A 60,059-nucleotide genomic window follows, 5' to 3' on the forward strand; every position below is an offset into this window, starting at 1 on the left:
AAATGATACATCGGTTAGACCCCATGCTCGGTACTTACTATATCTGAATGCCAAACTCTTGAGTCTTTGAATAAAACACTTTCGTCTCCCCCAGACTAGATCCCGTATTCCAATACACGCAGCTGAAACTAGGTACCGAAATACAGCACACGAATAGTTATTGCAGAGGGTGACCTCTCAACAGTGTGTAATGCTAACAATTATTTAGCTTAATCTCTTCATTGTTTAATTGTAGGACAATATGTCAAAAAAGATACTACTTGGAGTGATTTTAACAACACTGGCTGTGAATGTAGCTATGATTTACTACCAGGTGTTGCCTGAATGGGGAAATTCTTTAAGTGTGACAAAACACAATTCTGTTTTGGATAATGACATCTCATATGACGTAATAGATGCCTACTATCAAAGTAACTATGGATCATGTCAGCATTCTGTAGTTAGAGAAAACAAGATAAATTGTAAAAAGCTTATTGAGAATGAAACCATGATGACACAAATTATACCCGTTAATGAAAGCAGGATTTGTAATTTCACTAAAATTACAGAAAATTGTCAATTATTTCGCTATATTAACGGATATGACAATAAAGCTATTACAAAACTGGAAGAAGATTTCCCTTTAGCTTTTGGGATTCGTCTATATAATTCTCCGGAACAAGTAGAACAAATTTTAAGAATTATTTATCGTCCACATAATTTTTATTGTATACATGTTGATACTGGCAGTGATATTCACATATTTAATTCTTTAAAAGCAGTCGCCCGATGCTTTGAGAATGTGGTGGTTTTATCAAAAATACGAACATTGTATTCATCTATTAGACTTGTAGAAGCTGATTTATTGTGTATGAAAGAAGCGTTAAAATCGACAATTCAATGGAAATATTTTCTCAACATGGCTGGGGAAGAAGTGCCGCTTAAAACTAATCTTAAAATGGTTCAAATTTGCCGGCTGCTTCAAGGAAGAAATGAAATTGAATCGGAACCTGCGCCCCCTTTCGCCATACGCCGAATGAAGTGGGTGTATAATTTAACTGAATTCGAAATGATCAAAACAAAGGTTTTAAAAATGCCATTTACATTGAATGTTCGATTAAGGAAAGGGTGTGCTTATGGGACATTTGCTAGAAAATTTGTTCACTTTGTTTTCAAGAACGACATAGCAAATGATTTATTCGAGTTTTTAAAAGATACATACGCTCCTGAAGAGGTGTTTTTTAATACGCTAAACTCGGTTGATGGTGCGCCGGGTGGCTACAATGTTACCATTACGAATGCCAACAGAGATTTCCTATCTCGCTCAATTAAGTGGCAGTGGGACCGGCATTTTAAGTGTCCTGGAAAATTCCGCAGAAATATCTGTGTATTTAACAATAAGGCACTGCCGTGGCTGGTGAAACAACCCGAAATGATCGTCAATAAAATGGATGGGGATTATGATCAAGTGGTTATAGACTGTATGGAAGAATATCTACATAACAAAACATTGCAAGCTGGTGTTAATGGTTTCAATAAGACGCGTTATTTACAATATCCACATATCAAAGACTTGCATAAGAAGAATAAGAAGAACTTATGGGACAAGATCTAGTTCATAAATATGCCCGACTCCTTCCTTAAAAAAATGTGTCATTATTTTCCATAAAGCATATTCAAGAACAAAAAACACTCACATAAAGAATATCTTTGTCCATGCCTGAATGAAAATGTTTAGAACGGCCTATTGTGAAGTCAATAGAAACTAGTTCAAAAATTATTCATCCATTAAAAATCGCATTGTGGTTGTCAATAGTTAACTGTCCCTGCTGTTGGTCCACAGCGTTCTATCCTCGGTTGTTGTGTTGTTCTTAGTGTTTAAGGTGATATCGCAGACAAGTTGTCTTTTTTATTTTCATTATCTTCGCACGTGCAGGGATCTTTTTTGTGTGAGGAAACCGGAGTACCCGGAGTAAACCCACGAGGTTGAGAAGGCGCCCCTATCTCCAAGCCACATACGCTCACACCAGGGATCGAAACCACAACCGCAAGCCAGAGGTGACCGGCCCGCTAGAGGTCAAAGCGTGACACTCTAGACCACTAAGCCATCCTACCCCCACCCCCACCCCCACCCCCACTCCCACTATCTATCATCGGGCCACTCCTCTTTGTTATATATGTGAGGGCATACGTTTCGCTTCAGTACACTGCAGGGTGTATGCTCGAGTTCAATAGCCCGGATTAAGTAGAAAAGTAGGCATTAAACCCCATTAAGCAAAATAAGCACGTGCTTAGCACGTCATGGCAACGGGACGCCGCCACAGAATGTCTGCTTTGTTAGATGCCAAATTTAAAATATTTAAGCTAGGAAAGTTGATGATACGTTTGTTATACTAGTCAGGTCAATATATTATGGAAAATACCCCCTCAACCCCCCAAAAATTGCTACAAAAGGTTTCTCAACTGATTCTGTTAGGGTTTAGTGTACTTTATAACATACTAAAAGTTTACCAAAGTAGGACCCCGGAAAAGTCGGGTTATTTTTCAAGATGGCGTCAAAGATGGCCACCGAAACGTCCTAATGGTCATAAGTATGTAACTATCAACTCAAATTTAATGGTCTTGGGGTCTATTCCTTGGTTTTTGGGGACAAAGAAAACATCAAGATCATTAAAAATGTCAAAAATGGCCGCTAACACCTCCAAATGACCTCAAGTTCATAACTGTATTTTGACCTGACTATACTGTCAGATGTCCCAAAACCCCCGTCACCCCCGAAAAGAAACTGTACGCATAACCATTCCATTCAACGGCAAGATATCATACCAAATTAGGAGAATGTTCAAAATTGAGCGAGATAGGAAATCTCTGTTGGCATTCGTAATGGTAACATTGTATGATCTGTCGTAGGAATAATCAACTTTGTAGACTCCTCCTTTTGGTTGAATTGGGTTGGTCCGTGGTACTTCCCATTTGCCTTGAGTGTCTGTTTTAAGGTTCTGGATGTGGTTAATGTTGTTCCAATATTCACTGTCTTCAGCATTCTGCTAACTTCGTAAGATAGTTTACCATTGAACGGCAATACCACTCGGTTTTTCAGGTTCTGGGTTATCTTTTTTGGTAATATGGTTGACAAACTTTCGAGGGTAGTTGTTGAGGGTACAAAAGGCGTGTTGGAGGTGGTCAAGTTCTGCACTGGGGTAATCTGGTTCACATATATTGCGGGCTCTTCGGACTAAACAGGAAACTACGGATGATTTAACACTGGTTGGATGTGTGGAGTTAAAGTTGATGTATTGGTCCGTGTTGGTAGGTTTACGGTACACACTCTTTTTAATGGCATCATTACCTCTATCTAAAGATTCTTTACTGTAATTAAAAAGTTCAAATATGAAGTAAGCAGTATCACAATGAACAAACCCTGACAGTTTTTTCTGAAAAATTTGTTTATATTTAATATGCAAATTTTTACAGGAAATCTGTTAAGAAACCAGTTAGGTAGAGTATTCACATAAAATTGTAGGTGACGTGATGCAGTCAACCATAATATAAGATCATCAGTATTGATTAATAGATCAATTTATTAGTTCATTTTTTGAACATAAGTCTATTTATTCATGACTATGTCACGTCCAAATTAATACCAAGTCAACAATGAAATAAAACGATTTTCAACCAGGTTATTAACACATATCGATCATAAGAGTAGGATTGTTGAGAACATCTGGAGAAACATAATATCTATAGACTCACAGACGAATTACATTTTGCAAGAGATGGATAGAGAACAAGCTAAAAAGAAGAGCGATTTTTCGTACATTCAGGGGCCATAATCTAGGAAGTTATGGTCTGAATATCGACGGGTAATGGGGTATGTAGGATATAAAGATATATGTTAAGTTTAATCAAAATCGGATAAAAATTGTGACTTCTAGAGGGACCACAACCTTAGTAATACATACTTTTACACTATATGCGTACAAGGAGCAGTCATTTTTTCCAGCAGTTTGGGTCAGATATGTACGAAATTCAAACTCAACCTTTATTGAGGTGTATCGGTGATATATTTAAACGTTTTTTAAAATTAAATACAAAATGTGCCTTCTAGCGGGTCCACAAGCTAAAAATGTGATTTTTCGAACAATCAGGAGCCATAATCCAGGAAGTTATGTTCAGATATGCGCGATTATCGCAAGGAACCAAGATCGTTGTGATATAAACATTAATTTAAAGTTTCATCTAAATCAGATCAAAATTGTGGCCTCTAGAGGGTCCACAACCTTGATATATCATATATTTACACTATCTGCGCAGTTTTGGTCCAATTTTCTCGAAAGTCATTACGGTGTGGAATATTCAAACGCTTTTTTAAATCAGATAAAAAATTGGGAACTCTAGAGAGACTCCAAGCCAAAAATGCGATTTTTCGTACCATCAAGGGCCATAATTCAGGAAGTTATGATCCGATATGCGCGAATATCGAAAGGAACCGACATCTTTGGGTTATAAACATGTATGTCAAGTTTTGTCTAAATCGGATCAATATTGTGACCTCTTAGAGGGTCCACAACGTTGATATACGATATTTTTACACTATTTGCGGACGAGGGGCGGTCATTTTGTCTGGCAGTTTTGGTCCGATTTTCTCGACAACTATATACGTCCACATGAAAACGTGGGTGTATAGAAAAATCAACGCATAAAACATCTAAATTAGGTATGGAAATTCGCCCCGCCTTCAATATAATTATAATTCCACAGGTGAATGATAAACGCCCACCCCTTCCACATCTCGGCAAATGAAATTCCCGAACATAGGTGCACAGGAAGGTGGTCATTTTAAGTTACATTATCTTTAATTAATTCCTCCCCCTCCCCACCCCAATCTTGTAAGCCTGATATAAACCCTTTTCGCACAGACATGGACGACCCAGTTCTTTATATGCGATATTTTTGATACTATGCTTAATTAGATTATGATAACATCCTTTACAGTAAAATAATTGTATATTTTGCTTTTATTTTTAAGACATTTCTGTACTAGATCTTGTCTCATGGTTTCTTTTTATGCAAGTCTTTGATATGTGGATATTGTTATTAACTAACGTTGATATTTTGATTTCGTTTCTTAATTGATTTGATTGTTTCCGACAAAATGCAAATCACGAACCGTTAATTTTATCGAATCGATTGAATAATGCAGTCTTTTTAGCCAATGGTTATCACATCTGTTGCGTGCCAAACCAGTGTTTCGTACAGTAGTCTAACATTAAACAGGGGACTTGCATATCATGCCTGATTTTTGTCCTAACTGGAAGTATTACTGGTATAACATTTTTTATTCTATTCATTTAACTTCCACACCCTTTTTTTTATCCTAACGTGAACATAACAATTAAGAGGGTGTTTACAATCTGCACGGCAATGATCTAATTCTAATATACGTGATCTTAATTATTGAGTTCTAACGAGATCTTAATTATTGAGTTCTAATACGAGATCTTAATTATTTAATTCTAATATACGTGATCTTAATTATTGAGTTCTAAGGAGATCTTAATTATTGAGTTGTAATACGAGATCTTAATTTTCTAATTCTAATATGGGAGGTCTTAATTATTTAATTCTAACATGCGAGATCTTAATGATCTGAAACTAATATACGATATCTTAATTATTTCATGGGGAAATGGCACATTAATTCCCTGGCGGTTGCATGCTCAATACTTACAATGGATAAGTGCCGAATTATTGAGTCTTTGAATAAAACCATACCTAATTTAGTTTCAAATGGCGCAAAACATTTTATATGTACATAGCATGTGGAATGAATCCAACACGCGATGGTGTAATACTATTCAAAAAAAGTAGGGGATATTTGATTTTTAAGTGTTATTAAAGTCACCTAATGAAACTGACGAAGAAACAAATGACAAAATGAAATGAAGTTCACATTCATCGATTTATTCCAAATGATCGTTAGACTAAGTAAGGCACAGACTGACCATTATAAGGGTAAAATGATACCCGGGGTCAAACAGCAAAGTTACCACAGCATCACAACCAAGTCAGTAACGGGTAAATCCTCCTCTGTTTGCCAAACAAGCATTGATCCGACGTGGCATACTCCTAATGAGACGTCTAAGGTCATTTTGGTCCAGATTGTCCCATTCCTGTTGCAACGCAGCAGCAAGTTCTTGGACATTGGCAGGACGTTGTTGGCGTTGACGTAACCTCTGTCCAAGCATGTCCCAGACATGCTCGATGGGGGAGAGGTCGGGACTCAGTGCTGGCCAAGGTAATGTGGTGATGTTCTGTTGTTGGAGGTAACCTGTAACGATCCTGGCCCTGTGACATCTTGCGTTGTCATCCTGGAAGATGAAACGGCGGCCATGACGTCGTGCGAACGGCACAACATGGACTGCCAAGATGTTGTCCCGGTAGTACTGGCCTGTAACACGCCCTGCAACAACATGTAAAGCCGTTCTTCCAGCAACAGTGATGCCTCCCCACACCATAACAGAACCACCCCCAAATCGATCATGTCTGATGACGTTAACGTCTTGGAAGCGCTCGTTTCGACGACGCCACACCCTCCTTCGTCTGTCCAAAAAATCAACAGTGAACCTTGACTCATCTGAAAACATCACATTGCTCCAGCGTCGATTATCCCAGTGTTGACGATCCCTACACCAACGACGTCTTGCCTGAATGTGATGATCTCTCAAACAAGGGATCACGCGAGGACGTCGGGCGCGAAGGTGACTCCTATGCAGTCGATTCCGAATCGTCTGGCCACTCACTCTCACACCAGTGTCTGTTTGAAGACGAGCGCTGATCTGATTTGCTGTGATGACACGATTTCTCAAGGCCAAGGTACGGATAAATCGATCCTGGGCTTGAGTTGTCGCCCTTGGTCGACCTGAGCGTGGTCTGTCCTGTACAGATTGTGTATCACGGTATCTGGACCATAGCCTGCTTATGACAGACTGAGAAACATTCATCGTCCGCGCCACAACCGCCTGTGTTGTGCCGATCTGTAGCATGCCAAGGGCACGTAACCTTTCATTTTGGGTAAGCCGACGCATATCAAAATTTGTTTTCTGGTCACTAAAACAATTAAACTGATGTTTCCACCCTGGAATTCAATGCCACAATGACTGTAACATTCAAAGTCAGAGTCGTGCAAATCTTGGGTTGGACCCCCATGATGATCCCAAGCATCACCTGCATTCCATGCGGTAGCTATTGGTGCGTTTGGGCGTCACATGTAACTGGAAATGTTTCTTCTGTTAGGTTCTATAGTGACTTTTTTCGTAGTCATTTGCATATTTTAGTATTATGCCCCCAAAATCAAATATCCCCTACTTTTTTTGAATAGTATATATACTAGAGTAGTAATTATGCAATTATTCAATTTCCATGCGATCTATTTATTATTTAATTGGTTAATTTTAGGGAACTGTGTTCTAGAATGAAATATTTAGATGGGTGTTCTGTTGTTGTATTTCTAGATTACTTGAATACTACCAAGAATAATTTTGAGAAAAAATGATATATATTGTTTCCAAATATCTGTTATTAGGTGATATTTTATACGCGCTTGCGTTAGTTATTGGAATTAAGATAACAGTCATATTACAGGACGATATCCAAACTTAAGGAAGCTATTGTCATGTACAGTGCAGGATATGCTTACTCTTTATAAAGAACCCGATTCAGATTCTTGTTCTTTTAGAAGTTCTATCACACAATCTGGAGGTACAAATTACTCTCTCTCTACAAAACTTTAACTCTTGATTTATATTTTGTTAGTAACATATATAATACCAAACAATTCGTCCATATTTAATCGAATAAACCAATAATTTGGACATCTGTTGCGAAAATGTTTTGAACACCTTATATAGTGGAAAATTAACAGGCCTGTAAGTATTACTCTCTTTCTATACACATTATTTTTATCCTTAATTTGGACATATTTTTAAGAGCATGTGTTCGATCAGTATAGTGATATCTTATTTAAATCTTGCCTAAATTAATTGTTTAATTCTAATACACGAGATCTTAATTATTTAATTCTTGCCGACAATATCTTGATTATTTAATTCTTGCCGACAATATCTTAATTATTCAATTCTAATATGCGAGATCTTAATAATTTAAATCTTGCATAGACCAGGATAATGAAAAAGAAGTCAAAGGAAAAACTGCTTGGATACGATAATTACTTACTTCTATACATATCTACCATATCTAATTTAGTTTCAGCTAGCGCTACAATCTGATTAAAACACAGATCTTGTTCGTTTCGTTTTTATAGTTCAAAAAATTTCATTTTACTTGTCTTTACTAAACGAGTGGTTATAAAACCCGCGTGCTGGTTGATGTACGGGGATAAGCCAATGAAACGCTCTGTTGCAGTGAGTTATTGGCGTGCGATGCACGAAACTGTGAGTATTCTACTAGAAACATCAACGCTGATTAGTTAATTAAATGTCTGACATTATAAGGTCAAAAGTTGCTCGTATGACCCCTGGCACGACCTCCTACTACAACTTGTCAGATCTTCACGAAATATAGATCTGTATTTTAGTCAGATTGGGTGCGCTATAACTGATATAAGAGATATTCTCATACTAACATACATCATCATAATTAATTTAGCGACGAAATCTTAATTATCTAATGTTAACAGCTTTAATTATTTAATTTACCATGCGTTCTCTTTTTATTTAGTTCTTTAATTTTTAGGACGCAATGTTCAAGAATAAAATATTTAGAATGTTGTTAATACTGGTGTCTATATATGTGGTTGTGTTTTATTATAAAGTGTTGCCGGAATTATGGAAAAATTCCTTACGCGTGACAAAAAACAATTCCGTTTTGGATAATGACATCCCATATGACGTAATAGATGCCTACTATCAAAGTAACTATGGATCATGTCAGCATTCAGTAGTTAGAGAAAACAAGATAAATTGTAAAAAGCTTATTAAGAATGAAACCATGATGACACAAATTATACCCGTTAATGAAAGCAGGATTTGTAATTTAACTAAAATTACAGAAAATTGTCAATTATTTCGCCATATTAACGGATATGACGATAAAGTTATTACAAAACTGGAAGAAGATTTTCCTTTAGCTTTTGGGATTCGTCTACATAATTCTCCGGAACAAATAGAACAAATTTTAAGAATTATTTATCGTCCACATAATTTTTATTGTATACATGTTGATACTGGCAGTGATATTCACATATTTAATTCTTTAAAAGCAGTCGCCCGATGCTTTGAGAATGTGGTGGTTTTATCTAAAATACGAACATTGTATTCATCTATTAGACTTGTAGAAGCTGATTTATTGTGTATGAAAGAAGCGTTAAAATCGTCAATTCAATGGAAATATTTTCTCAACATGGCAGGGGAAGAAGTGCCGCTTAAAACTAATCTTGAAATAGTTCAAATTTGCCAGTTGCTACAAGGAAGAAATGATATTGAATCGGAACCAGCAACCCCTTTCGCCATAGCCCGAATAAAGTGGGAATTTAATGTCACTGAATTCCAAATGATAAAAACAAATGTTCTAAAAAAGCCATTTACAGGAAATTTTCTACTAAGGAAAGGGTGTGCTTATGGGACATTTGCTAGAAAATTTGTTCAGTTTGTTTTCAAGAACGACAAAGCAAATGATTTGTTCGAGTTTTTAAAAGATACATACGCCCCTGAAGAGGCATTTTTCAATACGCTAAACACGGTTGATGGTGCGCCGGGTGGTTATAATATTACCATTAAACATTTCAACAGAGATTTCCTATCACGCACATTATTATGGAGTTGGGGCGAGCCTATCAAGTGTCCTGGGAAATTTCGTAGGGCTGTTTGTGTATTTAACAATAAGGCACTGCCGTGGCTGGTGAAACAACCCGAGATGATCGTCAATAAAATGGATGGGAATTATGATCAAGTGGTTATAGACTGTATGGAAGAATATCTACGTAACAGAACATTGCAAGCTGATGTTACAGGTTTCAATAAGACGCGCTATTTGCAGTATCCACACATCAAAGACTTGCGTAATAAGAACTTATGGGAAAAGATCTAATACAGAAATATCTCCAAAATAAAAACAAAATGTACAATTATTTTACTATAAAAGATGATCATAATCTAATTAAGCCTACTATTGTACCAAATTTTTTTTATTAATATATAATATCGCACATAAAAAACATAGTTGTCCATGGCAATGCGAAAAAGGTTTATAATATCAGGGCCCTGTTTCTCGAAATCTTAACTAAAGATAAAATCCAAATTTTAGTAGATACTTCAATTTTGATTGGCTAAGCACTAATATTATCGAATCAAATTACTAAAATTTGGATTTTATCTTAATTAAAATTTTGTGATACAGGCCCCAGGCATATAATGGTGGAGGGGAGGATTAATAGAAGACAATGTAACTTCAAATTGACTATGTACATGTTTACCTCTGGGCATTTTATTTGCCAAGCTCCGGAAATGTTGGGCGTTTGTCATTAATCCACCTGTGGAATTATAATTACATTGGTGGGTGGTGGGGCGAATTTCCATTCCTGGTATATAGATACATGTATTTTATGCGTCGATTTTATTTTATTAAACATACATTACGCAAATCCGCCAATTGCAGGTCTTTCTTTAGGCCAGGAATGTTATCTAAATTATTAATTAGACATTAATTAACTTATCAAGGCCATAATCAACTCTCGATGAAACACTGGTTGTATGTGTGGAGTTAAAGTTGATGTATTGGTTCGTGTGGGTAGGTTTACGGTACACACTCTTTTTAATGGCATTATTACCTCTATGGACATGACCATCTAGGAAGAGGAACGATTTCATGACCCTTTTCTCCATAGTAAACTTAATCTTCGGGTGCTGGTTGTTGACGTGGTCAAGAAGAACTGCTGGGTCATCTTCTTCCTCCAGAATGACGAAGGTATTATGATCCAAGAATTCTGCGGCTCTGTGCATTTCAAATTTACTTATACCACCTGATCCTAAAGATTCTTTACTGTAATTAAAAAGTTCAAATATGAAGTAAGCAGTATCACAATGAACAAACCCTGACAGTTTTTCTGAAAAATTTGTTTATATTTAATATGCAAATTTTTACAGGAAATCTGTCAAGAAACCAGTTAGGTAGAGTATTCACATAAAATTGCAGGTGACGTGACGTAGTCAACCATAATATAAGATCATCAGTATTGATTAATAGATCAATTTATTAGTTCATTTTTTGAACATAAGTCTATTTATTCATGACTATGTCACGTCCAAATTAATAACAAGACAACAATGAAATAAAACAATTTTCAGCCACGTTATTAACACATATCGATCATACGAGTAGGATTTGTTACATAGTGGCAGATGTTATAGGCGCTTCCTACCATCTTGACACGTGAAAGTGATTTTAATATCAGCATATCAACCTGTTCGCTATCGACACCCCTGGAGGTCTTGGTAGCATTCCTTATGTCATTATGTAACCTTAACTTGTTGGCATGTTTTATTTAACTTTCTTTGTCTGATAAACCTGATATGATACATGATACATTAGCCAGATGTCTAATAAGATCCTTTGTCTGGAAAGGTTTATAAACCCAGAATGGAAACGACATCGTCAGTCGTAGGCTAGGCGAGTGCGACTAGAAATTAAATCCAGGCCACGCAGGTCTGGAGTTAAGACCGGACAACGGTCATGTAATGTAAGTTAATTGGGAGTTGGCAGACTCGTGCCTAGCCATGCTAGGGCCATGGCTCCCTCAACACAAGCTAATTACAGAGTCTTAAGTTTTGTACATAATATGTTAGAAGAAGAATAAAAGTATTATAAGATGCTAAACTAGTCTTGTCATCTGAACCTGATTAAAGCCCCAATACTGTAACAGATTGTTGAGAACATCTGGAGAAACATAATATCTATAGATTCACAGACGTATTACTCGCCCGAAAACCTGTCAAAAGAATCAAAATATTTAATATATTAATAACCACCGGTTGCCAGGCACGATACGCCAACAACATGGATAGAGAACAAGCTAAAAAGAAGAGCGATTTTTCGTATATTTAGGGTCCATAATCAAGGAAGTTATGGTCTGAAATGCGCGAATATCGACGGGTAATGGGGTATGTAGGATATAAAGATATATTTTAAGTTTCATCAAAATCGGATAAAAATTGTGACTTCTAGAGGGACCACAACCTTAGTAATACATACTTTTACACTATTTGCGTACAAGGAGCAGCCATTTTTTCCAGCAGTTTGGGTCAGATATGTACGAAATTCAAACTCAACCTTTATTGAGGTGTATCGGTGATATGCTAAAACGTTTTTTTTTAAATTGAATACAAATTGTGACTTCTAGCGGGTCCACAAGCTAAAAATGTGATTTTTCGAACAATCAGGAGCCATAATCCAAGAAGTTGTGTTCAGATATGCGCGATTATCACAAGAAACCAAGATTGTTGCGAAATAAACATTAATTTAAAGTTTCATCAAATTCAGATCAAAATTGTGGCCTCTAGAGTGTCCACAACCTTGATATATCATATATTTACACTATCTGCGTAAGAGGGCGGCCATTTTGTCCGGCAGTTTTGGTCCAATTTTCACGAAAGTCATACTCTACCCTCATTAGGCTGTAACGGTGAAATATTCAACGCTTTTTTTTAAATCAGATAAAAAAAATGGGAACTCTAGTGAGACTCCAAGCCAAAAACGCGATTTTTCGTACCATCAAGGGCCATAATTCAGGAAGTTATGATCCGATATGCGCGAATATCGAAAGGAACCGACATGTTTGGGTAATAAACATGTATTTGTATCAAAATCGGATCAATAATTAATTCGTTAATACGAAATATTATTTCGTTAATACGAATTAGTTATTTCGTTTAAACGAATTAGTTATTTGGTTTAAACGAATTAGTTATTTGGTTTAAACGAATTAGTTATTTGGTTTAACCGAATTAGCTATTTCGTTTAAACGAATTAATTTTTTCGTTATAACGAATTAATTATTTCGTTTTAACGAATTAATATTTACGAAATAATTAATTTGTTATAACGAAATGATTAATTCGTTATAACGAAATAATTAATTCGATTAAACGAAATAATTAATTCGTTATAACGAAATAATTAATTCGATTAAACGAAATATTAATTCGTTTTAACGAAATATTAATTCGTTATAACGAAATAATTAATTCGTTATAACGAAATAATTAATTCGTTATAACGTAATTAATTCGTTATAACGAAATAATTAATTCGATTAAACGAAATATTAATTCGATAAAACGAAATATTAATTCGTTTTAAAGAAATAATTATTTCGTTATAACGAATTAATTATTTCGTTATAGCCAATTAATTATTTCGTTATAACCAATTAATTATTTCGTTATAACCAATTAATTATTTCGTTATAACCAATTAATTATTTCGTTTAAACGAATTAATTAATTTGATTAATCGAATTAATCCGCTTACGATTTAACACGTCGACTAATTACCCCAATGTTTCAAACACCGAATTTGAAGGGGAAAAAATGGAATTTCGACACAAGCTAGGTTATTTTGGGATTAACACATGGTTCAATTTTTATTTCAATAATTCGCTTGCGCGTAGGGATATTTAGCAGTGGGAAGAAACAGGTGGACCCGGAGAGAACCCACGGGGTTGGACAAACGACCCTGCTCCTTGTCACGTATAAGCCGTCAATTGAAACAACGCCACTTGATTCAGTGACAGACCTCGTGTTCACAAGTTTTTCATAATGGGGACCAATTGAGGGGTGGGGACTCTATGAAGCATTGGTGACATAAAGAGATGAACCGGGTTCCCGGGTTGCTCCTAACGTTATTCTGAAAACCTTATGAACACGAATGAGGATACACATTAAATCAGTTCTTTACTTCATATATTGGTGTGAAGCATTGGAGTTAATGAGAGAACGAACACGGTCGTTTCCTTCTGATCCAGAGACCCAATCCCTCAACATTATCCCCATTAGGAAAACATTGTGAACCCGATAGAAGCAATAGTTTTTAACATATGTTTTAGGGTATTAACCATTGGGTTCACAAGCTCATGTGGGTAAGACTAACACGCTACCTCGCTAGCTTGGAGGTCGCGGGTTCGCTCCCGTGGCTGGCCGAGAAAGTTCATCTGGTTTTTGTCAGTGATGCAGGGCGGAGGGCCAGACAAGAAGAGCTGTCAAGAAAGTTTATCTGGTTTTTGTCAGTGATGCAGGACAGAGGGCCTGACAAAGAGTGCTGTCAAGTTCGGATTGGACCAACAACCGATGTCCCGTGTACACCTCAATGCTCCAAACACCCAATTTGAAAATATAGCATGTTAAAAAAAACAATCGTGGTGTCTATCTTTACCGATATGCGGGCGGTAACCCTAGAACTGCGAAACAAACTAGGTCATTTCGAGACTAACACTTGGTTCAGTTTTATTTTAATACTTCGCGTTTGGTTGGATAGGGGGCTGGGGGTATTTAACAGTGGGGGGAAACAGGTGAATGCGGTGTAGACCTACGATGTTGGACAGGCAACCACACTCCATGTCACGTACAAGCGGTCAATCGAAACAACACCACTTGACTCAATTACAGACCGCATGGTTTCACGCGCACCACTAGACCACCCAACCCGCATTTCGCTGTAACTGCAAGTCACAGAACACTGAAAAATCGATAGGGTTCATACTCTTATGAAATGAAATGAAATAGGGTTTAACGTCCTACTGTTCTGCTTTGACTGGGCTATTGAAGACTGGGCTGCTTCATGGAGTCTCCACCTCTTACATGGTCCTCATTACGAAAACCTTGTGAACACGAGGTCTGTCATTGAGTCAAGTGGCGTTGTTTCAATTGACGCCTTCTACGTGACAAGGAGCAGGGTAGCTGGTCCAACCTCGTGGGTTCTCTCGGGGTCCACCTGCCCCCCCCCCACTGCTAAATACCCTACGCACAAGCGAAGTATTGAATTAAAATTGAAATTGAACCACGTGCACTGAAAAAAAAACTTGTGTTGGATCTCAACACAAGTACTTGTGTGAAAATTATTCTACACAAGTTATGTGTTGTTTTGCATTGCATTATCACAAACTTGTGTTCTTTTTAATGCATTAACACAAATCTTGTGTTTTTTCCATATAATTAACACAAGTAATGTGTACCGTCAACAAATATTTTTTTTTTTAAATTTGAACTCCATACAAAGTCTTAATCCGGGGTCCACAAGTAAGAGAAAGGTATTTTTTACTCAGACAATATAGCCAGACAGACTTGAATGCTAATTGGTGTTAAGATGTCTGTAGTGAAAATAAAGTTGGGCCCAATAAACTGGTAGATCAAAGGCCTGTTGAGCGCTCATGCCCGGTGTGATTTTAACAATTGACTCCAAATGCGTTGACAAGAAAATAAGTAAAACTGTTATTGAATGTGATTGGTTGATAAAATCAACGTACTATAGGCTACATTTTGTCTGCGATATCATCTCGGTGGAAGCGGACATTAAATGAAGTGATTTCACACAATTAATTTAACATTTAACAACGTGCTGAAATGATTTTGGAGCAGTGATATGTTTGACAAATGTAAGCTAATGGTCTCATAGAATACAAGACCGCAGGTTTGTGAATATTTATATATAAAAAATAATACCATGTATGTAATTTAGCATCGATATTGTTTCTCTGTATAATGTTAGTATTTTGTTCCTTAAAAAAAACTCCAACAATTTAAACCGGAAGTTCATGTTTGAAATATGGCGCGGTCAGGAAAAAAATTTCGGCATGTTATTATCAAATCTGTTCAATTTTTCTGAAATCATGCTTAATTAACATTAGTTGTTCGGCGCTACGATGTTGTTCAAATACTTACATTACAGAATCACATTATGATTAAAGCAGAAACGGCTCGACTTGAACCAGCAGGTAAGAATCTGTTTTGAAATTATATCTTGGGAGGTTGGATTGGCGTTGGAGACCCGATTGGCGGCCATTTTGATTCTTGTTTCATGATTTTTTTATATTATAACGATTTTGCCAAGAGTAGACATAAACGCGGGCACAGACTAGAAAAAAATCTTTTTAAACTTTTGTGTTAGTTGAATTGTAATCTAATTTATGTTTAAAAAAAACAACCTTAAATCTAATAAGCAGACGGAAGATATGGACGAACAACAAGAAGAAGTTATGGAGGTCCCAACAACTGAACCTATGGAAGTAGAAGAATCGTTTACAGCCAAAACCCGATACGATGTGTCAGTTCCGGTCATGGAGTCCTCCATCTCAGACGATGCCGACGTTAGTGTCTTCTGCGACGAAGAACCCGTAGTGGTGTATACGCAGGTAGAAGCTGGTTCCTCCCGTGGCAAGTCCAAGTTGTTTGACAACCAAGGGTTTAGTTATACAATTAAGGTAGGGTGATTTATTTTACCTAGTTAACTACCTTGTATAGAAATGTATTTCAGCTACAAAATGTAAAGATAATTAACTCTAGTTAACCTAGTTAACTCTATAATAATAAATGAATTTAATATATTTTAGACAAAGAAGAAAACTACGATTTGGAGGTGTTCCATCTTCACCCAGCAGAACCCGGTATAAACACGGCTACCAAGATAAAAGTTACAGTAGGTTTAAAAATTATATATCAATTAAATTAAAAATTTATATATGTGTGTAAATAAATAAAATATAAATAAACCAATAATATATTTGTAGTTTAATATGTTTTATCTTATCATTACAGGCAAAGCATGAAGCCAAAGGAAATGTTTTTACTAAGTCATGTTCCTCAATAGCGGAGAGAGTTTTATCCAGTGTCGGTTCTGCAGAAGAACCCATTCATAGCAGACCACCCATGGCAGCACTTGTAAGGTCGCTACAAAGAACCCGACAGACTCTGCGACCAAAAGATCCCACTGACGTGTCGTCAAGCGTAAGTATTCATGCAATTAAATACCCATGTATATAAGAATTTATTAACATGTAATTAAATGTACAATTTTATTTATTTATTAACATGTAATTAAATGTACTTTTTTATTTATTTTTTGTTTTAGCTTGACGAAGATTTCATCGATCATAGTGCACCGGGATTTTATCAAAAAAGAGTAAAAGTTGGGGAAAGGCGCCATCACATTTTTTGTACTGATAGACAGATGCAACTACTCGCACGCGCAAAAACTTGGTATATGGATGCAACTTTTCGGGTGGTGAACAAGCCATGGTCTCAGCTGTTTTCCATCCACGCCTTCATTAAGACTGGAGAGACCACCCGACAGTTACCATTGGTGTTTTGTGTAATGTCGGGTAAAAGCCAAGACGACTATTATAAGGTAAATAGCACTTACTGATTGAATTACTATTAATAGTAAAAAAGGACTATTATTTGGGACCTTGAAATTGTCACAAATGGGTCGCACTAACAGCGACATTTGTTTCAGGCATATTTGTTTCATCGGTGACACGTCTGGTGACATGTGAATGCAACGACAACAGCCTGGTTGATTGATTTGTTGATTGGAGTTCAGATGTCTACATTAAAATCGACCACTTTCAGGTTGCCGTATTCACGGCCAGGCAAGACCGACTTGAAATTTCTAGAAATTTTTCTGGGGGAGACAGGCCCCAACAAAACCCCCGACGGTGCGTTTCACGACTTTGGCGCAAGACGGTGACCTTGAAGAGACGTTGAAAACCATTTAATAGACATAGTAAAAGTCATATCTTACGAGATTATCGCTAGTCTTGTCAGAAAATGCTATTTTATATATGACCAGTTTGTGTTTGAAAAATTTAAAAAGAAATTATTTATTCTCCCACCATTAAAGCACACTAATTACGAAATATCGCTCTCAGAAACTTCATGGTTTCTTTTGCAATTTGTTTGGGGTAAGACGTTATATAAATAATATCAATCTGTCTACCACACAAATTTAACAGATACAAATGCATGTTATTCCACAGGTAGACAGACAGGGCCTCCTTTGAAGGGACTCAGTAAAGGGAACGCGGTTGGTTTAGAGTTTGTCTGACCCCTTTGAATAATTGCGTCTCATCTCCAATGAAAACATTCATGTTGCTCTCATGCTGTTCTCAACCAGAATCAAACATATATCGTACCCGAGATTTGTTAGCATGTTCCACACAACCCAACATTTATCGGCACCGGGATTAAGGGTGTATATCTTTGTTTCTAACGCTTATTGGGAATACGCCACGGAAACTACAATAAAAACTTATTTACAAAAACATTCTAAAGAGTGAAAACTGACATATTTCAAGCTTTACTGTATTTAAAGAAATAATTTAAATCAGCCGGCTGAAACCCCGTCTCCGCTATTTGTTCAGTCATTCTTTAGGTATAGTGCCAGTTTCCACCAACAATGATATTGCATACATTCCTACAAAATGTTTCTTTAGTCAAGTGAAACAATAAATTCATAACTATGCGAGGGTGTGGTGAGTAAATTCGTGGTAACAAGTCTGAAAAGGCTAATGTGACATAGAACAAGGTCACATTGATGTTGACAAATACGTAAGACGATATGAACATCAACTAAAAAGATATGTAATGTGATTCAGCTGTAAGGTGATATATGCATATATGCAGCATAGATAATCAAAACTTCTATTCAAGTTAAACCAACTGCATCTATTTATTTAAGTCTTACGTCGAGCTGAATACATTTTATGATTTATTGTCATCTATTGGGGGTTAACAGTGTGTAACTAAAAACTAAAATTGGATCTTATTATTGCCAATGATATAATGTACATATAATAGCAAGTGTATATATATTTTTTGTTCAGTCTGTACACAGTAACATATCTGAGAACCATATTATTATTATTTCTGCCCAAGGCTCCCTGTGCCTTATAGTTAGCAGTGATACAAGGCAATTACCAATTTTCCATGTTCTTGGCCTGAAGAAATAAATAATAAAAGTCAAGTTTTTATTATTATGCAAGTGGAAAAATACAATTATTCATAGTATGATTTGAATAAATACAACTGATTTGAAGTTGGAATTATTATTTGTCTAAGATGACTGGGCATTTACAAATTGAAATAGCTACTCTTCATCAAGAAAATACATGAATATTTTTCCCAATTCACCTGGATTTTATTGTAGGTCTTTGTACGTGAAATAGCTTTATTTAACGTCCGCTTCCACCGAAGTGATATTGCGGAAAATTAACAAATTCGGATTCCCTTTTAAAGGAAATTGACTGCACTATCGCTGGATTGTATTATATAGGTCATGTCAGGTTTTTTTAAAATGGCGCCCAGAACACAAAACAAACATTGCAATTCAAGGCGGACTGGTGTCGAGGCTGTATCCTAAGAATGAATTTTTGAATATTTAATCACACAGAAACACAAGTATGCACATGCAGTTATGATATAATATTAAATTAGCTTACCTCAAATACCTCGAAATATACTGTTTGGTCAGTTTGTCCGCCCGCCATATTTCTATTAGTCACACATCCTTCGGCCAATTAAAATGGACGTATATTTTGTTTTAACTGAATCGAAAAATTTGCGTTATAAATAGTAAACGAGCTTGATTGACCGACCACTGCTAATGTTTTTTCGTGAAACGGTATAACTGCAATCAACACACGGCCGCCATTCTCGATGATTGACAACTCACGTTTTTCCTCATCCACCAAAGAACCGTTAGGTTTCTTTGAACATACTGTAATAACATTGGGATTATCAGTTAATCAGCTTTAATTATCCCGCTTTGTTCGTTGCCATTTCTTATATTTTCCACAAAAAACTTTGCCTTGTACGCACTAATTTATCAATTGGTATTGCCATCTACGACAAGCATGTCAACGTGCAGCTCACGGATTATCGTTAACAATTTCTAGGGGCTTGTAAAAAAAGATTGCATGTCGTGTAAATATTTTTTTTGTTTTTTGTGTAGGTCATTTTCAAATAAATTCATCAGCATATTATTCGTTTTAAATAAATATAAAACTTTTATGAGAAACGATGATTATCAAAGAACCGTAAGTGCAACTAATGTTTTATCGTTTGGTTGAGCCTTTTACTAACCACGTGTTTCATGTTAATAAATATTTTCTTTCGGGTTTTGAATTGGCCTATTTCTAATAAATTATCCCGAGTCCCAAACGTCGTTAACCCGAGTCCCAAACGACGTATACCAAAGTCCCAAACGTCGTATACCCGAGTCCCAAATGTCGTGGTCATATTTTTTTGAGTCCCAAATGACGCGAGTTCCAAATGACATGTAATCCGTTGTTCAACCTCTGTGAGTCTGTGTAATATTTAATATTAGGCCCCATTTTTGCCTGATTCAGTCACAGTTAATAAATAATGGAACTAGAATCAGCCTGTGGAAGTTTCTCTATAGTTTTATTATTTTTTCCAGTCAATGATGATATGTGACTCTTTCCACCTTCCAGCAATAATTATTGAGAATTTACCAAGGACTCCATTGGCATTGAATCGAAGAAAAACAGGTAAAAATTTCAATTAAGTTTTATATTTTCTATTTTTTTTTTTACCAATGTCCTACAATGATTAGTGTATGTGAACATACAATCCAAAATAAAGTATTTATATGGCACTTACATGCAACAGAGAGAGAGAGAGAGAGAGAGAGAGAGAGAGAGATGACATAAACAAGGCCTTACATGTACTTGTGTTTGAAGAATCAAGTAGTCCATGCTGTGCCTATATGCATACCGGTAATCAACTACGACGAGGATTAGCCTACTTCCGTTTCCACCCTTTCCCTGCACACTGTCTCATTCTACATGTATTAAAAATTGGTATGTTACTGTAATATTAATTATGCACGAACCTACATGTAGAGTTGTTGCAAGATGGGTCCTTATAGGCTATCTACTTAGCCTACAGACGCTAGGTCGTTTCGGGAAAAAGGACAGGTAAGGTTAAATTTAATATGAATAATTCGCTTGCGGGTATGGGTATTTAGCAAAAGGAGGAAACAAAAGGACCCAGAGATTAGAGAAGGTATGCTTCAATTTAATATGAATAATTCGCTTGGCGTAGGGGTACATGTATTTAGAAAACGGAGGAAACCGAATGACCCAGCGAAAAAACTCAAGAGATTGGACAGGCGACTCTACTCCTTGAAATTGAAACCATGCCACTTAACACAATGACAGACCCTGTGATTTCATGCGCATGCATTACCTACTAGACCATTCCCCCCAGCCCCACCCCATATCGAATAAAAGTATGACTTATTTCATATATGATATTTACATATAAAGAAAGTAGAGAGACTTCAATCTTACTAGAAAAATACTAGATTACCTGAAATGAAATGGGGTTTAAAGACAACGTCCTACTGGTCAGCTCCGACTGGTCTAATGCATTGTGCTAAGTGAAAATGTTTGTCTGGGCAGCGACACTATGGCCTACTCTCATACCGAATTCAAACTGCCAAGAGAACTTTTATGTGTACGCCAATGTGTACATTGGATCTCAGGGGAAACCACTCTGCAAAATCAAGATGAGCTTTCTCGGTCAACCCCAAGAGATAACCTGTGGCCTCCATGCTGGTGTGCCAGCACCTAATTTACTCAGTCACCATGGCCGTCTTCTAATTACTGCGACAGTTAAACCATGTGACAAACAAGGATTATTAAGATAAACTTTTACGGCTTAGGTAGTTCCTTGGGATTAAAACTTTTGATACATATAGATACATTAGTTTCAATTTCATATCACACAGTTTGTATATATGGTAAGGTAGCTTTAATCGTAAATTACATATCATGTATTTATTTTTTCAGTTTCAATACTGGATGTATATGCAAATCACCCAGAAAAAGATCATGTAATAACAAAAGAAATTATAAAATAAAAAAATGGAAGAAGAAATGGCTGGAAAAAATGATGATAGAGCAGCTTTTTCTTGGTGGGTAACTATTCAATTCTAATAGAAAAGATTGTTATGCTATTTTGAAATCTAAAATTCAGTTTAGTATAGTAAAACTGTACACGTCATGTATGAGCAGAGACAGAATCTTAGTTATATGTAGATATCACTGTCTCATCTGTGGCAAAGCAAACCAACACATGAAACAAAACAAATGTAATTAAATTAACATTTTTTTAATTAATCAAAACTGTCTAGTCAATTTAAGCCAACTAATACATTGCCATTTTTTTTTTCAGTTACCCACCTCGGAAGATCAAGTTGGAAAGGGCTATTGATATTGTGGAGACGTTTTCTCACAGATCTTGCTTATCAGACAAAGACTATGTAAGAACTGGTTCTATACACTTGGTGGGGGGGGGGGGGGTTGGATGGACGTTAAACCCCATTTCTCTCTCTCTGTCCTAAATATTAAGATTTTTGTTTACTTTTAAACTGCATATATTCAAGGTATCAGGAGCTTTTTATGGCTCCCGTACAATTTTATAAACATGAAGGACTGTACCTTTTGAATATTAAGCCATCAAATTATTTTATAATTTTGAAAATGAAATGAAATGGGGTTTAACATCCTACTGTTTTGCTCATAAATTGGGCTAATGAAGACGGGCATACGCCATACAGTGTTCTATGAAGGGAATTTTGCCCGGGCAGCGGCGCTACAGCCTACTCTTATATCGAATTCCAATTGCCAAGGAATCTTTTACGTGCACGCCAATGTGTACACGGGACCTCGGTTTTTCGTCCCATCCGAACGACTAGACAGCTGTCCTTGTCAGGTCCTCCGTCCTGTATCACTGACAAGGGGAAAACACGCAAAATGTAAGTAACATATATATTTGTATTTTTAATCAGGAAGTACTTCTATACACTTGCTTGGTAATCTAGTTATTCTGCTTGGGGCAATGCCTAGGACTCTGCTGTTTCAAGTACTTGACATGCTTGATTTTTGCCAATCACATCCATTGATTTCCTTCAAGTTGTGATAGGCCCTACATGATGTGTATTTTTACAGTAAATAGCAGTAAAATAATGATGGACAGTATTTTACTTTCAAATAGATTTCAATAGATTTTAAAGGGTAATATCGAATTTGTTGTCAATGGAAATAAAATAAGAATGGGTCCAAAAATAATTAGACATTGCCAAGTAAATAGGTGCTGCCATGATGTAGTAGGGAATCTGGATTTGCAGACAATACATGTATGAAAGGGTGAATAGTTGACCTATTATGAGACTTCAGTCCCAAATCTCAAGACTTTTTTCTGACTTCTAACTCATTGATTTGAGCATAATAATCTGCCTGGGTCTGTAACTGGACAAGACACAATAAGCGTTACGCAAAGTTGAAACCAAATAGAGACTCGGTCTCGATGTGGCAAAATAAATTGTTTATTTAAACGTTGTGAACCATAGAAAGTATTCTTATTGCCTACTTTTTATTTTTTAGGCTGGAACACCATTGAAAGAGTATTTGCTGTATGATAACAACAAGAAAACCCAAGCATCAATTTATTTTATACTTCTGGGAAAGAATGCATTTGACCCAATTTTTAAATATTTATTTTTTGTTATTAATGTTAAATTTTCTTCCAAAACACAATTAGATTTTAATTCTCTTCAGAAATGTATGTATAATATAGCAAGTAAAGTGACATATAAATCACTTAGAATTTGGTCAGAAATCATAAAGTATTTAATAGGCATTACTAGAAACCAAATGTAGATCAAATACACCCAGAATTACAAAAAACCTTGACCTACATAAAGGTGACTTTCCCTTGCTTATGAAATGAAATACGGTTTAGTATCCTACTTTTCTGTGTTCTTAGAGTGATTCTGCCCTACACCCTACTCTTATATCAAATAGTTCAACTGTCAAGGGTTCTTTAACGGGAACCCGGGGGGGGGGGGGGGGGCAATGATTAACACGCACACATTTGATCAGGAAGTCTGTCATTGAGTCAAATAATTCAATTGTCAAGGGTTCTTCTAAGTGAACGCAGTGGGGATGGTTTCGATTCCGGAAATGGGGGAGGGAGTGGTGGATTGCCGAATGGTAAGCACGTGCGTGCGGTATCATACGGCCTGTCATTGAGTCAACTGGCGTGGTTTCGAATCCCCGGTTGTACGTGACAAGGAGTAGGGTCGCCTGTCCAATCTTGTGGGTTTTCTCCGGGACCTCCGGTTTCCTCCCACTGCTAAAGACCCCTATGCGCAACGAATTATTGAAATAAAATTAAAACATATGTTAATCCCGAAATGACCTAGTTTGTGTCAAGTGGACGTTAAACCCCATTTCTCTCTCTCTCTCTCTTTCGATTCCGGGCTTGTACCCAATTATCCCTTGCCATATCCAACACTACTGACAAGTGGGAACTATGCCGGAAAATCCAGTTGAAATTTCTCGGCCAACACCTTATACTCACTGAACCACTGTGGCTTATGACTTGTGATTGTATATAAATTTTTTGTACATATGATATTTTTTTATTTCAATCCTGTAATCTTGATGCTTTGCTTCTTTTATTTACAAAATATTCATTTTGTTTGGGGGTTTTTTAATGAGGAAAAGGTTTTACATCATTTTATTACTCCTGCAAAATAGTGCATTTTTCATTTGTTAGTTTTCTGTGTATATTAGTTATTTCTATATGTCTCACAAATCACTTGTAGTGTGATTTTGTAGCACTTTTCAGTTTTCGAAATTGTTTCAATTTAGTGCATAATTAATCTTAGTGCTTGGTTTGGATGTTATTAAATTTAGATATTATTTGAATTATATATTTTGGAGTATGGGGTAGGGATACTGTGTACATATCTTTATATTCTCAGTTCTTGTTTTGGGGTAAAGAACAATTTATATAGCTATTTTATATTTTGTGATAGGTAAAGTGTGTGGGGTTAAGAACAATTTAAATAGCTATGTTATATTTTGTGATGGGTAAAGTGGGGTGTGTGTGTGTGTGTGTGGGGGGGGGGGGGGGGGGGGTCATTATATATAACACAATATAATTAGTATTAGAATTCTCTGTTTTTTCTGTTAACATTTCAAATATCTATTTAGTTTTGATGTATTAATTTACTTTTTCCTATGATTTTATGAATAAATAATAATCTTACAAAAACAAAAAAAAAATTTTGTTTCCTTCTTTTATCAAACTTTACAGGTCTAACAGAGCAAAGAGATAGGTCCTGCATAAAAAGGTTGCTATACTGTATATAAATTGGGGAAAAACACAACACAAGTTTTTGTGGATGGTTATACACATGTTTGTATGAAACCACACAAGTTTCAGAAATTTCAACACAAGTTTCAGAAATTTTAACACAAGTTTCAGAAATTTCAACACAAGTATTGTGTAGATTTTCACACAAGTTTCAACACAAGTTTGTGTTGTTTGATAAATTTTAACACAAGTTTTGTGTTGTTTCAACATTTAACACAAGTTTGTGTTGTTAAATAGAGACACCTTACTTGTGTTGAAAACAACACAAGTTTGTGTTGTTTCAACACAAGTTTTTTTACAGTGTGTTAATCCCAAAGTAACGATAGAGATCACGAATGTATTTTTAAAAACTTTTTATTCTTCAAATTTTGAGCGGCACACTAAGAAAATTTATCACTAAAGAAGCCAGCTGTTTGACTGATGAAATTCGAAACACTTCAATAAAGTAAGTTCATAGCTGTTTTTTTCTTTATTTAGTTTGAGACATTCTATGTGTCTATGACTAGTCTTTGTCTATGGTTGTATGCCGTCTATGACTTGCCATGTTTTTATTTTGCAAAATTCAAATACTTTTCATATATATTTAGCCAGGTGTGCCGCTATGTTTTCGTGTGTTCTAAGGCAGTAGTTTAACATTAAACAGGGTACTTGCATATCACGCCTGACTTTTATCCTAACTGGAAGTATTACTGATATAACATATTTTATTCTATTCATTTATCCTAACGTGAACATAACAATTAAGAGGGTGTTTACAATCTGCACGGTAATGATCTAATTCTAATATACGTGATCTTAATTATTGAGTTCTAACGAGATCTTAATTATTGAGTTCTAATACGAGATCTTAATTTTTATTTCTAATATGGGAGGTCTCAATTATTTAATTCTAACATGCGAGATCCTAATGATCTAAAACTAATATACGATATCTTAATTATTTCATAGGAAAATGGCACATTAATTCCCTCGCGGTTGCATGCGAAATACTTATAATGGATAAGTGCCGAATTCTTTAGTCTTTGATTAAAACCATACCTAATTTAGTTTCAACTGGCGCGTTAAACATTTTATATGTACATAGCATGTGGAATGAATTCAACACGCGATGGTGTAATATATACTAGAATACATTATAGTAATTATGCAATTATTCAATTTCAATGCAATCTCTTTTATTATTTTATTGGTTAATTTTAGGAAACTGTGTTATAGAATGAAATATTTAGATGTGTGTTGTGTTGTTGTATTTCTAAATTACTTGAATACTACAAAGAATAATTTTGAGAACAAACGATACATGTATATATTGTTTCCAAATATCTGTTATTAGGTGATATTTTATACGCGCTTGCGTTAGTTATTGGAATTAAGATAACAGTCATATTACAGGACGATATCCAAACTTAAGGAAGCTATTGTCATGTACAGTGCAGGATATGCTTACTCTTTATAAAGAACCCGATTCTGATTCGTGTTCTTTTAGAAGTTCAAACACACAATCTGGAGGTACAAATTACTCTCTCTCTCTCTACGAAACTTTAACCCTCGATATATATTTTGTTAGTAACATATATAATACCAAACAATTCGTCCATATTTAATCGAATAAACCAATAATTTGGACATCTGTTGCGAAATTCTTTAGCACCTTATATAGTGGGAAATTAACAGGCCAGTAAGTATTACTCTTTTTCTATACACACTATTTTTGTCCTTAATTTGGACATATTTTTAAGAGCATGTGTTCGATCAGCATAGTATCTTATTTAAATCTTGCCTAAATTAATTTGTTTTATTCTAATACACGAGATCTTTATTATTTAATTCTTGTCGACAATATCTTAATTATTTAATTCTTGCCGACAATATCTTATTTATTCAATTCTAATATGCGAAATCTTAATAATTTAAATCTTGCATAGACCAGGATAATGAAATAGAAGTCAAAGGAAAAACTGCTTGGATACGATAATTACTTACTTCTATACATATCTACCATATCTAATTTAGTTTCAGCTAGCGCTACAATCTGATTAAAACACAGATCCTGTTTCGTTTCGTTTTTATAGTTCAAAATTTCATTTTACTTGTCTTTACTAAACTAGGATCTTGACGAGTGGTTATAAAACCCGCGTTCTGGTTGATGTGGGAGGATGAGCTAATGAAACGGTCTGGTTCAGTGAGTTCTTGGCGTGCGATGCACGAAACTGCGGGTATCCTACTAGAAACATCAACGCTGATTGGTTAGTTAAATGTTTGACGTCATAGGGTCAAAAGTTGTTCGTATGACCCCTGGCGCGACCTCCCACTACAACTTGTCAGATCTTCAATTAGTAGAGGCTGTCTAAAGTATAAAAAAAACGAAATATATAGAGGATATTTGTCGTTTTAGAGTGAATAACATATTTTATTTCATCGAGAAGCAAGAAAACTTCACTGAAAAAAAACTTGTGTTGGATCTCAACACAAGTACTTGTGTGAAAATTATTCTACACAAGTTATGTGTTGTTTTGCATTGCATTAACACAAACTTGTGTTCTTTTTAATACATTAACACAAATCTTGTGTTTTTTCCATATAATTAACACAAGTAATGTGTACCGTCAACAAATATTTTTTTTTTAAATTTGAACTCCATACAAAGTCTTAATCCGGGGGTCCACAAGTAAGAGAAAGGTATTTTTTACTCAGACAATATAGCCAGACAGACTTGAATGCTAATTGGTGTTAAGATGTCTGTAGTTAAAATAAAGTTGGGCCCAATAAACTGGTAGATCAAAGGCCTGTTGAGCGCTCATGCCCGGTGTGATTTTAACAATTGACTCCAAATGCGTTGACAAGAAAATAAGTAAACCTGTTATTGAATGTGATTGGTTGATAAAATCAACGTACTATAGGCTACATTTTGTCTGCGATATCATCTCGGTGGAAGCGGACATTAAATGAAGTGATTTCACACAATTAATTTAACATTTAACAACGTGCTGAAATGATTTTGGAGCAGTGATATGTTTGACAAATGTAAGCTAATGGTCACATAGAATACAAGACCGCAGGTTTGTGAATATTTATATAAAAAAAATAATACCATGTATGTAATTTAGCATCGATATTGTTTCTCTGTATAATATTAGTATTTCGTTTCCTTAAAAAAAACGCCAACAATTTAAACCGGAAGTTCATGTTTATAATATGGCGCGGTCAGGAAAAAAATTTCGGCATGTTGTTATCAAATCTGTTCAATTAACATTAGTTGTTCGGCGCTACGATGTTGTTCAAATACTTACATTACAGAATCACATTATGATTAAAGCAGAAACGGTTCGACTTGAACCAGCAGGTAAGAATCTGTTTTGAATTTATATCTTGGGAGGTTGGATTGGCGTTGGAGACCCGATTGGCGGCCATTTTGATTCTTGTTTCATGATTTTTTTTTATATTATAACGATTTTGCCAAGAGTAGACATAAACGCGGGCACAGACTAGAAAAAAATCTTTTTACACTTTTGTGTTAGTTGAATTGTAATCTAATTTATGTTTAAAAAAACAACCTTAAATCTAATAAGCAGACGGAAGATATGGACGAACAACAAGAAGAAGTTATGGAGGTCCCAACAACTGAACCTATGGAAGTAGAAGAATCGTTTACAGCCGAAACCCGATACGATGTGCCAGTTCCGGTTATGGAGTCCTCCATCTCAGACGATGCCGACGTTAGTGTCTTCTGCGACGAAGAACCCGTAGTGGTGTATCACTATAAACCTCAGAATTCCTCGTTCGGCATTTCTGTCCAAACGAGGCAAAAACGTGTCAAATTTTTTGCCCCGATTTTGCCTCGTTGTAACGAGGTAAAAAAAATACCTCGTTTCTCTGGAGTTCCAAAACGTGTTTTTTTTTAAATTGTCCTGTTTTTGGAACGAGGTATTTTGTTCAGAACGAGGCTGGGTAAAATTGCCTCGTTTACTAAACGAGGTATTTTATCCAAGATAATTATTAGCGGTATTTGCTGTCAACAAATAGAGCCATACAAATAATGTTCGGACCATCATGTGACCAATTGCAGATCTACAAATTAGATTATTTATTTGGGACATGATATTGTTCATAGTTATGGCTTACTACACTGGAGTTCTATTATGTATAATAAACGCTTCCCGAGCGAAACAAAACATAACAATGTCACGTGACAATATTACATATGGCGGATACAAGCGTTCTTTGATTACATGCTGTTTGGTTTGATTATTAAATAATACGGCAATCTGTATATATGGGAAAAGGAGAATGAATTTCCCTAAATCCAAAACTAGATGACTGGAATATTTATTGAATGGAAAGTAAATATTTTATAAACAAAAATATTCGGATTTGCAGTATTCTAGCTTGGATGGATTTGTGATTTGAATCTCGAACTCAGTGTTTTATACATTTTATTATAAAATTGTAATAAATGTTTTACATGAATGAATAAAATCTACAATTTAAAACAGTACAATAACATTGTGATTTGACGCTCTACAAATCACTAAGAGTATAACAATTGCTTGTTGAAAAAGCGTTAATAATATGTTTTTTTCCATTTATTATTTTTTAAAAATATATTCAAAAAGAATGCGTCTTTTACAGATTTCAATATAACCACAAATGGTTGATTGTTTTAATGTAAGATACATTATGTATATCTTAAAACACGCCCTTCTCAGTTACTACTTCGGCGAATATCGTTTGATAATTTAGATGATCAGAATTAAACACCGTTTTGCTATGTTATTATTTTTTTATGATTGGGTGGGGGTATACTTAATTAGGGGATTCGATTGAAAGATTATAGCTACCATCTTATGGAGACATAATGTGTGGTGCATTTACGGTCTTATAAAGCTCTATTCTTACATAAAGAATTCTTGATTCGCACGGAAGTGTTTTAGCCGTGATCATTTTAAGTCATGCTTATGCCAAGATCTGGGTAAGTGTTAATTTAACTAGATATCAGAAAAGTACCACGTTTTCATAAATGTACTCTTTAGATAAATTGTACAATATTTATCAGTTCACTAGTTACAATAAAATCATGCATTATAGCTATTTTTATTTATTTATCCCTGGTGCTTCAAATTCAATTTAGGTTGCCTCAACATATTTAAAAATATGTTTTAAAGCTTTAGGTCATTTTATTATATCTTTCTACCATAAATAATAGCCCGAATTTAGGTATACCAAAAGTTAAAGAAATATAAACAGTTTTTGAGTCATTCAGATATGACTGTCAAAATTGTCACCAACACACATGTCGTGTTTAGGCTAAAATCTAACCAGAAAAGTATTGTCAATACATAATAAAATATATATTGCATTAATCAATTCCATTCCGCAATTGGTTTGTCTTAAACTCGTCATTTGTGTTCATGGGCATCAGGGTCGAGATGGCAACGTTATATGTTTTATTCGTCTAATTTACTATAAAACATCATTCGGTTTGCCTCACGGGTTAACGGCATATTAATAGCTTTATTCACTGAGATGGTTCCTTTACTTATAGTTTATTTTTCGAATTGCTTTTTGTATTTATTTAAATGGAAATATTAACAACATTCTATAAGTCAATCCACGAACATACCCAATTTCAATATTTGCGTGTTGACCTTTTACATCACACTAAGATCCTGAACGCTTTGTGTCTTACAGTCAATACATGTCATGAAGAACTCTTTAGACATAATTTCGTTTATAATACTTTACTCGTTTCTATTGAGTTGTTTAGCAGAAGTAACCCATGACAACAATATGTTGAGACGACTACGTAACAGAATAGGACGATTCAATGTTATTAAAATGACACAATGACAATTTTAATTTTATTACCAACCCTTTCACAATATTTGAATGAAATATCTCACACAGGGTGTTAATCTGTTTTCAGTTTCTATTCCAATTCAATAAAACATTTAATACATGTCTTGGCTTGATTCATTATTTACAATTTAATACGTTAATCGTGTATTTTAAATAATACAGTTCAAGAGATCAAAACATTTCCGAATTTATACATTCAACATTGCACGTAGACCTAAATGTATTTTTCAAATACGTGTATAAACATTTATATGAAATATATTATAAACAGATATGCTATGACCAGAGTTGCCATTATCTTTATTATTCGACTGGAAAACTCCTGTCATTCACTCTGTCGTTCGACTGATCCATCATTCACGTTGTCATTTCCTAGTCTGAAATTTGGGGTATAGGGGTAGCTCGGACCGGGGAGTAACATAGGCCAGGTGGCGTTAGTCTACCACTTCCGGGCATTCTTCTAGTATATAAATAAATATATAAATAAATCATCTTCATGGTCATCATCATCGTCATCATCATCGTCATCATCACTATTTAACACCAATCATCGTCGCCTGACAATTACCTTATCTATTCAAAGCGCTTGTTTAGTTTTAAATACTTGTGAACTTTACTAAAACTTACTTTGTTGAACGGGTTACTTTCGTTGGTATCGCCATATAGGAACGCTTTTGTATTTATGGATTTAAATGGGAGGGTATTTAATGTTGAGACGAATAATTTGGGCAGTGCAGAAAATAATGGTCGCTGTCTTCTTGAGTATGACCACAACTGCATGTCGGGTTATGTGAAATATGCATTAAAAATCTATGGAAGTTTAGAGCACTTTTACAATTACGAAGTCTGGAATGTATAATCTGAAATTTACGTTCTCCATAGTAACATCTTACTGACATCAATAAATACAAAAATATGACTAAGTCGAAAGTCAACAAGACGGTATACAAGCCAAAATGCAAGTCGAAAATAAGAAATTAGGAAAAAAAACGAGGGGCGCTATTATCGCAGTGTATTATTTCTTGATTTCCTATTTTCGAGTCGATTTTGGCTTGTATAGCATTGCTGTCGCCTCACATTTTGTCGTAACTGCTACTTTTCGACTTTCGTGTTTTGGAGGGCGAAAAGTAGAAATTAAGAATGGTAGGCTTCTATAGTTAGGCGTTTGTATATATGACTGTATACTTGACACATGTACGACCTGAATGGCTGAATGGCCGGTAACCAAATATGTTATTGTGAGTGTTAAACGACATCGTAATTATTTTATATTTTGCAAAAAAAACAAACAACAAAAAACAAAACAAAAAAACACAAGCCGTGATTGCCATTACTACAATACGGATTACTAAATATACTTTGTGTTCAATTTTATATTTTAATACTGAAGACAGGGCCGGACTATAAATGAACAAGGCGGATCCTTTTGGCTTATATTGAGTAATTATTGCAACGTGTTAAGGTTGAAAGTTCCAAAGCATTTTCACATTCCATGTCCGATAAATTTAATCATCATGCAACTACTGATTGGTGGGTCGTCGAAACATTTAGATGCATACATCACAGCACCGTGGTTTAGACAACTTGCAATTGAACTAGTTTTATTGTTGTACACATAATGAAAGAAACTGTGTTATTTCACAGCTGAATTCTATGGTAAGAACCGTAGAACCACCTTGTAAGGAATAACTTTTAAACTTTAACACCCTATACACACTCTGCCAGCGGCATCTTTGACCCACACTCTCTTAACATTAATCCAAACTTTAAATCTTTCAACGGTTTAACAAGAAGGTGCTAAATATTTCCATTTAAATAAATACAAAAAGCAATTCGAAAAATAAACTATAAGTAAAGGAACCATCTCAGTGAATAAAGCTATTAATATGCCGTTAACCCGTGAGGCAAACCGAATGATGTTTTATAGTAAATTAGACGAATAAAACATGTAACGTTGCCATCTCGACCCTGATGCCCATGAACACAAATGACGAGTTTAAGACAAACCAATGGCGGAATGGAATTGATTAATGGAATAAAATATTTATTATGTATGGACACTAAGTTTTATGGTTAGACTTTAGCCTAAAAAAACATGCGCGCTGATTACAATTTTGGCAGTCATATCTGAATGGCTCAAAAACTGGTTATATTTCTTTAACTTTTGGTATACTTAAATTCGGGCTATTATTTAATATATATATTGATCAACAGCGGCGATAAAAATCATTAGTCTCGACAATGACTAGTTGTCAGTGAAAGTCTCTCAGGGGAGCCAGGCGGCTCTGTGAATAAAGAGCTGGCTTGAACGCCTCGTGTTCATTAGCCTGAATAGTGAAGGAATGCGGGTCATTAAACCCCAATTTCATTTCATAAATCTCTCGGCTCAATAATGAGCTACTCGGGTTGGTTAGATCCACGCCTTAATGCATATACAACCAATAGAGAAATAGGTCAAATATGGCGACAATGATCAACTTGCTCTTCTTCTACTAAATTAAAGATTCGTGTGGAGATTCTGTCGATATAATCATATATTTATATCTGCTCTTTCTTAAAATGGAGACGGTTAGTAAAATGGTCTTCTTTACGTTCCTAAATATCAGTATGACCTTAGTGAATACCGCACGATTACGATCCGTTCCAGACTGATAACTTTACGTTCCTTAAATATCAGTCTGACCGTAGTGAATACCGTACGATTACGATCCGTTCCATACTGATACCTTAATTATAGGCTAATTATAGAGCCTTCAATTTCAAACACATTTTTATTATCATATGCTCTTATTTTTTTTTCATCATTATATGATTAACATTTCCTAAACTTTACGATTTTCAACTTTTTTTTAATATAATAGTCCATCTCTGAGACAACAAAAACGTAAATAAATGGAAGATAAAAGCAAGAAAGACAACCCTAATAAAGGAGTCAGGACTAAGACTAGTAATTATTTCCCCATATTTCATGATTGTCGAATGTAGTGCGAGTTATAAATAGACAATTTTTCCCTTAATTTTTTTCTCCCCTCTTCCTGCATTTTTGGGTTGACTTTTTGGTCTAGAATTGGAGAAAAGGGATCAAATTTGCAATTTCATAGCAGTTTTGGGTAATACTGATGATATTACAGCGGAGGGATAGGGGGTGTAAAGTGTCTTTCTGCAGAGCAATCATTGTGTCGGAAGTGAGATTTTCACCCCTGTCAACTTCAAATCCATGTAGCAAAAAATCTAAACGGTCAACCCCCTACAAAATTATGATGAGGAGATTGCCAAATGTTGTCCCCATTGTGCCTATAAAGATTGGAACCAACGGAATGTTGAGCAAAAAGCTACAGCCTGTGATGTTACAGTCATTTAACATTGAAGTCAATGGGCAAATAATTGCTAGTCTGACTCCTGATGATATAAAGAAGCATGGCCGACTCGGGATGTTGATATTTTTTCAACGGCTTATTTCCTGAAGTTTTGAATGGAAAGTGTCAGAAATGGTAAGAATACTGCTTTTTTATTGCCCAGCAGTAAGTTTTTTGACTATTTGGTATCAAAATAGCCATGATTGGGAGTATCCGTTGGTTGAGTGTGAATTTTGGGTTGTAAATGTGTAACATTTTGTTCACAATGATATCAAAACATGGTTAGGTCTAAATATTAAGGCCAACTCAACTCCAGATTTGGTCTAAAGTCACGAGATGTAAACAAGACTGACCCTAACCCTAACCCAAGACCTAGTCCTTACCCTAACCCTAACCCACAATCTTGTCAAAAAGCATGTAGCCTAGGCCTAAGCCAAGACCTAGTTCTGACCCTAGCCCAAACCCACAATTGTGTCAAAAAATCATGTGCCCTAACCCTATTTACATGTTGTGACCTTGAACCAAGTCTGCAGTTGGCCTTAACATTTAGACCTAACATGTTTTTGACATCATACAATGAAATGTTAACATGTACACTCCAAAATTCACACCTGTGTGACTTTTGACCAAACATGCAGTTGGCCTTAATATTTAGACCGAACCTCAAAACATGGCATCTACCTTTGAGATTGGCTTAGACTTATGTGACACTCAAGGTTTACTTTTTTACTGATTGTTAACTGGTTTCTTTTTGGAGGGCCAGTGACGGGCTGTTCGCGAGAAATAAAGAGGTTTATTTCTATTTCCAGTTGAAACCATATTTTTTTCTTATTTTCTCACTGTTTTTTATTGCATATTTATCCCCAGCATCCTATCATTTCAGGTGCCAGGGCAATGTTTCATAGAGTGGAATGATTGACCTCAACACAAGTATTAAAAAAAAAAGAAGCACTTTAAGAAGTACATCCAACCTCATCCCCACTTCTGCTGACTAATAGTAATGGGCTGGAAATTTGGTACTGCACAGGCCTGTCTTCTCCCCTTGACATTCAACTGAATGACAGAATTCCACATTTTGACCATTTTCTGGATGTCAATGACCATTTCCCTGAATAGTATTTGCCCCAGAATTCTCATTCTCATCCAAATTTAACATTTCAGGTCTACATCTCAAAACCTGATCTCTTCCTGGACTGGCTTTAGGAGAACGATGATGCATATCAATTTCATCCCTGATCTCTATGACACCTGTGGTGGAAGTGGAGGGCAAATCGTAATCAGTTTGGGTTCCAGCCCCGAGGACCTCTGTAAACTTTGCTTTTTGGTGATGACTTAATTTCCGAGCTTGAAAATGACGCTTGTGTGTTTATCATGGCCTCTCATATTGGAAGATAACATTAATGGCTTGTGTGTTGATCGACGGTTGTGCATATCTCTTGGTCAGGAAAGTTGTAGGCACCATCGCCATTGTAAATCATTTGACAGGCCCGAGTGAACGGGGCGACCTATGATTGGTCAGCAATGTATCAGATTCCATACCGGGGGGTGGGGATGAAAAAACTGTTGTAGTGTTACATAATCAGATTATTGTCCCCCGCCTTTCGAAGAAAGCAGGGGACTATTAAAATGGGTTCGTCTGTCTGTCTGTCTGTCTGTCTGTCTGTCTGTGTGTCCGTCCGTCCGTCCGTCCGTCCGTCCGTCCGTCTGTCTGTCCGTCACACTTTTTGGGACACAATAACTCTCTTCCTAATTGAGCTAGAATGTTCAAACTTGGTGTATGTGTTTATTAGGTCAATGCCTTGATGGAGTTCGAAGATGAGCATTTTCCGCTTAGGGTAAGCAGAGATAAGCAATTTGATTGGTTGATGCTTTGGGACACGATAACTCTCTTCCTAATTGGGCTAGAATGTTCAAACTTGGTGTATGTGTTGATTAGGTCAATGCCTTGATGGAGTTTGAAGATGAGCATTTTCCGCTTAGGGTAAGCAGAGATAAGCAATTTGATTGGTTGATGCTTTGGGACACGATAACTTTTAATTGAGCTAGAATGTTCAAACTTGGTGTATGTGTTTATTAGGTCAATGCCTTGATGGAGTTCGAAGATGAGCATTTTCCGCTTAGGGTAAGCAGAGAAAAGCAATTTGATTGGTTGATACTTTGGGGCACGATAACTCTCTTCCTAATTGAGCTAGAATGTTCAAACTTGGTGTATGTGTTGATTAGGTCAATGCCTTGATGGAGTTCGAAGATGAGCATTTTCCGCTTAGGGTAAGCAGAGATAAGCAATTTGATTGGTTGATGCTTTGGGACACGATAACTTTAGTTCTAATTAAGTGAGATTGATGAAACTTGGTGTATAGTTTCATTACAGTAATACCTTGACTAAGTTTGATAATGAGCATTTTCTGCTCAGGGTAAGCAGAGCGATACGCAATTTGATTGGTCGAGACTTTGGAAAACAATAACTCTCCTACTTTGATTGTCCCCCGCCTTTCGAAGAAAGCAGGGAACTATTAAAATGGGTTCGTCCGTCTGTCTGTTTGTCTGTCTGTCCGTTCCGCTTATGGTAAGCAGAAAAAACAAATTGAAAAAGAAACTATTATAAATTAATTAAATATGTAGTATGCAATAAGGAATTGACATTTAATGACAGAAAGAAAACAGTGAACTTTGCACAACTTGCAGCAAGATGGAAAATAGACCCGTTGATACAACCAAACTCTAGATCTGTAGGCATAGAGCATGTTTTCCCCTTAATATGCTATAATTATTCCATCAAAAACATTGTATGCTTAGACTATAAGTAAAGATATACTGTTTGATTGTTCAATACTTTGTAAAAGATAATTTGTGATAAATTTATATGTGTCCTCTAATTATTTTCCTATTTCGGCGGGGGACATCAGCCTCACTGTTGGCTTGTTTCAACTTACTTATCCTGTGGAAATACAGCTATATAGGAGATATTTTGAAATTCATAGGCACTGCATGTTTCAACATTTTAGATTTGACCACAATCTGGCACTTGAAACTATGTTAACAGAGAAAAACTGTGTGGTTTTCGATGAAAGTGTTAAAAGTCTAATATTGCATCATGATTACTGTTTTAAAGTATTTTCGTGTTTGATTTATATTGAATTCATCTCATCTTTTTGAAGAATGCATTTATGTTCAAAAATAAAAATGTTCTGTGGAATTCAAAATTCATGTGCTTTTAAATTATCAGATTCCAAACTGGGGGGTAGGGATGAAAAAGCTGTTGTAGTGTTACATAATCAGATTATTTCAACTTACTTATCCTATGGAAATACAGCTATATAGGAGATATTTTAAAATTGATAGGCACTGCATGTTTCAACATTTTAGATTTGACCACAATTTGGCACTTGAAACTACGTTAACAGAGAAAAACTGTGTGGTTTTCGATGAAAGTGTTAAAAAGTCTAATATTGCATCATGATTACTGTTTTAAAGTATTTTCATGTTTGATTTATATTGAATTGTATTTAGAAAACGGAGGAAACCGAATGACCCAGCGAAAAAACTCAAGAGTTTGGACAGGCGACTCTACTCCTTGAAATTGAAACCATGCCACTTAACACAATGACAGACCCTGTGATTTCATGCGCATGAATTACCTACTAGACCATTCCCCCCAGCCCCACCCCATATCGAATAAAAGTATGACTTATTTCAAATATGATATTTACATATAAAGAAAGTAGAGAGACTTCAATCTTACTAGAAAAATACTAGATTACCTGAAATGAAATGGGGTTTAAAGACAACGTCCTACTGGTCAGCTCCGACTGGTCTAATGCATTGTGCTAAGTGAAAATGTTTGTCTGGGCAGCGACACTATGGCCTACTCTCATACTGAATTCAAACTGCCAAGAGAACTTTTATGTGTACGCCAATGTGTACATTGGATCTCAGGGGAAACCACTCTGCAAAATCAAGATGAGCTTTCTCGGTCAACCCCAAGAGATAACCTGTGGCCTCCATGCTAGTGTGCCAGCACCTAATTTACTCAGTCACCATGGCCGTCTTCTAATGTGACAAACAAGGATTATTAAGATAGACTTTTACGGCTTGGTAGTTCCTTGGGATTAAAACTTTTGATACATATAGATACATTAGTTTCAATTTCATATCACACAGTTTGTATATATGGTAAGGTAGCTTTAATCGTAAATTACATATCATGTATTTATTTTTTCAGTTTCAATATTGGATGTATATGCAAATCATCCAGAAAAAGATCATGTAATAACAAAAGAAATTATAAAAGAAAAAAAGGAAGAAGAAATGGCTGGAAAAAATGACGATAGAGCAGCTTTTTCTTGGTGGGTAACTATTCAATTCTAATAGAAAAGATTGTTATGCTATTTTGAAATCTAAAATTCAGTTTAGTATAGTAAAACTGTACACGTCATGTATGAGCAGAGACAGAATCTTAGTTATATGTAGATATCACTGTCTCATCTGTGGCAAAGCAAACCAACACATGAAACAAAACAAATGTAATTAAAGTAACATTTTTTTAATTAATCAAAACTGTCTAGTCAATTTAAGCCAACTAATACATTGCCATTTTTTTTTCAGTTACCCACCTCGGAAGATCAAGTTGGAAAGGGCTATTGATATTGTGGAGACGTTTTCTCACAGATCTTGCTTATCAGACAAAGACTATGTAAGTACCATGCATATTTGCTTTTTAAATCAGGAACTGGTTCTATACACTTGGTGGGGGGGTTGGATGGACGTTAAACCCCATTTCTCTCTCTCTCTCCTAAATATTGAGATTTTTGTTTACTTTTAAACTGCATATATTCAAGGTATCAGGAGCTTTTTATGGCTCCCGTACAATTTTATAAACATGAAGGACTGTACCTTTTGAATATTAAGCCATCAAATTATTTTATAATTTTGAAAATGAAATGAAATGGGGTTTAACATCCTACTGTTTTGCTCATAAATTGGGCTAATGAAGACGGGCATACGCCATACAGTGTGCTATGAAGGGAATTTTGCCCGGGCAGCGGCGCTACAGCCTACTCTTATATCGAATTCCAATTGCCAAGGAATCTTTTATGTGCACGCCAATGTGTACACGGGACCTCGGTTTTTCGTCCCATCCGAACGACTAGACAGCTGTCCTTGTCAGGTCCTCCGTCCTGTATCACTGACAAGGAGAAAACACGCAAAATGTAAGTAACATATATATTTGTATTTTTAATCAGGAAGTACTTCTATACACTTGCTTGGTAATCTAGTTATTCTTCTTGGGGCAATGCCTAGGACTCTGCTGTTTCAAGTACTTGGCATGCTTTATTTTTGCCAATCACATCCATTGATTTCCTTCAAGTTGCGATAGGCCCTACATGTATGTGTATTTTTACAGTAAATAGCAGTAAAATAATGATGGACAGTATTTTACTTTCAAATAGATTTCAGTAGATTTTAAAGGGTAATATCCAATTTGTTGTCAATGGAAATAAAATAAGAATGGGTCCAAAAATAATTAGACATTACCCAAAGTTGAAACCAAATAGAGACTCGGTCTCGATGTGGCAAAATAAATTGTTTATTTAAACGTTGTGAACCATAGAAAGTATTCTTATCTCCTACTTTTTATTTTTTAGGCTGGAACACCATTGAAAGAGTATTTGCTGTATGATAACAACAAGAAAACCCAAGCATCAATTTATTTTATACTTCTGGGAAAGAATGCATTTGACCCAATTTTTAAATATTTATTTTTTGTTATTAATGTTAAATTTTCTTCCAAAACACAATTAGATTTTAATTCTCTTCAGAAATGTATGTATAATATAGCAAGTAAAGTGGCATATAAATCACTTAGAATTTGGTCAGAAATCATAAAGTATTTAATAGGCATTACTAGAAACCAAATGTAGATCAAATACACCCAGAATTACAAAAAACCTTGACCTACATAAAGGTGACTTTCCCTTGCTTATGAAATGAAATACGGTTTAGTATCCTACTTTTCTGTGTTCTTAGAGTGATTCTGCCCTACACCCTACTCTTATATCAAATATTTCAACTGTCAAGGGTTCTTTAACGGGAACCCAGGGGGGGGGGGGGGCAATGATTAACACGCACACATTTGATCAGGAAGTCTGTCATTGAGTCAAATAATTCAATTGTCAAGGCTTCTTCTAAGTGAACGCAGTGGGGATGGTTTCGATTCCGGGAATGGGGGAGGGGGTGGTGGATGGCCGAATGGTAAGCATGTGCGTGCGGTATCATACGGCCTGTCATTGAGTCAACTGGCGTGGTTTCGAATCCCCGGTTGTACGTGACAAGGAGTAGGGTCGCCTGTCCAATCTTGTGGGTTTTCTCCGGGACCTCCGGTTTCCTCCCACTGCTAAAGACCCCTATGCGGAACGAATTATTGAAATAAAATTAAACCATATGTTAATCCCGAAATGACCTAGTTTGTGTCAAGTGGACGTTAAACCCCATTTCTCTCTCTCTCTCTTTCGATTCCGGGCTTGTACCCAATTATCCCTTGCCATATCCAACACTACTGACAAGTGGGAACTATGCCGGAAAATCCAGTTGAAATTTCTCGGCCAACACATTATACTCACTGAACCACTGTGGCTTATGACTTGTGATTGTATATAAATTTTTTGTACATATGATATTTTTTTATTTCAATCCTGTAATCTTGATGCTTTGCTTCTTTTATTTACAAAATATTCATTTTGTTTGGGGTTTTTTAATGAGGAAAAGGTTTTACATCATTTTATTACTCCTGCAAAATAGTGCATTTTTCTGTTGTTAGTTTTCTGTGTATATTAGTTATTTCTATATGTCTCACAAATCACTTGTAGTGTGATTTTGTAGCACTTTTCAGTTTTTGAAATTGTTTCAATTTAGTGCATAATTAATCTTAGTGCTTGGTTTGGATGTTATTAAATTTAGATATTATTTGAATTATATATTTTGGAGTATGGGGTAGGGATACTGTGTACATATCTTTATATTCTCAGTTCTTGTTTTGGGGTAAAGAACAATTTATATAGCTATTTTATATTTTGTGATAGGTAAAGTGTGTGGGGTTAAGAACAATTTAAATAGCTATGTTATATTTTGTGATGGGTAAAGTGGGGTGTGTGTGTGTGTTGGGGGGGGGGGTCATTATATATAACACAATATAATTAGTATTAGAATTCTCTGTTTTTCTGTTAACATTTCAAATATCTATTTAGTTTTGATGTATTAATTTACTTTTTCCTATGATTTTATGAATAAATAATAATCTTACAAAAACAAAAACAAATTTTGTTTCCTTCTTTTATCAAACTTTACAGGTCTAACAGAGCATAAAAAGGTTGCTATACTGTATATAAATTGGGGGAAAACACAACACAAGTTTTTGTGGATGGTTATACACAAGTTTGTAAGAAACCACACAAGTTTCAGAAATTTCAACACAAGTTTCACACAAGTTTCAACACAAGTTTGTTTTGTTTGATAAATTTTAACACAAGTTTTGTGTTGAAAACAACACAAGTTTGTGTTGTTTCAACACTAGTATTTTTTCAGTGTTATATTTTCACGAATGCGTAGCATGAGTGAAAATATAAACCTTTTCTTGCTTAGAGATGAAATAAAATATGTTATTCACAACAAAACGACAAATGTTCTATTTATTTTATGATTTTACAATCAGTTTAGGTAAAAACAACTAGCCAGTGGAATAACACTTTTATTTCACTGATAAAACGCGGTATTCCACTACTGATCATAAAATAAAGATCTGTATTTTAGTCAGATTGAGCGCGCTATAACTGATATAAGAGATATTCTCATACTAGCATATATCATCATAATTAATTTAGCGACGAAATCTTAATTATCTAATGTTAACGGCTTTAATTATTTAATTTACCATGCGTTCTCTTTTTATTTAATTCTTTATTTTTTTAGGACGCAATGTTCAAGAATAAAATATTTAGAATTTTGTTAATACTGGTGTCTGTATATGTGGTTGTGTTTTATTATAAAGTGTTGCCGGAATTATGGGGAAATCCTTTACGTGTGACAAAAAACAATTCTGTTTTGGATAATGACATCCCATATGACGTAATAGATGCCTACTATCAAAGTAACTATGGATCATGTCAGCATTCAGTAGTTAGAGAAAACAAGATAAATTGTAAAAAGCTTATTAAGAATGAAACCATGATGACACAAATTATACCCGTTAATGAAAGCAGGATTTGTAATTTAACTAAAATTACAGAAAATTGTCAATTATTTCGCCATATTAACGGATATGACGATAAAGTTATTACAAAACTGGAAGAAGATTTTCCTTTAGCTTTTGGGATTCGTCTACATAATTCTCCGGAACAAATAGAACAAATTTTAAGAATTATTTATCGTCCACATAATTTTTATTGTATACATGTTGATACTGGCAGTGATATTCACATATTTAATTCTTTAAAAGCAGTCGCCCGATGCTTTGAGAATGTGGTGGTTTTATCTAAAATACGAACATTGTATTCATCTATTAGACTTGTAGAAGCTGATTTATTGTGTATGAAAGAAGCGTTAAAATCGTCAATTCAATGGAAATATTTTCTCAACATGGCAGGGGAAGAAGTGCCGCTTAAAACTAATCTTGAAATAGTTCAAATTTGCCAGTTGCTACAAGGAAGAAATGATATTGAATCGGAACCAGCAACCCCTTTCGCCATAGCCCGAATAAAGTGGGAATTTAATGTCACTGAATTCCAAATAATAAAAACAAATGTTCTAAAAAAGCCATTTACAGGAAATTTTCTACTAAGGAAAGGGTGTGCTTATGGGACATTTGCTAGAAAATTTGTTCAGTTTGTTTTCAAGAACGACAAAGCAAATGATTTGTTCGAGTTTTTAAAAGATACATACGCCCCTGAAGAGGCATTTTTCAATACGCTAAACACGGTTGATGGTGCGCCGGGTGGTTATAATATTACCATTAAACATTTCAACAGAGATTTCCTATCACGCACAGTATTATGGAGCTGGGGCGAGCCTATCAATTGTCCTGGGGAATTTCGTAGGGCTGTTTGTGTATTTAACAATAAGGCACTGCCGTGGCTGGTGAAACAACCCGAGATGATCGTCAATAAAATGGATGGGAATTATGATCAAGTGGTTATAGACTGTATGGAAGAATATCTACGTAACAGAACATTGCAAGCTGATGTTACAGGTTTCAATAAGACGCGCTATTTGCAGTATCCACACATCAAAGACTTGCGTAATAAGAACTTATGGGAAAAGATCTAATACAGAAATATCTCCAAAATAAAAACAAAATGTACAATTATTTTACTATAAAAGGTGATCATAATCTAATTAAGCCTACTATTGTACCAAATATATAATATCGCACATAAAAAACATAGTTGTCAATGGCAATGCGAAAAAGGTTTATAATATCAGGGCCCTGTTTCTCGAAATCTTAACTAAAGATAAAATCCAAATTTTAGTAGATACTTCAATTTTGATTGGCTAAGCACTAATATTATCGAATCAAATTACTAAAATTTGGATTTTATCTTTAGTTAAGATTTCGAGAAACAGGGCCCTGATATTATAAACCTTTTATCTTAATTAAAATTTTGTGATACAGGCCCCAGGCATATAATGGTGGAGGGGAGGATTAATAGAAGACAATGTAACTTCAAATTGACTATGTACATGTTTACCTCTGGGCATTTTATTTGCCAAGCTCCGGAAATGTTGGGCGTTTGTCATTAATCCACCTGTGGAATTATAATTACATTGGTGGGTGGTGGGGCGAATTTCCATTCCTGGTATATAGATACATGTATTTTATGCGTCGATTTTATTTTATTAAACATACATTACGCAAATCCGCCAATTGCAGGTCTTTCTTTAGGCCAGGAATGTTATCTAAATTATTAATTAGACATTAATTAACTTATCAAGGCCATAATCAACTCTCGATGAAACACTGGTTGTATGTGTGGAGTTAAAGTTGATGTATTGGTTCGTGTGGGTAGGTTTACGGTACACACTCTTTTTAATGGCATTATTACCTCTATGGACATGACCATCTAGGAAGAGGAACGATTTCATGACCCTTTTCTCCATAGTAAACTTAATCTTCGGGTGCTGGTTGTTGACGTGGTCAAGAAGAACTGCTGGGTCATCTTCTTCCTCCAGAATGACGAAGGTATTATGATCCAAGAATTCTGCGGCTCTGTGCATTTCAAATTTACTTATACCACCTGATCCTAAAGATTCTTTACTGTAATTAAAAAGTTCAAATATGAAGTAAGCAGTATCACAATGAACAAACCCTGACAGTTTTTCTGAAAAATTTGTTTATATTTAATATGCAAATTTTTACAGGAAATCTGTCAAGAAACCAGTTAGGTAGAGTATTCACATAAAATTGCAGGTGACGTGACGTAGTCAACCATAATATAAGATCATCAGTATTGATTAATAGATCAATTTATTAGTTCATTTTTTGAACATAAGTCTATTTATTCATGACTATGTCACGTCCAAATTAATAACAAGACAACAATGAAATAAAACAATTTTCAGCCACGTTATTAACACATATCGATCATACGAGTAGGATTTGTTACATAGTGGCAGATGTTATAGGCGCTTCCTACCATCTTGACACGTGAAAGTGATTTTAATATCAGCATATCAACCTGTTCGCTATCGACACCCCTGGAGGTCTTGGTAGCATTCCTTATGTCATTATGTAACCTTAACTTGTTGGCATGTTTTATTTAACTTTCTTTGTCTGATAAACCTGATATGATACATGATACATTAGCCAGATGTCTAATAAGATCCTTTGTCTGGAAAGGTTTATAAACCCAGAATGGAAACGACATCGTCAGTCGTAGGCGAGTGCGTCTAGAAATTAAATCCAGGCCACGCAGGTCTGGAGTTAAGACCGGACAACGGTCATGTAATGTAAGTTAGTTGGGAGTTGGCAGACTCGTGCCTAGCCATGCTAGGGCCATGGCTCCCTCAACACAAGCTAATTACAGAGTCTTAAGTTTTGTACATAATATGTTAGAAGAAGAATAAAAGTATTATAAGATGCTAAACTAGTCTTGTCATCTGAACCTGATTAAAGCCCCAATACTGTAACAGATTGTTGAGAACATCTGGAGAAACATAATATCTATAGATTCACAGACGTATTACTCGCCCGAAAACCTGTCAAAAGAATCAAAATATTTAATATATTAATAACCACCGGTTGCCAGGCACGATACGCCAACAACATGGATAGAGAACAAGCTAAAAAGAAGAGCGATTTTTCGTATATTTAGGGTCCATAATCTAGGAAGTTATGGTCTGAAATGCGCGAATATCGACGGGTAATGGGGTATGTAGGATATAAAGATATATTTTAAGTTTCATCAAAATCGGATAAAAATTGTGACTTCTAGAGGGACCACAACCTTAGTAATACATACTTTTACACTATTTGCGTACAAGGAGCAGCCATTTTTTCCAGCAGTTTGGGTCAGATATGTACGAAATTCAAACTCAACCTTTATTGAGGTGTATCGGTGATATACTAAAACGTTTTTTTTTAAATTGAATACAAATTGTGACTTCTAGCGGGTCCACAAGCTAAAAATGTGATTTTTCGAACAATCAGGAGCCATAATCCAGGAAGTTGTGTTCAGATATGCGCGATTATCACAAGAAACCAAGATTGTTGCGAAATAAACATTAATTTAAAGTTTCATCAAATTCAGATCAAAATTGTGGCCTCTAGAGTGTCCACAACCTTGATATATCATATATTTACACTATCTGCGTAAGAGGGCGGCCATTTTGTCCGGCAGTTTTGGTCCAATTTTCACGAAAGTCATACTCTACCCTCATTAGGCTGTAACGGTGAAATATTCAACGCTTTTTTTAAATCAGATTAAAAAAAAATGGAAACTCTAGTGAGACTCCAAGCCCAAAACGCGATTTTTCGTACCATCAAGGGCCATAATTCAGGAAGTTATGATCCGATATGCGCGAATATCGAAAGGAACCGACATGTTTGGGTAATAAACATGTATTTGTATCAAAATCGGATCAATAATTAATTCGTTAATACGAAATATTATTTCGTTAATATGAATTAGTTATTTCGTTAATATGAATTAGTTATTTCGTTTAAACGAATTAGTTATTTGGTTTAAACGAATTAGTTATTTGGTTTAAACGAATTAGCTATTTCGTTTAAACGAATTAATTTTTTCGTTATAACGAATTAATTATTTCGATATAACGAATTAATTATTTCGTTATAACGAATTAATTATTTCGTTTTAACGAATTAATATTTACGAAATAATTAATTTGTTATAACGAAATAATTAATTCGTTATAACGAAATAATTAATTCGTTATAACGAAATAATTAATTCGTTATAACGAAATAATAAATTCGATTAAACGAAATAATTAATTCGTTATAACGAAATAATTAATTCGATTAAACGAAATATTAATTCGTTATAACGAAATAATTAATTCGTTATAACGAAATAATTAATTCGTTATAACATAATTAATTCGTTATAACGAAATAATTAATTCGATTAAACGAAATATTAATTCGATAAAACGAAATATTAATTCGTTTTAAAGAAATAATTATTTCGTTATAACGAATTAATTATTTCGTTATAGCCAATTAATTATTTCGTTATAACCAATTAATTATTTCGTTATAACCAATTAATTATTTCGTTATAACCAATTAATTATTTCGTTTAAACGAATTAATTAATTTGATTAATCGAATTAATCCGCTTACGATTTAACACGTCGACTAATTACCCCAATGTTTCAAACACCGAATTTGAAGGGGAAAAAATGGAATTTCGACACAAGCTAGGTTATTTTGGGATTAACACATGGTTCAATTTTTATTTCAATAATTCGCTTGCGCGTAGGGATATTTAGCAGTGGGAAGAAACAGGTGGACCCGGAGAGAACCCACGGGGTTGGACAAACGACCCTGCTCCTTGTCACGTATAAGCCGTCAATTGAAACAACTCCACTTGATTCAGTGACAGACCTCGTGTTCACAAGTTTTTCATAATGGGGACCAATTGAGGGGTGGGGACTCTATGAAGCATTGGTGACATAAAGAGATGAACCGGGTTCCCGGGTTGCTCCTAACGTTATTCTGAAAACCTTATGAACACGAATGAGGATACACATTAAATCAGTTCTTTACTTCATATATTGGTGTGAAGCATTGGAGTTAATGAGAGAATGAACACGGTCGTTTCCTTCTGATCCAGAGACCCAATCCCTCAACATTATCCCCATTAGGAAAACATTGTGAACCCGATAGAAGCAATAGTTTTTAACATATGTTTTAGGGTATTAACCATTGGGTTCACAAGCTCATGTGGGTAAGACTAAGACGCTACCTCGCTAGCTTGGAGGTCGCGGGTTCGCTCCCGTGGCTGGCCGAGAAAGTTCATCTGGTTTTTGTCAGTGATGCAGGGCGGAGGGCCAGACAAGAAGAGCTGTCAAGAAAGTTTATCTGGTTTTTGTCAGTGATGCAGGACAGAGGGCCTGACAAAGAGTGCTGTCAAGTTCGGATTGGACCAACAACCGATGTCCCGTGTACACCTCAATGCTCCAAACACCCAATTTGAAAATATAGCATGTTGAAAAAAACAATCGTGGTGTCTATCTTTACCGATATGCGGGCGGTAACCCTAGAACTGCGAAACAAACTAGGTCATTTCGAGACTAACACTTGGTTCAGTTTTATTTTAATACTTCGCGTTTGGTTGGATAGGGGGCTGGGGGTATTTAACAGTGGGGGAAACAGGTGGATGCGGTGTAGACCTACGATGTTGGACAGGCAACCACACTCCATGTCACGTACAAGCGGTCAATCGAAACAACACCACTTGACTCAATTACAGACCGCATGGTTTCACGCGCACCACTAGACCACCCAACCCGCATTTCGCTGGAACTGCAAGTCACAGAACACTGAAAAATCGATAGGGTTCATACTCTTATGAAATGAAATGAAATAGGGTTTAACGTCCTACTGTTCTGCTTTGACTGGGCTATTGAAGACTGGGCTGCTTCATGGAGTCTCCACCTCTTACATGGTCCTCATTACGAAAACCTTGTGAACACGAGGTCTGTCATTGAGTCAAGTGGCGTTGTTTCAATTGACGCCTTCTACGTGACAAGGAGCAGGGTAGCTGGTCCAACCTCGTGGGTTCTCTCGGGGTCCACCTGCCCCCCCCCCCCCCCACTGCTAAATACCCTACGCACAAGCGAAGTATTGAATTAAAATTGAAATTGAACCACGTGCAGTTAATCCCAAAGTAACGATAGAGATCACGAATGTATTTTTAAAAACTTTTTATTCTTCAAATTTTGAGCGGCACACTTAGAAAATTTATCACTAAAGAAGCCAGCTGTTTGACTGATGAAATTCGAAACACTTCAATAAAGTAAGTTCATAGCTGTTTTTTTCTTTATTTAGTTTGAGACATTCTATGTGTCTATGACTAGTCTTTGTCTATGGTTGTATGCCGTCTATGACTTGCCATGTTTTAATTTTGCAAAATTCAAATACTTTTCATATATATTTAGCCAGGTGTGCCGCTATGTTTTCGTGTGTTCTAAGGTGTGCTGTTCGCAAAAAAAAGGTTGAGAACCACGGCAGTAGTTTAACATTAAACAGGGTACTTGCATATCACGCCTGACTTTTATCCTAACTGGAAGTATTACTGATATAACATATTTTATTCTATTCATTTATCCTAACGTGAACATAACAATTAAGAGGGTGTTTACAATCTGCACGGTAATGATCTAATTCTAATATACGTGATCTTAATTATTGAGTTCTAACGAGATCTTAATTATTGAGTTCTAATACGAGATCTTAATTTTTTATTTCTAATATGGGAGGTCTCAATTATTTAATTCTAACATGCGAGATCCTAATGATCTAAAACTAATATACGATATTCATAGGAAAATGGCACATTAATTCCCTTGCGGTTGCATGCGAAATACTTATAATGGATAAGTGCCGAATTCTTGAGTCTTTGATTAAAACCATACCTAATTTAGTTTCAACTGGCGCGTTAAACATTTTATATGTACATAGCATGTGGAATGAATTCAACACGCGATGGTGTAATATATACTAGAATACATTATAGTAATTATGCAATTATTCAATTTCAATGCGATCTCTTTTATTATTTTATTGGTTAATTTTAGGGAACTGTGTTATAGAATGAAATATTTAGATGTGTGTTGTGTTGTTGTATTTCTAAATTACTTGAATACTACCAAGAATAATTTTGAGAACAAACGATACATGTATATATTGTTTCCAAATATCTGTTATTAGGTGATATTTTATACGCGCTTGCGTTAGTTATTAGAATTAAGATAACAGTCATATTACAGGACGATATCCAAACTTAAGGAAGCTATTGTCATGTACAGTGCAGGATATGCTTACTCTTTATAAAGAACCCGATTCAGATTCTTGTTCTTTTAGAAGTTCAAACACACAATCTGGAGGTACAAATTACTCTCTCTCTCTCTACGAAACTTTAACCCTCGATATATATTTTGTTAGTAACATATATAATACCAAACAATTCGTCCATATTTAATCGAATAAACCAATAATTTGGACATCTGTTGCGAAATTCTTTAGCACCTTATATAGTGGGAAATTAACAGGCCAGTAAGTATTACTCTTTTTCTATACAGACTATTTTTGTCCTTAATTTGGACATATTTTTAAGAGCATGTGTTCGATCAGCATAGTATCTTATTTAAATCTTGCCTAAATTAATTTTTTTTATTCTAATACACGAGATCTTTATTATTTAATTCTTGCCGACAATATCTTAATTATTTAATTCTTGCCGACAATATCTTATTTATTCAATTCTAATATGCGAAATCTTAATAATTTAAATCTTGCATAGACCAGGATAATGAAATAGAAGTCAAAGGAAAAACTGCTTGGATACGATAATTACTTACTTCTATACATATCTACCATATCTAATTTAGTTTCAGCTAGCGCGCTACAATCTGATTAAAACACAGATCCTGTTTCGTTTCGTTTTTATAGTTCAAAATTTCATTTTACTTGTCTTTACTAAACTAGGATCTTGACGAGTGGTTATAAAACCCGCGTTCTGGTTGATGTGGGAGGATGAGCTAATGAAACGGTCTGGTTCAGTGAGTTCTTGGCGTGCGATGCACGAAACTGCGGGTATCCTACTAGAAACATCAACGCTGATTGGTTAATTAAATGTTTGACGTCATAGGGTCAAAAGTTGTTCGTATGACCCGTGGCGCGACCTCCCACTACAACTTGTCAGATCTTCAATTAGTAGAGGCTGTCTAAAGTATAAAAAAAACGAAATATATAGAGGATATTTGTCGTTTTAGAGTGAATAACATATTTTATTTCATCGAGAAGCAAGAAAACTTATATTTTCACGAATGCGTAGCATGAGTGAAAATATAAACTTTTTCTTGCTTAGAGATGAAATAAAATATGTTATTCACAACAAAACGACAAATGTTGTATTTATTTTATGATTTTACAATCAGTTTAGGTAAAAACAACTAGCCAGTGGAATAACACTTTTATTTCACTGATAAAACGCGGTATTCCACTACTGATCATAAAATAAAGATCTGTATTTTAGTCAGATTGAGCGCGCTATAACTGATATAAGAGATATTCTCATACTAGCATATATCATCATAATTAATTTAGCGACGAAATCTTAATTATCTAATGTTAACGGCTTTAATTATTTAATTTACCATGCGTTCTCTTTTTATTTAATTCTTTATTTTTTTAGGACGCAATGTTCAAGAATAAAATATTTAGAATTTTGTTAATACTGGTGTCTGTATATGTGGTTGTGTTTTATTATAAAGTGTTGCCGGAATTATGGGGAAATCCTTTACGTGTGACAAAAAACAATTCTGTTTTGGATAATGACATCCCATATGACGTAATAGATGCCTACTATCCAAGTAACTATGGATCATGTCAGCATTCAGTAGTTAGAGAAAACAAGATAAATTGTAAAAAGCGTATTAAGAATGAAACCATGATGACACAAATTATACCCGTTAATGAAAGCAGGATTTGTAATTTAACTAAAATTACAGAAAATTGTCAATTATTTCGCCATATTAACGGATATGACGATAAAGTTATTACAAAACTGGAAGAAGATTTTCCTTTAGCTTTTGGGATTCGTCTACATAATTCTCCGGAACAAATAGAACAAATTTTAAGAATTATTTAATGTCCACATAATTTTTATTGTATACATGTTGATACTGGCAGTGATATTCACATATTTAATTCTTTAAAAGCAGTCGCCCGATGCTTTGAGAATGTGGTGGTTTTATCAAAAATACGAACATTGTATTCATCTATTAGACTTGTAGAAGCTGATTTATTGTGTATGAAAGAAGCATTGAAATCGTCAATTCAATGGAAATATTTTCTCAACATGGCAGGGGAAGAAGTGCCGCTTAAAACTAATCTTGAAATAGTTCAAATTTGCCAGTTGCTACAAGGAAGAAATGATATTGAATCGGAACCAGCAACCCCTTTCACCATAAACCGAATAAAGTGGGAATTTAATGTCACTGAATTCCAAATGATAAAAACAAATGTTCTAAAAAAGCCATTTACAGGAAATTTTCTACTAAGGAAAGGGTGTGCTTATGGAACTTTTGCTAGAAAATTTGTTCAGTTTGTTTTCAAGAACGGCAAAGCAAATGATTTGTTCGAGTTTTTAAAAGATACATACGCCCCTGAAGAGGCATTTTTCAATACGCTAAACACGGTTGATGGTGCGCCGGGTGGTTATAATATTACCATTAAACATTTCAACAGAGATTTCCTATCACGCACAGTATTATGGAGCTGGGACAAGCCTGTCAAGTGTCCTGGGAAGATTCGTAGGGCTGTTTGTGTATTTAACAATAAGGCACTGCCGTGGCTGGTGAAACAACCCGAGATGATCGTCAATAAAATGGATGGGAATTATGATCAAGTGGTTATAGACTGTATGGAAGAATATCTACGTAATAGAACATTGCAAGCTGATGTTACAGGTTTCAATAAGACGCGCTATTTGCAGTATCCACACATCAAAGACTTGCGTAATAAGAACTTATGGGAAAAGACCTAATACAGAAATATCTCAAAAACAGAAACAAAATGTACAATTTTTTTACTTTAAAAGATGATCATAATCTAATTAAGCCTACTATTGTACCAAATATATAATATCGCACATAAAAAAACAGAGTTGTCCATGGCAATGCGAAAAAGGTTTATAATATCAGGGCCCCGTTTCTCGAAATCTTAACTAAAGATAAAATCCCAATTTTAGTAGATACTTCAATTTTGATTGGTTAAGCACTAAAATCAATCTAATATTATCCAATCAAATTTGTAAAATTTGGATTTTATCTTAATTAAAATTTCGTGATACAGGCCCCAGGCATATAATGGTGGGGGGTAATAGAAGACAGTGTAAATTCAAATTGACTATGTACATGTTTACCTCTGGGCATTTTATTTGTCAAGCTCCGGAAAGGTTGGGCGTTTGTCATTAATCCACCTGTGGAATTATAATTTGATTGGTGGTGGGACGAATTTCCATTCCTGGTATATAGATACATGTATTTTATGCGTCGATTTTATTTTATTAAACATACATTACGCAAGAGCTTAATCTGCCTATTGCAGGTCTTTCTTTAGGCCAGAAATGTTATCTAAATTATTAATTATACATTAATTAATTTATCCAGGCCATAATCAACTCTAGATGTCATCGCTAACCTGCGGTGTTTATTACATAAGGTTTTGATTTGCTGTTCGACTTCCATTCATGATTTAATCATGAAATTGATAATCGAGACTATGTTTTTTAGTAATGATGATCGAGGCTGGGCCGAAAATTCAATCGCTGAAACCTCGTTTCAGAGTGGATCAATTTGACTGAAATTTTTATCAAATTGCCTTTATATTATCTAGTTTTTTAAAATTATTATAGTGAGAACTGCCAGTTCTTTATCTAATCTCCCATAATGTATCTTTAATATATTAAATAGTTTGGTTCTTTTGGCTGGTTTTCGGGTAATATGTCTGAGTCTATAGATTATGTTTCTCCAGATGTTTTTAACAATCCAACCCTATTCTTATGATCGATATGATTGTGTTTATAACCTGGCTGAAAATCGTTTATATTCCATTGTTGACTTGTTATTTGTTCACGTGATATAGGCTTATATGTTCAAGAAATTAAGTAATAAATTGATCTTTTTATCAATAATGGTAGTGTAACTGGTTTATTGACAGGTTTTCTGTAAAAATAAATGCATATTAAATGAAAGAAGCAATTCAGAAACACCGACAGGGTTTGTTCATTGTGATAAAAATATATTTAAGATTTTTATCCTGTACACGTTGCATACTCAGGGGTAGGGAACGGAATGTCGCGGACTGCTGATTACACATGAACAGTCTGGCCTTTACGAGGTTAAGTGTCATTGGCAATAGTGAATAGAATTGCGACTGTGGCTCAGTGAGTGAGGCGCTGACTTGCTAACCGAAATAAGTGGAATACGTAGTGCGCTGTCTGGACAAAATTAACCTCATACCACACCATATGGCTTATGCTCGCATTCATTAGCCCATTTCAATCAATCCCATTAAGTTTTGAGGAACATCGCAAATTCGAACAATCGTTACGCGATTCCGAATATCAAAAGCCCCCCACCCCCTTTTGAATTTCCATAGGTCTCCTCGGTAGGAATAGTTGCACAATCGCACCATGTTTGGAAAAATATATCTACAATTTACAAAAGCAGTACAGTATGAACCAGAAACTGAGACTATCGTCATCGCAACAACCTTGGAGTTGTGACGTCATAAAAACTCTAAAAGCCGCGGAAATAGAATCCTAACTCCATGGCCTTGCAAAGGAAAGTCGATTGAAGAGTAGTGCCCCTAAAACAAGACTATACCAAGGATTCAACCAGTTGCTGGTTCAAAAAATCATTACACTACTGTGAATCTGAGTAGGGCTCCTCCGAATGCCAGGTTCCCACTATCACGATTCGCGCTTCGATTGAAATCGTGGAGTAATCGTGGTGATCCTATGAGATCTAATACTATATTGTGGTCAGTCGTAAAGATCGTGTTGATCGCATCGAAACGTATCTGCACGTACCAGATCGTGGACTCAATAGAGACAATCCTATCGTAACGCATCGCACGACAGTGGAACCTAGCATTAGGTGTAATTAAATAATTCGAACTCCAACAATTAGGGCGCTTACAGTTATTTTGCCAAGTTTGAATGATTATCGACAGGGTTCTTCCTTATGACTAGCTGAATCTGGCTACCTATAATAGAGTGCTTGTAAGAATCTTAACGGACAGACCACAATATACTCAAACTCGAAATGTAGGGTTAAAAATTAGAAAATATTTTTGATTCAATAATTTATTTTCGGTTTTCCGCAAATTCGAAAATTAAGAAGCGATTTAATATTCCTCGCCTTCCTCTTCTCCTTCTCCCTCGACCGAATCGACACCAACTTCTTCATAGTCTTTCTCGAGAGCTGCCAAATCTTCTCGAGCTTCAGAGAATTCGCCTTCTTCCATGCCTTCACCAACATACCAGTGGACGAAAGCTCTCTTTGCGTACATAAGATCGAATTTATGATCGAGACGGGCCCAGGCTTCGGCAATGGCGGTAGTGTTGCTCAACATGCAAACGGCTCTTTGCACCTTGGCCAAATCACCTCCTGGCACAACGGTTGGTGGTTGGTAGTTGATACCAACTTTGAAACCAGTGGGACACCAGTCGACAAATTGGATGGTTCTCTTGGTCTTGATTGTGGCAATGGCGGCGTTGACATCCTTAGGCACAACGTCTCCTCTGTATAACATACAGCAAGCCATGTATTTACCATGACGGGGATCACATTTTACCATCTGGTTGGCGGGCTCGAAGCAAGCGTTGGTGATTTCTGAGACAGATAATTGTTCATGATAGGCTTTTTCGGCCGAGATGACTGGTGCGTAAGTAGCTAGAGGGAAATGGATACGTGGGTATGGTACCAAGTTAGTTTGGAACTCAGTTAAGTCGACGTTTAGTGCACCATCAAACCGGAGGGAAGCAGTAATAGAACTGACGATCTGACCGATCAATCTGTTCAAGTTCGTGTAAGTTGGTCGTTCAATGTCCAAGTTTCGTCGGCAGATATCGTAGATAGCTTCATTATCCACCATGAAAGCACAGTCGGAATGTTCTAGGGTGGTATGGGTGGTCAAGATAGAGTTGTAGGGTTCGACAACGGCCGTGGAGACCTGGGGAGCTGGGTAGATTGCGAATTCCAGTTTGGATTTTTTACCATAATCGACACTAAGACGTTCCATAAGTAGGGACGAGAATCCGGAACCGGTTCCGCCGCCAAAGGAGTGAAAGATGAGGAAACCTTGAAGACCAGTACATTGATCAGCTAATTTTCGGATTCGGTCTAAAACCAAATCAACGATTTCTTTGCCTATGGTGTAATGACCCCTGGCATAGTTATTGGCGGCATCTTCCTTACCGGTGATGAGTTGTTCTGGGTGGAAAAGTTGTCGGTATGTACCAGTTCGCACCTCATCTAGAAAGATAAAATATAAAATAAAAATAAAAATCATTGAATGGTGCATGATTGTAGACCAGTTACAAAGCAGGGTTGTTTTCAAACATTCCAACATCTGGTGTAGTTTGTTGATTGATATTATTTGTCAATATTATTTTTTATATGCTATACAAATACCACAATATATCCCCCAGCTGTGTTATAGTCCACTGATTTACACTATATAAAATAACATGATTGATATATAAATACTAAAGTCACCTTAAAAGTACTTAAAGGAGCTAAATCTTTATTCGTTGGCACCTAGAAATGGACACAAATGGTTCGCAGCGCATATAATAATGTAATATGGATGCATATAAACTGATTTACATTCAAATGTTTCTGTTTTACTGTAATTTCTAATCAGTTATGATCGCAGTCTCGTTCACCCAGAACCTCCAAGTCATCATCGTACGGGGGATGAGATTTATGCGTAACCGGTATTTTGTTCTCTTTTTTTATGTGGTTGATTATCCAGTCACTACAATTAATGGTCTGTCACCATCTTGTTTTAGAGCTAGTTACCTCCCTTACACTTGTTCATGATAATGTAAAAGATCGGATAATCTTATCAATGACCTATTATTCTCAAATGTTGACAACCCGTCCAGAACTACGAGTTAAAATAAATTACAACCTCAACTAGGAAAACTGATAAGTTATGATGAAGTGGACCTATTTACCAGTATACCAATTGATTTAGCCATGAATTGTTTACGAGCCAAAATTGAAAATCAAACAACCAACCTCAACACCTGCATCAGTATGGATAGTAGGATGAAGTTTTAGAATTCTGTATAAAATCAACATATTTAACATGGAAAAATTCATGGGTTCAGCAATAAGTCCGGTCATCACAGAAATTTGCATGACACCCTCGGGGAAAATCCCCCGACAACATCCCCCATCCAACTTTCTGTTTGGCTTCGAAAAGTGGGCGATACGTTTGTTGTGATAAAGGAAGAGGATCGCCAACTACTATTCAAACACCTCAATTTAATACACCCCGGAATACAATTTACAGTTGAAGAAGAAAAATGAACAAACAGCTACCTTTTTTTTTTTGGACATTCTAATTGATAGAAACGGTGATGAATTAGCGACAAGTGTGTGTGTGGGTGTGTGTGTGTGTAGGAAACCTACGCACGCAAACCAATGCATAAACTTCGCATCGGCCCACCCAACAACAACCAGGGCGATAATTGTTTCAATACTAACCCTAAGAGCTCATAATATTTGCACCAATGATAAAATTGATGAAAAAGATTAACTAAATTGAAGATAGAACAAAGCTGCAGCAACTTCACGCCACGCATAGAAGCCAACAAATCAGCAGTAGACGAAATATCATTGAAAATCCTACCCACAACATAGAATGGGATAATTCCAAAGTTCTGACTAAAAATATTCAAGTATGGAATATTGCGGGAAGCCTTAAAAATCCGACGACAAACCTAAAAAGAACGAACAGAGTGGCCCAGATATATAAAGTTATGGAATGATTTATTATCTGATCATTATTCTTAATATCCATCTTATACTTACCTACGACGGTTGGTTCCAAGTCAACAAAGACGGCTCTTGGTACGTGTTTTCCAGCTCCAGTCTCACTAAAGAATGTATTAAATGAATCGTCTCCTCCTCCAATAGTTTTATCAGATGGCATCTGACCATCAGGTTGGATACCATGTTCCAAACAGTACAATTCCCAACAGGCATTGCCCATCTGGACCCCGGCTTGGCCGACATGGATAGAGATACACTCACGCTAAAAGGATACAATATTACAAATTACATACAAAATAATTCACAAATTCTGCCAATAAATAAGATAGCAGCGTAAAGAAGCGTAGATATACGCCCGCACAGCAGCTATGTTTTGAAAAAGAAAGATACCAATAGACAGCTGATTATCGGGGAAAGAAAACTTGGATCTGACGCCTTACAGAAATCCGTCCAGGTATATCTGGAATGGAAAGTCCTAGAATCCTGAAAATCGATAGGGTCATATTCTCTCCGGATCGGGTCAGTGTATAACTCCATGCAATGCTTCAAACTGTATTTCGGTAAAGAGGGTCAAATGGCGTGGTATCGATTCCCCAGTTGTACGTGACAAGGAGTAGAGTCGCCTGTCCAGCCTCGTGGATATTCTCCGGGTCCTCCAGTTTCCTTCCCTATATAGTTTGTGTCGAGTTGGCGATCATTTAATGCCGGTAAAGGTCGGCGATGGCCATTTAAAATGGTTACGGAGTGAAGGTCGTAAGTCAAGGTCAAATGTCCAAAAACTGACTTTTAAAAGTTCGAATTCTCTGCTTTTACCCCGGAATTTAATCTCGATACTACAGCAAGAAATAGGGGAGTAGTACATAATATAGACGCAAAAGTCCCGAGGTCAACGGAAAATTTGAAGTCAGTGTCAGCGTCAAATTCACAGCGACATTCACACGTAAAGGCCAATCCAACTGGTCAACGCCAAATAGTCGTTTATAGAAAATGGTGGCTTAGCGCAAAAATGAAATTATACAAGCATTGTTATTATTATCATGAACTGCAGTGTTAGACAGGAGGTATCTTGTTATACGAGTCTAAATAGCCTAGTTAACAAGGATGGTGTCGAACGGATAAACTTATTTCTCGGGAGAACCTAAAAGGTGGTAAAATGAAACGTTATTGAACGATTCCCCTGAAAATATCAAGTCTTTACGACCACGGGAACTGGAAGAAGTGCGAAAGGGCAATAATGCCTCCCTTTTTAGAAGACTGAACTTCCATCCAATTTAACTTATGAAAATCGATTATCTTCTACGAAACCAATACCGGTAGGCCTACCGTAATATATTTCTTATTGATCCACAACAGCCAGTAAACCTACCATAATTACATAACCTTAACAAGGGCAAGTTATTTATTGAAGGGTTATAGAGATCGATGCAGTCATTTCTATGCAGATTTAGACAAACATTGCATAGAAATGTTAGACTGCGGTAGACTCCGGTAGAGCCTAATTCTATTCAAATAGCCGTGAGTATGATGACCCATTTAAACCATTTCAAATCTCAATGAGATAAAAACAGGTTGAAAATAAAATTAAAAACCCTTCAAAACTCTTATTAATAAATCTACCATATTTTGTTAGATATATTAAAACTTACCATATTGTTAAATTAGAAAGAAGTTAAAAACGGCTACTGGTTTTTAGGAAAATGTCAAAACCCCGTGATTTACGCTCAGTTAGACTGTTGTAGTCAATATGAGTGCCCACTCGGGTATGAATACGATTGGCGCACATCTTGAATTTATACCCGTTTTTGTTTTGGTGTCGTTGCTATGGGTTTAAATTATGTTGTGCGCGCCAACGTAACCAGTTTGTTTGTGGTTAATCTCATGTCACGTGATGTCCTGGTAACCGGTACTCTTCTTACATTCTTTTCAAATGTCGTGTCTATTTTATTCTAGAAAAATCACGCTGGTCTTTTGTTATACAGCGTGCATTGTGTTGCTTGTTGATCTATATAATCAAATACCAATATGAATATATACGAGTTATCCTAGAATATTTTCGTTCTTCAAACTAGCACTATCTTCTATTGTATTAATGTTCGTTTATTTGTTACATGTATATTTGTTGTATTGTATTGATGTAATTTTTGTAATTGTAGGCCTATGCTGCTCCTCGTGGGCGTTTTTATACAATAAATTTACTTATTTACTTACTTACTTACTTAACAGCGGCGATCACGGAGGGTTGGTTATAGGCCTACACAGGGCCAACTCCATGATTGTATTCACCACCGGTTAGATCAAG

General features: G+C 35.6%; 3 protein-coding genes and 3 long non-coding RNA genes across 15 annotated transcripts; 4 read left to right on the plus strand and 2 right to left on the minus strand.

The window, feature by feature from the left end:
* Positions 1-487: 487 nt before the first annotated feature.
* Positions 488-1,911, plus strand: LOC130013131 (beta-1,3-galactosyl-O-glycosyl-glycoprotein beta-1,6-N-acetylglucosaminyltransferase 3-like). Its single transcript, XM_056101713.1, has one exon. It carries the CDS (start codon positions 488-490, stop codon positions 1,592-1,594), a length of 1,107 nt encoding a protein of 368 aa, XP_055957688.1. The 3' UTR covers positions 1,595-1,911.
* Positions 1,912-3,218: 1,307 nt separating this feature from the next.
* On the minus strand, positions 3,219-21,609 carry LOC126825493 (uncharacterized). Its single transcript, XR_007682018.2, has 3 exons — positions 21,378-21,609; positions 10,826-11,037; positions 3,219-3,348 (listed from the first exon to the last, which is right to left on the minus strand). It is a non-coding gene; the product is annotated as an uncharacterized LOC126825493 (long non-coding RNA).
* Positions 15,822-23,899, plus strand: LOC126825492 (uncharacterized). 4 transcript variants are annotated; one of them, XR_008788553.1, is made up of 9 exons: positions 15,822-15,982; positions 16,208-16,468; positions 16,598-16,683; positions 16,803-16,991; positions 17,116-17,391; positions 20,464-20,554; positions 21,860-21,984; positions 22,245-22,332; positions 23,456-23,899. It is a non-coding gene; the product is annotated as an uncharacterized LOC126825492 (long non-coding RNA). The 4 variants fall into 4 exon arrangements; XR_008788552.1 differs by having other exon boundaries at positions 16,211-16,468; positions 23,456-23,898; XR_008788554.1 differs by having other exon boundaries at positions 16,211-16,468; positions 20,498-20,554; positions 23,456-23,898.
* Positions 23,900-25,615: 1,716 nt separating this feature from the next.
* On the plus strand, positions 25,616-45,582 carry LOC130013144 (beta-1,3-galactosyl-O-glycosyl-glycoprotein beta-1,6-N-acetylglucosaminyltransferase 3-like). Of its 7 annotated transcripts, none has more exons than XR_008788485.1 (4): positions 25,616-25,680; positions 38,670-38,793; positions 39,053-39,140; positions 40,093-40,378. XR_008788485.1 is itself a non-coding variant. In XM_056101748.1 (2 exons), exon 2 carries the CDS (start codon positions 42,419-42,421, stop codon positions 43,763-43,765), a length of 1,347 nt encoding a protein of 448 aa, XP_055957723.1. In that variant the 5' UTR covers positions 25,632-25,680; positions 42,413-42,418; the 3' UTR covers positions 43,766-45,582. The 7 variants fall into 7 exon arrangements, 2 of the variants coding, with proteins under 2 accessions (XP_055957723.1, XP_055957722.1); XR_008788486.1 differs by lacking the exons at positions 25,616-25,680; positions 40,093-40,378 and adding exons at positions 33,053-33,659; positions 33,953-34,038 and having other exon boundaries at positions 39,053-40,082; XR_008788489.1 differs by lacking the exons at positions 25,616-25,680; positions 38,670-38,793; positions 39,053-39,140; positions 40,093-40,378 and adding exons at positions 33,053-33,659; positions 34,157-34,582; positions 35,331-35,602.
* A 3,329-nt stretch (positions 45,583-48,911) lies between these two features.
* Positions 48,912-55,489, plus strand: LOC126825489 (uncharacterized). Its single transcript, XR_008788519.1, has 3 exons — positions 48,912-48,981; positions 50,211-50,240; positions 51,382-55,489. It is a non-coding gene; the product is annotated as an uncharacterized LOC126825489 (long non-coding RNA).
* Positions 55,044-59,563, minus strand: LOC126825488 (tubulin alpha-1A chain). The gene is made up of 3 exons (XM_050555124.2): positions 59,407-59,563; positions 57,800-58,022; positions 55,044-56,230 (listed from the first exon to the last, which is right to left on the minus strand). Exons 1-3 carry the CDS (start codon positions 59,407-59,409, stop codon positions 55,101-55,103), a joined length of 1,356 nt encoding a protein of 451 aa, XP_050411081.1. The 5' UTR covers positions 59,410-59,563; the 3' UTR covers positions 55,044-55,100.
* Positions 59,564-60,059: the final 496 nt, after the last annotated feature.

This window comes from Patella vulgata, chromosome 6 (genome assembly GCF_932274485.2).
Source record: "Patella vulgata chromosome 6, xgPatVulg1.2, whole genome shotgun sequence".
NCBI classification, from domain to species: Eukaryota; Metazoa; Mollusca; class Gastropoda; family Patellidae; genus Patella; species Patella vulgata.

What these genes read in the sequence shown, in the direction of transcription:
- LOC130013131 (XM_056101713.1), top strand. Translation starts at nt 488, where the DNA reads ATGATGACACAAATTATACCCGTTAATGAAAGCAGGATTTGTAATTTC.
- LOC130013144 (XM_056101748.1), top strand. Translation starts at nt 42,419, where the DNA reads ATGTTCAAGAATAAAATATTTAGAATTTTGTTAATACTGGTGTCTGTA.
- LOC126825488 (XM_050555124.2), bottom strand. An exon ending in CTTGGAACCAACCGTCGTAG is followed by an intron (nt 56,231 to 57,799) that starts GTAAGTATAAGA and finishes TTATCTTTCTAG; the next exon opens with ATGAGGTGCGAACTGGTACA.